The following is a 72089-nucleotide window of genomic DNA, read 5'->3' as shown; positions in this document are numbered from 1 at the left end:
AGTATATGTTTCTTTCCCTGTGATACTGTAAGTATCCATCCATTTTCATGTCATTCTGTAAGTATATATCTGCTTCCTAGTTATACTGGAAGTATCAATTCTCTATCCTGTCGTTCTGTTAGTATATTTCCTCTTCCCTGTGATATTGTAAGTATCCATTCCCTTTCCTGTCATTCAGTAAGTACCCCCCTTTCCTGTCAATCTGTAAGTATATATCCCCTTCCTTTACATACTATAAGTATCTATTGCCTTTACCTGTCATTCTGTAATTAACTATTCGCTTCCTTTTTATACTACAAGTATCCATTTCCTTCCCTGACATTCTGTAATTATATATCCCCTTCCCTGTGATACTGTAAATATTCCCTTTATTTGATACTGTAAGTATCCATTCCCTACCTCCCCAAGGGTGACTTGGGAATAGAAATATGGTCACTACAGGTCTTCTGATGACCAGCAGTAAAACCCTTGTAAAAGCGGTGCGTCCGTTTGGCTTTGCGGGATGTACAAGTACGCAGCCACTTCCTGTCAGAATAGGGACGTTAAATCCGATGCCTCGTGTATAGATACTGCCATGCTCTCTGCACGTTAGGAACACTTGCAACAACTCTTTGAGGAGATCGTAGGTGGCCTGTTGCAAGTCAAAATTTCTGACTCTATCCAATTTACCCTCACTTTCCAGTGGCAGTTTAAATATCCCCGACCTTCATCCCAGACGACCTCTATTACACGACGTACATATTGTATTTTTGTTAATTTGTTCTCGTCCTTAACATGCATAAACTATTTGCCACTGGACGTTAAGCACCAAACTACCAATCAATCAAACCATTCCTTTCCCTGTCATTCTGTAAGTATATATCCCCTTCCCTGTGATACTGTAAGTATCCATCCCCTTTCATGCCATTTTGTAAGTATATATCCGGTTCCTAGTTATACTGGAAGTATCCATTCCCTATCCTGTCATTCTGTTAGTATATTTCCCATTCTCTGTGATATTGTAAGTAACCATTCCCTTTCCTGTCATTTAGTAAGTACTCCCTATCCTGTCATTCTGTTAGTATATTTCCCCTTCCTTGTGATGCTGTAAGTATCCATTCCCTTCCCTGTCAATCTGTAAGTATATATCCCCTTCCCAGTGATACTGTTAATATCTATTCCCTTCCTCCTGTCATTCTGTAAGTATATATCCATTTCCCGGTGATACTGTAAGTATCTATTCCCTTTCCTATCATACTGTAAGTATAAATCCCCTTTCCTCTCATACTGTAAGTATCCTTCCTCTTTCCTGTCGTTATTTAAGTTCTCCCTTCTCTGTCAATCTGTAAGTATATATCCCATTCCCAGTAATACTGTAAGAACCCCTTCCGTTTCCAGTCATTCTGTAAGAACTCCCTTCCATGTCACTCTTATTGTTTATAATCCCGTCCCTGTGATACTGTAAATATCTATTCCCTTTCCTATCATACTGTAAGTATAAATCCTCTTTCCTGTGATACTGTAAGTATCCTTCCTCTTTCCTGTTATAATTTAAGTATCCCCCTTCCCTCTCAATCTGCAGTTATATATCCTCTTCCCTGTAATACTGTAAGAACCTCTTCCATTCCCAGTCATTCTGTAAGTATATATCCGCTTCCTTGATCTTCTGTAAGTATCCCATCCCTTCCCTTTCATTCTTTAAGTATATATCCCCCTCCCTGTGAAACTGTTAGTATCCATTTCCTTCCCTTCCATTATGTAAGTATATATCTCATTCAATGTGATACTGTAAGTATCCATTGCCTTTCCTGTCATTCTAACAGTATACATCCGCTTTCTTGATAAACTTATTCATTCCCTTTCCTGTCACTCTGTTTGAATATACCCCCTTCCCTGAGATACAGTAAGTATCTATTCCCTTTCCTGTGAAACTGAAAGTACCCATTCCCTTTTCTATCATTCTGTAAGTATAAATCCCATTTCCTGTGATACTGTAATTATCATAGCCTTTACTGCAGTCATTCTGTAAGTATATATCCCTTTCCCTGTCATAAAGTAGGTATCCATAAGTACTCCCTTTCCTGTCATTCTGTAAGTATAAATCCCTTTCCCTGTGATATTATAAGTAATCATTCCTTTTCGTGTCATTCTGTAAGTATATATCCCTTTTCCTGTCATACTGTAAGTACTCCCTTTCCTGTCTTTCAGTAAATATATATATATCCCCTTCTCTTTGATACTTTCCCTCCCCTGTCAATCTGTAAGTATGTATCCCTTACCCTGTCATACTGTAATTATCCATTTCCTTTCCTGTCTTTGAGTAAGTATAAATCCCCTTCCCAGTGATATTGTAAGTATTCATTCCCTTTTCTGACATTATCTAAGTACTCTCTTTTCGGTCATTCCGTAAATATATACCCCTCTCTTTGATACTATAAGAATATATTCCCTTTCTTTTCAATCTGTAAGTATATATATCCCTTACCCTGCGATACTGTAAGTATCCATTCCTTTCCTTTTCAATCTGTAATTATATATCCCCTTATCTGTGATACTGTAAATACCCCTTACATTTCCTGTCATTCTGTAAATATAAATCCCCTTCCCTCTGATACTATAAGTATCCAATGCCTTTCCATATCATTCTGTAGGTTTATATCCTATTCCCTGTGATAATACAAGTATGCATTACCTTTCCTGTAATTTTGTAAATAAATAACCTTTCCCTTTGAAACTGTAATATCTGTTCCCTTTCCTGTCATTCTCTAAGTATAAATCCCCTTCCCAGTGATATTGTAAGTATCCATTCCCTTTTCTGACATTATCTAAGTACTCCTTTTCCTGTCATTCCGGAAATATATATCCCCCTCTCTTTGATACTATAAGTATTTATTCCCTTTCCTCTCAATCTGTAAGTATATATCCCTTACCCTGCGATACTGTAAGTATCCATTCCTTTCCTTTTCAATCTGTAATTATATATCCCCTTACCTGTAATACTGTAAATACCCCTTACCTTTCCTGTCCTTCTGTAAATATAAATCCCCTTCCCTCTGATACTATAAGTATCCAATGCCTTTCTTATCATTCTGTGGGTATATATCATATTCCCTGTGATAATGTAAGTATGCATTACCTTTCCTGTAATTTTGAAAATAAATAACCTTTCCCTTTGAAACTGTAATATCTGTTCCCTTTCCTGCCATTCTGTAAGTATATATCCCCTTCCCTGTGATACTGTAAGTATCTATTCTCTTTGATGTCATTCTGTAAGTAGATATCCCTTTTCTGTGATACTGTAAGTATTCATTCAATTTCCTGTCATTCTGTCAGTATATATCCCTTCCCGCTGATACTGTAAGTTTTTTTCCCCTTTCCTTTTATACTCTTATTACCCCCTGCCATGTCATTTTGTAAGAATATCAACCCTATCATACTGTAATTATGCATTCCCATCCTGTATTTTTTTTCAGTACATGTATATATCACGTTCCCTGTGATACTGTAAGTATCCATTTCCTTTCCTGTTATTCGGTAAATATATATCCCATTCCCTATGATACTTCCCTGACTTTCTGTAGGTAAATGTCTCCTTCCCCGTGATACTGTTAGTATCCCTCCCCTTTCCAGTCATACTCTTATAACCCTCTTCTCTGTGATTTGGAAAGTAAATATCCGTTTCCCTGTAATACTGTAAGTATCCTTTCCCTTTTTCTGTCATACTGTAAGTTTACATTCCCTTTCCTGTCATTCAGTAAGTATACATTCCCTTTCCTGTCATTCTGAAAGTAAATCCGCTTCCCTGTAATACAGTAAGTACCCATTCTATTCACTATCCTTCTGTAAATATATATCCCCTTCCCTCTAAGACTGTAAGTATCCCTCCTCTTTCTTTTCATACTCTAATTACCCTCTTCTCTGTCATTCTGTAAGTATATATCATCCTTCCCTGTGATTTGGTAAGTACCCATTCCCTTTGTAAGTTAATATCCCCTTCCCTGTGGTACTGTAAAATCCTTTCCTGTCATTCTGAAAGTATATATTCCTTTCCCGGTAATATTGTAAGTGTCCATTCGCTTTCCTGTCATACTGTAAGTATACATTCCCTTCCATGTGTTACTGTAAGTATCCTTACTCTTTCCTTTCATTTTGTAAGTACTCCCTTCCTTGCCATTATGTAAGTATGTATCCCCTTTCCTGTGATGCTGTAGGTATCCAGTCCCTTCCCTGTCATTCTGTATGTATATATACCCTTCACTGTAACATTGTAAGTAACCATTCTATTCCCTGTCATTACCCTTCCTTGTGATACTGTATGTATCTATTCGCTTTCCTGTTATTTGGTAAGTATATTTCCCATTCCCTGTGATACTGTAAGTATCTATTCTCTCTAAAAGCATCTGCAAGAATATATTCCCTTCCCAGAGATATTGTCAGTATTTATAACCTTGCCTGTCATTCGGTAAGTACATATCATTTTCCCCGTGATTAGTATCCAGTCTCTTTCCCATCTGTCCTGTCATTATGTAAGTATATAAGCCGTTCCCTGTGATACTGTAAGTATCCATTCCCTTCCTTGTCATTCTGTCAGTATATATCCCCTTCCCTGTGATACTGTAAGTATCCATACCCTTTCCTTTTCTGTCATTTAGTAAGTAAACATCCCCTTCAATGTGATACTGTAAGTATCCTTCCCCTTTCCTGTCATTCTGTAAGTATTCCCTCCCTTTCATTCTGTTAGGATATATCCCCGTCCCTTTGATACTGCAAGTATTAATTCCCTTCCCTGTCATTTTTGTAGTTATACATCCCCTTCCATGTGATACTGTAATTATTCATTCCCTTTCCTGTCGGTTTGCAAGTACATATCCCCTCCCCTGTGATACTGTAAGTATCGATTCTATTCCCTGTCATTCTGTAGGTATATATACCCTTCCCTGTGATATTGTAAGTATCCATTCCCGTCCCTGTGATACTGTAAGTATCCATTTAATTCCCTGTAATTCCCCTGCCCTGTGATACTGTTAGTATATATCCCCTTCCCTGTGATGTTGTAGGTAGCCAGTCCCTTCCCTGTCATTCTGTATGTATATATACCCTTCACTGCGACACTGTAAGTATCCATTTTATTCCCTGTCATTACCCTGCCCTGTGATACTGTAAGTATATATCCCCTTCCATGTGATGCTTAAGGTATCCATTCCCTTTCCTGTCGTTTTGTAAGTATATATCCCCTCCCCTGTGATACTGTAATTATCCATTCTATTCCCTGTGATACTGTAAGTATCCATTCCATTCCCTGTGATACTGTAAGTATCCATTCTGTTCCCTGTCATTCCCCTGCCCTGTGATACTGTAAGTATCCATTCCCTTTCCTGTTATTCTGTTAGCATGTATCCCTTTCCCTGTGATACTGTAAGTATGCATTCCCTTCCTGTAATTTTTTGTAATACATGTATATATCAAGGTCCCTGTGATACTGTTAAGTATCCATTCCCTTTTCAGTTATTCGGTAAGTATATATCCAATTTCCTGTGATACTGTAAGTATCCTTTCCCTTTTCTGTTATTCAGTAAGTATATATCCTATTCCCTGTGATACTGCAAGTATCTATTCTCTCTAAAAGTATTCTGAAAGTATATATTCCCTTCCCAGTGATACTATCAGTATCTATTACCTTGCCTGTCATTCGGTAAATATATATCCTTTCCCCCGTGGTACTGTAAGTATCTATTGCCTTTACCATCTATCCTGTCATTCTGTAAGTATATGTCCCTTTCGGTTTTATACTGTAAGTATCCATTCCCTTTCCTGTCATTCTTTTAGTTTATATCCCCTTCCCTTTGATACTGTAAATATCCATTTCCTTTCCTGTAATTTTGTAAGTATATATCCACTTCCCTGTGATTCTGTAAGTATCCATACCCTTTTCTGTCACTATATGTATCTCTTTGTCAAACTGTTAATATCCCACTCCCTTTGATACTGTAAGTACGCATTCCTGATATACTGTATGTATCCTCTTTCCTGTAAGTCTGTAAGTATCCACTCTCCTGTCAAACTTTTAATATCCCACTCCTTGTAATACTGTACGTATCCCGCCCCTTTCCAATGATACTGTAAGTACCTGCTTTCCTGTCATTCTGTAAGTATCTCCTTTCTTGTCATACAGTACGTATCCACTTTCGCGTAAACTTGTTAATACCTTATTCCCTTTGATACTGTCAGTATCCACCCCCTTCCCTGTAATACTGTAAGTATCACTCCCTTCCTTTTGATATTGTAAGTACCCCTCCTCGATCCTGACATACTTTAAGTATCCCTTTTCCTGTCGAACTGTTGATACCCAATTCCTTGTGATACTGTAAATTTACCCTTTTCTTTTGAATAATTATCACGTTTCACTTACTCATTAAATTATAGACACTGCATTTAGTCCAAAATAGCCCGTTGCACTTATGGTTCCACACATTATACTTTTATTACATTACAATGTACATAAAAAGGTGCTAATTTTAAAATATAAATGTCACAAAAGTTGATATTTCAATATATTTGACAATTTAATTGCAACCAGTCATACAATGTTATATTGGAATTAACCGTGTAACCACCGAATTTTGGCCAGTACTAACAAATGCCTTTTACTTATTCGCCATGGAATGGATGCAGATACAAATAAGACGAATACATGTTGTATATGAAGCTTCTATCCCTTTAGCAGTCTCGGGTTTAGCAGTAGCGTGCTAGCCTCGATAAAAATGTGTCTATAGTAGAGAGCAGGGTTTATTCATATCTCTTTAGCATCATGGATGTAATATTTGTCACTCTGCGTGCCAAACTATATCAATTTTGTGTACTATGCACAGACGCTTCTTCCAAGGTAAAACATATTTCATTGCAGAAGTCTATAATACTTTATGTGATACGATATATCACATCGCAAATGATTTGATTTTAGGAAGTAATATTTGGCCGTAGAAGCAAAATGTCGCATTATGATATATAGCATATTATCATCATGATCTAGTAAGAGATGTCAATTACCGCTAGGGGGAAATAACGGGAGATAACAAACCTGCCATAATCTTTCTTGCGTTAGGTCACGTCAACCCTCTGACGTCATCATTAAATACTATGTGACTAATTAGTGTGTTGATTTAATTTTAATCAATCAACTTCTTTCGGTGATAAACTCATCGTAAAAGAGAGGCAGACAACACCAAATGGATATTCAAACTCATAATTCGAAAACAAAGTGACAATGTCATGGCAAAAAAACGAAAGACGATGGAAAGACAAAGAACAGTACACAAAACACAACATAGGAAAGTAGCTACTGAGCAACATGAAACCCACCAAAAACAGAGAATGATTAAAAGATTATGTTAAAATTGCAGGATTCAAAATAAACCAATTAGATTACGTAACTTAGGGAATTTTCCACAAGTTACGCAAGATTGTACATCAACAGTAAGAGTGACATAACAAATTTGCAATATTAGAATTTTTCTTAATTATAAGAATTATAATATTATAATAAGTGTTATGTTTGGTAATTTTTTGCATCGGCTCTGGGATCGACGGCTTGCGCATGCTCGACTATATGAGAATAAAAGGGGGATATATTTCTCATATGGAGGTCAACCAGAGCTTCCCTGAGACGTTTCAGTCACCGACGCCGTTGTGGAAGACTAGGGCGGTGGTCCCAGATGCTCGCAACTCTACACAATTGTTACAAGCAGAACTGCCTAATCTTGTAAACTGGGTACTTCAGTGAAAGTGACTTGAACGTTATTGCATTCAAAAAGAGGGGGTAACATATTTCAATTTAATGTTATCGAAAATATGAATTTGTCTCCTGCACTGGTATAATGATGAATAAATCAAACTAGATAAACCCGTAATCATATTTCCGTTCAAACCTGTGCTTAGGTCCGTCTTAAACTTGCAAGATGTGAGAGATTGTTTATCCGTGTTGAAGGCCCACTTTAACACTTAAGATGAAAAATGGTAATACAAGCGCTGTTTTTTGCTTTTTGCTGATTTTGCTGTTTGTGTACTGATTTTGTGTCATAAATAGTTACCCCATATCCATACTTTTCTTTTATTTTCGTTTACATACACCTTTAATCGATACAAAAAATGTAGTATTATACATATCTGTACATCATTGATAAATAACGCTAATTAATTAGCCTCAGTTAGTAACCTAACAATTTATGATAAGGTTATCCTCCAAGAATTTAATTGATTAATGATGACGGCAGGGGGTATCGTCACTTGGTATCCTCTTTGGGATCTTCTCTCAAAGGTTTAAAATCGCTTTAACTCCTACTCCCCCAACCACTGATATAATCTTTTACTAGTTATATTGATGTGTGTGGCAGACAATAGACATTTCCGCAAAAAAGAAAGTTTACAAGTTCAACATTAAGTAAAATTTTAATTTCGACTCTGATTAAAACCTTCGTAAACTGTAATTTGAATTTGACAGGACTAGTTTGAAACAAATATTGTGATTTTATATTTTGATTCCAAATCAAATCATTTGAAGCAATCAATAGATGCAAGAGTTAAGCAATTATTGGATAGCAGTGCGGAGTGTCTTTTCTTCTGGTTAACCCGGAACCTAACAAAATGTGAAACAAAACACAAAAACAGCGACCAGATTTATTAAAATCTAGATATTACTAAATGAAGTTTTTTTGTATAACATCAATGAAATGCTTTACCACCTGAATTCAGCAGTCCACTGACAACTTTATAAGCATAAATCATAGCTATTGTTTGACATTTTACAAGATAAATATTTCCAACAGCCATTATACATTAAACACTTTTTCTAGTTTTTGTACTATTGTTGGAGATGACAATTCTCAATGTCATTTTTTTCAGATGGTTTATTCACTGTTGTTCGCTTGATGTAACAAGCAACAGTGATTAGAAAACAGATTAAAAAACAGTTGACAGGTAATACAGTAAGTTTTGTATGTTCACATGAATAAATCTGTTTTTCCCTTCTTTTTAGAATTAGGGGGCATTTCCAAAGTAAAATTAAAGCTGTATTTATATTTTGCATATAATCGGCCACTGTAGCATTTATAGTTAAATTAGACTGTCCATTGTTGTGTTTTGATGTTCATTAAACAATGTTATTGCTCTAAAATGTTTTATTCTTTACTTTAACGTCTTTCAATTTATACGGGAGGTCGTGGGTTCGAACCCCGGCCGGGTCAAACCAAAGACGGTAAAATTGTTATTTGCTGTTTCTCTGCTAAGCACCCGGCATTCAGGAGTAAGAGCAAAGACTGGTCGGCTCGGAGTCAGAATAATGTGTCCAGGTATGGTGACATGTCTTCCTTGTGACCTAGCACGTTAAAAATCCGGCTCAGCGTGTCGGTCTAGTACAAAGCAGGGTTAATACTCATATTACATTAACATGTCCTGAATATGCATATTAATTTACCACTGGACGTTAAGCAGCCATCCATCATCATTATCATCATAGTCTTTTATTTTTTTGATGTTACAGGAAACTCATCCGACTCATCTGGTTGTGGAAGTACATGTGCTATGGCAAGAAGTTGTTATATACAGAGACTGTTTTACATCACAAGAAATGATAAGTGATTTTCTTAGTTTCAAAGCTTCTTCAAAATGAACAAGCTGTGTATGGAGTTTTTGTAAAAGACTCTATTATTTCCATTTGTGTGTGGACGTTAAGCAGCCATCCATCATCATCATCCTTTTGTTTGTGGACTCGAAGCAGCCATCCATCATCATCTTCCATTTGTGTGCATGAAAGCTAATTAAGGGACTTCATATTGTATGCTCATCTTACAAAGTTTTATGTATGTGAGACTTGATATTTATTAGACTGTTTTACTCTCTCTTTTGTACACTAGATGTCCTTTGTATGAGAAGTTATACTTAATTTAGATGAATATTATCAAAACATCTAAATTCAAATATTTTCTATATTTTAAAGTTTTTTCTGCATTTGATGTGCCTAATAAAACAGTTTAAAATAGAGGCGAAGAATACCAAAGGGATGAAAATAAACTGACAACGCCATGGCTAAAAAAGAAAACGACAAACAGACAAACAACGAGACGCAAAACAACCTAAAAAACCAAAGACTAAGGTTAAGGGCTGAGAATTAACGGCAGATTTTTTTTGCTATTAATTGAATACAAATTGAAATGTAAAAAGTTAAAAACCAGCTGACGGATAATTTGATTGGAAACGTACGACGCGTGGTCAGTTGTGGTTAGTAGCGTATTTTGTTTCTACGACAAAAAAGATATATCTTTATTAACAAAAGATAACAAAAAAATAGTTCTTTATCAGTTAATTGAATTGAGATTGGGAGATATATCAAATTACAAGTGATATGATATGTCCTGTTCATTCAATAATGTTTTACAAAATTATGACAAGTGGTGATATAAATAAAATTGCCCAATCGTTCCTGGGACTATTACACTAACTAATATATTAGTCCTAGATCATTTCCAAGCAGTTCTTGATAATAAAAAAATCAAGATATTATATACTTATCGAGAGCGATTTTTGAAATAAGTTGAGGTAGATACACACGAGACTAATGCATGATATTTTATTTAAACAAATTCAAATTTACAGTACAAATGATATGACTCAATATATAACAACTAAATTTTCAAATCTATTTTATTAAGAGTTTTCAATATATACAGTATCATATAAAAACGCTGCAGGTTTTTTTTATGGCATATATTAAACAATTTCCTTAATGTATATATGTCATAGATCATATGAACGAATACACAACGCAACCGAAACGGTAATGGAATTTCACTTCTCCAAGAAGTTGACCACTTCGACCTACTCATGGAAGGAGACGTCATTTCTGCCTCTCAAAAACCGTAAATTAGGCCCTGCAGCATGTATCTCAATTAACTTGAAACTGTCAATAGATGAGCATTTCAGACTCATTGTATCCTGTTGTTTACAATTTTGCTGTACTTACTAATAATGAACAGTTTCATATCATGATCAGTGTTGATATACTACGAGGAATCTTTTTAATCTCTTTATGAAATTTAAGACTTATTTAACAATTTGCAAATTTTGATCGTAGGAAAGAGTTTCTTTTCCAAAAACCAATAGTTTTAAGTCCAAATCGCAGCCTTTGGGAAGCCAGCTGAGACTGTTAAACAGAATAGCCCTATCATTTATATAGAAAAAATGGCGCATGTCCTCAATATCCTATCCACATTTACATGTTGGATCAGATATAATGTTAGCTCTATACAAGTCACAATTCAAGAAAGATGCCGTCATCTAAATTGGGTTAATATTATATTCAATTTCCTAGGACCATATAAATAGTGTTGAGATTGATTCTCATTTCGAAAGCCGTGGTTTGTTAATTCTATTTTGAATTTTAATAATGAGTCTACATTTCAAACAGACGTGTTCAGATTATTCCAAATTTTAATTGTTGAGTGGATAAACAATTGAGAAGTCAGTGTAAGCCTGCAAAATGATAAAATAATATCTTGTCCATTTCGTAAGGGATATTGTGTTGTACTTTGAATTTTAGGGAGAACAAGACGACATAAATATTCAGGGGCATTATTATTCTGAATGTTATAAAACAATTGTAGTTTTCTTCTTTTTCTTCGTTCCTCTAAAGTAAAGATCCACTATCCCAGGTCAGAGGGAGGCTTGAATGCTCACAAACATGTGTAATCCCATTCTGTATGTGTATGTCCGAAGTCACGGGTTGGGGACTTGTATATCTGACTATACGCTATGAGTTTGCTCATTATCGAAGGCCGTCCTATGACCTATAATTGGTAATATCAATTTCACTCGGATATCGATGGATAGTTGTCTCATTGGCATTCCTACCAAATCTCTTTATTTATACAAAGAAGTTCACCCTTGCATTCCCTATATCAAAATATGTGATTGGATTACCTTTCCGTTTTACGTTTGGTTACACTGTATTAATTCTTAGCACATTTTTGTAATTCTATTAAACTGCAAATGACAATGTAAGTACAGATAAAATTTAAGAAATGTGTAATTGCTTTCACCGGTAGATTAATGAAAAGTTTTGTTTAAACAAGAAACTTGGATACCTAAACTACATAAGTGTCCTTACAAACAACGGTATATTGCTGGGTCGTCCAAGTGCTCCACGAAACCTCTTTCTAAATTATTAACATCTATTTTATCAGCAATCAAAACCGGGCTCCAAAGTTATTGTGAAACTGCCTATTCTAGAGGTGGCGTGAATCAGATGTGGATTCTAAAAAATTCCAAAGATCTTTTAGAGTACATACAATCTAAGACTCTCTCATCTTGCAATAGTATTAAAACATTTGACTTTTCTACACTTCCACAAGTATTCCCCATTCCAAACTAAAAGACAAATTGAAAGAGTTGGTATTACTTTGTTTCATTAAAAAGAATGGCGAACGTAGATACAAGTATCTTGTCTTGGGGAGGGATAAATCCTACTTTACAAAGAATCACTCTGATTCAAACAAAAAATTCTCTGAAACTGACATTATCAAGATGCTTGATTTCTTGATTGACAACATATTTGTTACGTTTGGAGGACGTGTTTTTCAACAGACTGTCGGAATTCCAATGGGAACCAATTGTGCCCCTCTTCTTGCCGACTTGTTTCTTTATTATCATGAGGCTGACTTCATACAGGAACTTCTAAGGAAGAAAGATAAGAAGTTAGCAATATCCTTTAACTTTACGTTACGCTATATAGATGATGTTCTTTCACTAAATAATACAAAATTTGGTGACTATGTTGAACGAATCTATTCCATCGAACTAGAGATAAGGGATACTACAGATACAGTTAAGTCTGCCTCATATATTGACTTGCATCTAGAAATTGACAATGAGGGTCGGTTGAAAACAAAACTTTACGACAAAAGAGATGATTTCAGCTTCCCAATTGTGAACTTTCCATTTCTATGTAGCAACATTCCAGCAGCGCCTGCATACGGAGTATATATCTCCCAATTGATACGATATTCCCGGGCCTGTATTTCCTATCATGATTTCCTTGATAGAGGATTACTGCTCACAAGGAAGCTATTAAACCAAGAGTTCCAAATGGTGAAGTTGAAATCATCCCTTCGTAAATTTTACGGACGCCATCACGACTTCGTTGACCGTTATGGAATAACCGTTTCACAGATGATATCGGATATGTTCCTTATGTCGTAACTACAATACCCTTCCCTTTTCACGAATGTGACCTACCGAATTAGACTATTTACCGGATTTGTAATAATATAAGCAACACGACGGGTGCCACATGTGGAGCAGGTTCTGCTTACCCTTCCGGAGCACCTGAGATCACCCCCAGTTTTTGGTGGGGTTCGTGTTGCTTAGTCTTTAGTTTTCTATGTTGTGTCATCTGTACTATTATTTGTCTATTTGTCTTTTTATTTTTGGCCATGGCGTTGTCAGTTTGTTTTCGATCTATGAGTTTGACTGTCTCTCTGGTATCTTTCGTCCCTCTTTTATGGAGGAATCATTAGGAGCTGGTAATCTTGGCTTTTTAAAAACTTATGGGATAAACATGTCAGGCTTCCGCTAGCATATATGCCTGTCCCAAGTCAGGAGCCTGTAATTCAGAGGTTGAATATGATACACAGCAACAAAATTCATTGTTTTGTACATAAAGTAGACCGTTAATTTTCTCGTTTGAATTGATTTACATTTGTTATTTTTTGGCCTTTTTTAGCTGAATATTCGATATGGGTATAGCTCTTTGTTGAAGACAGTACGGTGACCTATAGTTGTCATTTGGTCTCTGGTAGAGAGTTGTCGCATTGGCAATCATACCACATCTTCTTATTTTTATATTAGCTGCGTTCCACTCTTCTTTGAAAAAATAGAAAATAGAACCATTAATCGAGATCACATAACAACACTTAGATATACCATCTGAAAAATGTTCTATGAATGTTTTAATTGCATTGCACTTCAATTGTTATTGTAAACAAAAAAAATATAATTTCCCATTCAGTTTTAATATAACGTTTGGACATCCGCTATTGCCCTTTTTAATTTCTGATCGGTACAATACATAATAGCAACTAATGTAAAACGCCTTCAAATGGTTGATTGATTTATGTTAAACGCCATTTTCAGCTCAACTGGCTATTCCGTTGCTGTCAGTTTTAAATTGTGGAGGAAGCCGGAGTGCCAGGAGAGAACTGCCGCCTTGCGGCAGAAAAACTGACAATCCTAGTCAATTCAGATTAGGATTGTCAGTATTCAGTCTTCAGTCTTCAAAGTAACTGATCTGTAGACATTCGAAAGAGATTATTGTAAGAATTTTTTTAAGAAGAGGGCATATAATGTATAACTGTAGACAAATGGTCTGTCATTGTTTAATAAAGAGCTGCGCCATGAGCGCATGATACGCCGGTCGCAAACTGGATAGTTTTCGACAATTTTTCAACTGTATACTGACGGACTTTAAAAACGCAACACTAGATTATTCTTCTTTATTCCCATTTCAAATATGCAATTTTTGTAAAATGAATTTATAAACATACATTTCATTCACTTCTTTATTGTCTAAAAGAAGTTTGCAGTTCGAAAGTTGAATTGATGACGTAATTGTCGAGCCTGCGACTTTTGTCGCAGAAAGCTCGACATAGGGATAGCGATCCGGCGGCGGCGGCTACGGCGGCGGCGGCGGCGGCGGCGTTAGCTAACTTCTTAAAAGCTTTATATTTTAGAAGATGGAAGACCTGGATGCTTCATACTTTGTATATGGATGCCTCATGTTACGAAGTTTCCGTCAGCCACATGTCCAATGTCCTTGACCTCATTTTCATGGTTCAGTGACTACTTGAAAAAAAAGTTCAGATTTTTTGTAATGTTAAATTCTCTCTTATTATAAGTAATAGGATAACTATATGTGGTATGTGCGTACCTTGCAAGGTCCTCATGCCTGTCAGACAGTTTTCACTTGACCTCGACCTCATTTCATGGATCAGTGAACAAGGTTAAGTTTTCGTGGTCAAGTCCACATCTCAGATACTATAAGCAATAGGTCTAGTATATTCTGTGTATGGAAGGACTGTAAGGTGTACATGTCCAACTGGCAGGTGTCATCTGACCTTGACCTCATTTTCATGGTTCAGTGGTTATAGTTAAGTTTTTGTGTTTTGGTCTGTTTTTCTTATACTGTATGCAATAGGTCTACTATATTTGGTGTATGGAATGATTGTAAGGTGTACATGTCTAGCTGGCAGGTGTCATCTGACCTTGACCTCATTTTCATGGTTCAGTGGTCAAAGTTAAGTTTTTGAGTTTTGGTCTTTCTTTCTAATACTGCATGCAAAAGGTCAGCTATATTTGGTGTATGGAATGATTGTAAGGTGTACATGTCTAGCTGGCAGGTGTCATCTTACCTTGACCTCATTTTCATGGTTCAGTGGTCAAAGTTAAGTTTTTGAGTTTTGGTCTTTTTTTCTAATACTATATGCAATAGTTCAGCTATATTTGGTGTATGGAAATATTTTATGATCTATATGTCAGTCACGCAGGTTTTATTTGACCTTGACCTCATTTTCAAGGTTCATTGCTCAGTGTTAAGTTTTTGTGTTTTCGTCTGTTTTTCTTAAACTATAAGCAATAGGTCAACTATATTTGTTGTATGGAAGAATTGTTAGCTGTACATGCCTGCCTAGCATGGTTCATCTGACCTTGACCTCATTTTCATGGTTCATTGGTCAATGTTTAGTTTACTTGGTTAATGTTAAGTTTATGTGACAGTTGTAATAAAGCTTTATATTTAGGACTATCAACATAATATCAATGATTAGTAAAGAAGGCGAGACATTTCAGCGTGTGCACTCTTGTTTTTAATGTTCAATCATGTGGTATGCACTGAAACCCTGGTTTCCCCCTTATCAATGGATGTGTCACCGTCGAAGGCAATGAATGCTTGTAACCATCGCCAAAATGATTGTCAGAAAGGTCAACCAGCCCTGTTTGGCATGTTTTGAGTTCTGTTTTGTACCTTCTTATTTTGCCTCTGTCCCATGCATTACAGTGTCTTTTGGCAATACTAGTAAAGCGGTTTAAACTTTAGGGCTTTAAATGTTTTTCTGCAATCGATTCATTGGCATTTCAGTACATGGAAAAAATTTTGGGCATGAAGCTGCCTGCCATGGCATTCGGCGATTAGATTAGCAGTTGACGTTGCGGCCGTAAACATGTATCGCAAATGACGTTACATAATCAAATTTTGTTGACGTGGCGTTGTCACTACATGTTGATCTGGTCATGGATGGTTATCAACAAATCCCGTCTGCCTGTATCGTTGATTGAAGGAAAGCACGACAAGTTTCTGACGTGAAATTGTCTGATAACATCACGTTCACGTTTTCCTGCCTGCAATATTCTTATGGCTTGATTCAGATTTTCAATGCTTAGTCTCGACAATATGGAGATGCAACATTTTTTAAATGATTCAACTGTGGGTTTGGATTGAAAGAATTGTTTCACTAAAAAATTTAAAAAATAATCAATCATGGGTTTCAAATTCGCTTTAAGAAATTCGTGCGACTTCGATAATCCGGAATGTTCAATAACCTCAGGTAAGACAGGTATTGAATTTTGTAAACATAAAGAGGTATGGTAAGCGTAAATAGTAGTTCTATGATGATCAACCATGATTTGGTAAAAAAAATCACCAAAATGTGTGTTGCGTTTCTAATTTCCGTCAGTATGATAAAGTTTCATACCTCCGCAATGTCATATCAGAAATTTATAATAACAACAAAATTTTAAAGGGAGCTTATTTCAAAAGATGTAAACTGGTTTCCAAAGTTTCATGATAACTGTTAAAAGCGTTTTTGAGTTATTGTCCGAAATACTAGAAAATCCACCCTTTTTTACAAATATAGTCCCAATACTCCAAAACGTAAAATCAGAAATTTTCAAAATTCGAAAGGCAACTTTTGTCAATAGATATAAACAATTCACCAAAGTTAATAAAATTTTTCATAGCATTTTTGAGTTATAGTCAGAAAACTTGAAAATCCCCCAATTTTTATGTATAAAATCCCATAGCTCGGGAACGTTAAATCTAAAATTAAAAAAAAACAAAACAAAAGGGATTGAAAATGAAAAACATGGTCTGGAAAGAGCTGAATGACGAGATGAAAAGATGAAAATTAATAATGTGCAACACAAGTTGCGGGAAACACTCGGTGAAAAATAAGTGTCAGCGCAATATCATTTGGAAGTGTTATAATTCGAAGAAATAAGTCGTCGTCTAACTGAAATTACACTTCAAAAACTGTATTAACTGACTGAAAATTGTCAACCATTTAATACGAAACCACAAAATGTAATTAAAAATTAATTCAGTCGATAGAGAACTGTATGTACAAGGAGGTGTACAGAATCAATGTATGTAATGTGCGAATCCTGAAATACCATTTTCACTCTATCCGCTATGAATTTCTGATGTAGAATGATAAATAAACAGACGACAAGTTCATGATTTATGAATAAAATACGAAATAATATATAATATATACTGTTTTCATAAATTCATGATATAGGTAAAAGATGCAAATTGTGGTTTCATCGCGCATATAGCCATCCAGGTGTAAAATTGATACACAAATAGATAAATATTAAGAATAGTTCACGAACAGAGCGTGCAAGAGATTTAAAAGCAGCAGTTAAGTAACATATGCAGAAAAATGTACCTTATTTTTAATGTTGTATAACTTAAAACAGGTTTTATTACTTAGTTTATTGATATTGAATTAAATTCCACTATAGCTGTTTTCGTTGTGCGATTCATGTTTACTGTTGAATAATGATACTTGACTTTCATTTTCACTGTAGGGCGATTCATTTCTATTGTATATGCGATGCATTTTCACAGAAAGAAATAAATTAATTTCATCATATGAAGTCTTAATTCAGCCGACTCTCTGACAAAATGTATGAAGTTAGAAGGACTCATTATATATGCATACTTTGTGAGTTCTATTAGGCTAATATTTTCACCAAAGACTAATTGACGTACTGTACTGTTCAGTTAAGTACTCAATGTTTATGAAAACAAAGGTTTGTTCCTGACAGAATTGTTTATTATTTGTATTACATGAACAACCTGTCAATATTTTAAATAAACAGGTCTGTGAATTACTTGTAAATATCGCGAAACAACCATTATGTGTAACTCAAACTTGATCCAACTACAAATAATGCATATTAATTGGTTGGCTCTAACACTAAATGCGACCGTGTATTTTGTGATTTGTTGTTGTTTAAAATAGATAATGCGAATGAGAAATCCGTTGTTGTATTTATTTGCAGACATTTAATTGAAAAAAAACTGAACTCAAAATTTGGGCACTGTACGATATATTCTTTTTGGAGTTTGTTTGCTTTCTTTAGTACCGTTCGTTGTAAATTCGTGTACTGTTAATTGTACGAAGCCTATCAATATGGTAGAAATGTGTAAGAAACTGCGTGACAAATTCAAAGCTTTTTCAAGAAAGTACTAAACCTTTTCAAGGAAAATTTCGTCATAAAAATACGTTATATTCATGGATGGTTTATTTTCGGATTAAATATTTGAATATGCAAGATATGAACGTGTATCACCTTAAAATGATGTGACGCATATCACCCGACCTTTGTGTGAGCTTGACATATGACTTCAAGATCAAAACTGAATTTCTTAGAAACTCGATTGCAATCAGGCGCGATGAGTGGGCTTTTCTTGCTCTAGTAAGTTCTGTTTCACGTTAAACAAATACAAAATTTATGTTGTTTTAATCTTCAATAGGAAATGTTAGAAATGTCAAATAGTTATAGTTGCTGCAAATGCTTGCTAAAAATAATAAAAGATATGTATCAATAATACTAAAGGAGGAGACCGATTTCATTGAGCCGCAACTCCTCTGAAACCATACAGAGTCGGAAATATTTGTAATATTACGTAGAAATGTAGTAATTTGTACTTCCTAAATTTGTCTTTAAATAATCTTTTTTCCACAGAAAACGCCAATTTTTTTAGAAAATATCCAAATTCGGAGACCGTTATCGATCCGTGTCTTATACGCTTTTGCGCATGCTCAGTCGACGTACTGAATTCAAGCATTACCACATTGTTTCCTATTGTACTGTAATCAGCACGACCTTATAAGATGACATTACGAATACTAAAAATCCAAACTTAAAATAGTATAGGCGTATAGGAACAGTTTCCAATTTGTTAGCCGGCATGACATAAAAACGGTGAATTAAAAAATTCAACTTTATATATAACTAATATAGGACAATGGTGTTGCCATGATTAAAAAATAAAACCATTCCAGGCCCTTTTGTTTTCCAAATAATTGATATTACAAATAAGTAATAAGTTCCAGGTCGACGGGTTAAAACAGAAAGATTTTGAAAGCAGAGAAGACCGTGCATCTTTAAGCAGCCTGACTTTATCGGATGACATACGAGTACTGAAAATCCAGGCTAAAAATAAGGCTGATATATAATAAGATACTCTAATTCAGTCACGGAACCACGATGTCGCGGGTGTTTTCTAGTTTCAATCGATGTTTTACTAACGAATGTTGCAATTATAACGAAATCCCGCAACGAACGTACAGAAAAAAAAATCAACGAACGGCACACAACGCACAAAGTCCACAATCAACCATACGTTGGTTATACCCGTGTATATTCAAGTAAGCATCTACGACTAGCTTGCATTTCAAATTGTGAATACCATCAATATTAGTCATTAAAAGACTATTTTCAGTTGTCGCATGTCGAATTATCATATAAAACAACAATGAAAATGCATCGCACCTCCAAAAATTCCACATCAGAAATGATTGCACTTACAGTGATAATTCATCGCATCTATAGTTAAAATGAATCGCATTCAGTAATCAATATTATGGATTCTGTTGCTTTAATTACACTTTTTTAGACTTTAATCCTGTTATTATACATAAAAAGATACATTGTACATTCTAATGAAATTGTGTTAAAAAGTACTTTCAAATCATTTATTTGGTATTTTCAAAATGTAAACAAACGCAGTTTTCCCCATTATCCTTTATACTACAATAGAGATACTCGCATACGACAGTGAAAATGAACTAACTGGATTCGCACTTTATATACATACACTGCAGAATTGCATGTTTATAATAATTGTTTTTCTGTGACGATATTATATGATGATATAAATAAAAGCATATATATATATATATATATATACAGCACAAACAACATTTTCCAAAAGACCAAAAAAGTGAAAAAGTATATTTTAACAAAACGCATTTGACTAACAGGTCGAACAACTGATGTTCTTAAACCCTGCTGACTGCCATTGGCGATTGCCAAATAAACGGATCACGGGATGTTATAAAATGGATCTTATAATAATTCATTACCAAACAGAAAACAATAAACTTGCGGAAAGATGGTATACCGCAAACATGAGGTGCAAAAATTTGTACACCATATCCGGATTTCGAAGTAATGTCTCTTCAGTGATGTTAGGGATCGAAACGGTATTTGGAAGGCCATATAATTTACCTGAATTTAGGATAGACTCTTGAATTTTAAAGAGTCGAAATAGGATGAACGGATCATATAAACTCTTAAGAACGTCAGTTGTTCGACCTGCTAGTCAAATGCGTTTTGTTAAAATATACTTTTTCACTTTTTTGGTCTTTTGGAAAATGTTTTTTGTGCTGTATTTAGACCCCTCTACCAAGAAATTTGTTTTGCATACACACGTATAAAACTTGCGGTTTTTATCCAACGCAATCATAGGTTTGAACGTTGTTTTCAATTTAGACTTATATATATATATATATATAAATATTAATGTAAATTTCATGAATAAAATGACAAAGCTTTATTTATTTTTATGTTATGTTCCACTTGCTATTGTATAAAACGTTTATGTAATAGTTATCCCATGAGGACGCGGTGTGTCAGTGTAAGATCACCACGATGGCCGGAGGGATCAATTTTCCCCACCTTAGTAGCAATATACCAACTTCACCTGCATATGGGATATACATTTCCCAACTTATTCGGTATTCAATAGCTTGCAGCTCCTACGCAGACTTTGTAAAACGTCACCAGTGTCTGAGCAGAAAGTTGATGAACCAGGGGTATGTCAAAGAAAGTCTCGTCCTTTTTCTAAAAAAGTTCATCGGAAGGTACCAAGATCTAGTTGATAAATATTCCGTATCAACTTCACAAATAATACACGATGGTCTTGAAGTATAGATTCTGCGTACTGACGTTGTTTGTCATCTTAATAACGTGTTATGGTATTCTTTTATTTGTCTTTATTAATATTACTTTTACTGTTAAGTCTGTTTTTTGTGATATCCATTTGACGTGACTCTGTACTTATGTATGCCGTCATACTTTGAACGACAAAATTATTTTATTTTATTAATATTAATTTTACTGTTAAGTCTGTTTTTTGTGATATCCATTTGACGTGACTCTGTACTTATGTATCCCGTCATACTTTGAACGACAAAATTATTTTATATCTACCTGTGTGACGTCAAACGCGCGATTCTTCGCCAATATTTAAAACCTTCCATCCTTTATTGGTGGATTTTACATAGATAAATAAAATCGTATAATAAAAAAGAAAAATGAGGATGTTAAATTTGATGTATGCCTTTTTGTGCTTCTTTGTTACATTTGTTTGATTTTATAGTGATTAAGATGATAACACAATATTGACTGCTGTACCCCTATTTTTGACATTTTTACCTATTGTGTTTGTTTGTTTTGTTCACGCATCGTTGTCAATATAATGGAATTTGATGCGACTGTCATACAAGTGAGAGGTTTAGCTAGCTATAAAACCAGGTTCAATCCACCATTTTCTACATAAGAAAATGCCTGTACCAAGTCAGGAATATGACAGTTGTTATCCATTCGTTTGATGTGTTTGAGCTCTTGATTTTGCCATTTGATTAGGGACTTTCTTTTTTGAATTTTCCTCGGAGTTCAGTATTTTTGTGATTTTACTTTTTACTCTGACACACCAAGTCTGAATGGGATAACTATTTTACATCCCAGCTGTTCTAGATTATATAAAAAAAAACATTTACGCTTCATAACCTCTAGTTTAGAACAAAGGAGCTGGGATGTAAACACATATGACTCGGGCATATTTATAGAAATTCATGAGGGGTTTAATTTACGAATTTTTGTCTTCCGTTTACCAAGTTTATTAAAAACACACTCGAAAAATGAAACCGAAATATAGTATTATGTTTAGTATGTACTTATTAATAGTGCAGAGGATCTGATTGACAAAGGAACAAATGTTTCAATGTCATGCACGCCTATATCAATTTGACCTAAGTTAATTTTAAGATTGAGGCAACAAAAAAAAAAATCGGAAATAATCCGTTCCATCATTATTTTTTTCAAAGCTCGTATTTTTTCTATTAATCGATTTTCTTATTTTTACATTCATTGGCTATAGTAAAAGTTACTCTACATTATTATCAACATATAATAGAAAAGAAAGGCTATAGTGTATCCATCCATAACACAGAATCAGTATCTGCACAGCTAAAAACACTAAAAGCAAAGACACAGCGCTTTTATTGCCGTTCTTCATCTAAGAAAAAACCTCTCACCTCACCGCAAGATTAAGACGGCAGCTAGCACCGTTTGTTAGTTTTTCCAGTAACGAGCTTAAATTCGGTTATTCTTGACTCGCCTGCGACAAGAGTCTCGGAAGGCGAGACATAGGCATTGCTTTTCCGGCGACGGCAACGTCGTTGGCGTCAACAATTGTTAAGTTTTCTGCCTAAGTTAGTTTGATAAGAACTACTTGTGGTGACAAAGAAATAATACTTTGTATGAAGTAGCATTACTATTAGTATATATCAGTTTAGTAACTATTTCGAGGCCGTACGTACCCCATAGGTCATGGTCCAGTGACTTTGAAGTAATTTGCAATTTTCACTGTTATGTTTTCTGCTCAAGTAAGTTTGATAGGAACTACATACAATCGACAACGATCTTTTCTATAAAGTTACATTACTGTCTGTACATCTCGACCATTTCGAGATTTGCCTTCTAGTTGGTCCAGCGACTGAATTATTTTGCAATGTTGCTGTCCATCATATTGTCTTTTTTTCTGAATCTATATGTCAACAGTTTAAAAATTCATCTAAAATAATTTTTCTTATTATTTCAGTGATGTAATGACCAATGCATAAATGACAAAATTGAGCTCGGGAAAGTTCTAACATTATTCAACTACAATGCTAAAGGCACGATATAGTAAATACTTCATTTTAACCATGCTCTGTTCGATGGTCTTGGGATTTAAAAAAAAACATGCTGGCCTCTCAAAACTACTGCCTATTTGACTTAATTTTTATAAATTAACTTCATGAAGCGTGGTAAAAATGCCATTTTGATTTGATATTGGGCGGAGTTATCTTGTCATTATCTGTGCCTATCTTAGTTAACTTCTTACAGTTCTACATTTTGGCCCTGCTTTCCAAATCCTGTTTGGTCTTATATTTACTTAGCAACACTAATAACTTAACACTCTTACTATATCATGTATATATGATAGTTGCACAATTTCTAGTATGTCTTAAGCATAACATTAAAAATAATGCAGATTCCACAGAGAAATTTTCATTTTGGCGACAATGGAGATTTCAACCACAAAAGTCAAAAATCTAAATAAAAAAAAAATATCATTTTCACAGATTTTGATGTTTATGACTTCAGAAACGCCAAGTCAAAATTTTTGGCGACAATGGAGATTTCAACCACAAAAGTCAAAAATCAAAGTCTGAGATAAGTCAATTTAGAAATGATTCGATTAAGAAACTGAAAATCAAAGTCATTGACGTTGTTTTCAGATAAAATACACACATTACTTTAGTTTTCCCAAATTCGATGCATTTGTCTTGTTTTTGTTTTGTTAAAAATGTGTTTTTTGATATGTCATAAATCTAAATAAAAAAAAAATATCATTTTCACAGAATTTGATGTTTATGACTTCAGAAACGCCAAGTCAAAATTTAGACTAATTTCAATGTTTTCAAAAAAAAAATTAAATGGATTAATAATTTTTACGGCATTTAAATGAATGGAGGTTTGTGCGTTTCTTTGGTTGGTGAGTATATATTTATTTCAGTGAGTGTTCATCCTAATGGTAAATGTGATGTTTACACATCTCGACTTGTTCGCTATGCCCGTGTCTATAGTGAAGTTTTGGGTTTCAATAAAAGTAATCTATGTGCTACTGGTAAATTATTTAGCCAAGGGTTTCGTTTCGTTACCACAAATTATTTAAAACCTTTACTAAATTCTGTCATATATACTAGTCTTAAGATTTGGTTTGTAAGTTTGACCATACCTTTAGAACACTTATTACAAATGGAATAGCACATCATAATGTTTACAGTGATGTTGTTTACCGAGACCGTTAATTTAGATACGATCCGGGTAAAATTATTGATTCTTTAGATAAACTTATTGTAGAAGGTTACCAATTCAACACTGTTAATAGATCTCCGAATATTGTTTTTATCGGTATAAATATTGGTTTTGTCTTCAATGAATTTATACCTAACTTAATACAACTGTTATACATATATGTAAATTCACGGTCATAAAATCTGTCGATAACTATATTTTGTCATTGCTCAAGGTCTAGTTTTTCTTTGACTGTGAATGGATTAAATCCATGGGATGTTGGATGTGTACTGGTTGATATTTTAGTCGTAGATGCATGATTTTTATAAGTTGTTATTACCTTTGAACTAGCTTTCAGTAACTACAAATACTCTCAGATCTGTACTATGCGCTGTACTATGTGTCTTTCGTTCATTGTATCGATCTCAATGCGGGTCTAAAGTCAGTAATTTGTACTATGTCGCCATTTTTAAAGAGGGCGTTTCGAGAGTTACTTCGATGTTGTGTACATTAGCTGAAACATTTGTTGTAGAGTTGATATCTCAAAAGTTTAGAAAGGTTTCAATGATGAACAGTGATTCATTATTTTGTTATGCAAACGTATTGATCTTTTAATACAAGTTAATTTTGTCATACTTTTTTTATCCGGAATGAATGGTTACAAACTTTCCCATTTAAAGATATTTGATGCATAAATAGCAGTACTGAACAAACAAAAAATCATAAAAAAGGTGAAAGATACCAAGGGTACATTAAAAAAAACTCAAATGTTGAAGTAAATCTGACAGCTCCATGGAATAGATACGAAACAAATCGTCAAACAACTTTTAAAATAAAAGCAAGCCTTTTGACATTGTGAAATTAAGAAAAACAATAAAATCTTTTAGATGTATACGATAATATACAATTACATTCGGGTGTACCAACAACAAAAGTGTCTATTCATAGTATTACATTATATATAAAGGAGTAGTTAAAATCAAACTGATGTTTACCTTGACGACCCTGGATTCATTCTTATATATAGTTTGATAAGTACGTAGATTTATAAACATAGGTAATGTGTAAAAATAGAAAAAACGGTATTTAAATAGAAAAAAACAAACAAAAAAATGTTTGACAGAAACTTAATATTCTCAAGGAGAATGATTGACCAATCAATGTAGCTACTTCCTTTAACAATACAAAGTTTGTCTTTTTTATTTGGGTCAACTAAACTCAACTATGTTTGAAGATTATGAAAAATATACCGAATGATGTTCTTGGAATATTATCAAAGAATAGAGCACATGATACGTTTCAACTAGGTGAAAACATATCTGAAACTAAAACTGAATATACAGCAACAAATAAATTACATGTTGAGACTGATATGGACTATTTTGATAGTTACCATTAAGATTATATTGTAGATAGAAACGGTATGAGTTTTGCTCATTGTTGAAGACCGTACGGTGACCTAAAGTTTTTAACTTCTACGTCATTTGGTTTCTGGTGGAGTGTTGTCTCATTGGCAATTATACCACATCTTCTAATTTTTATATGTAGTATACTTCAAATGGTTTGTTATTTGATAAGATAGGCGAAAGATACCAAAGGAATTTTCAAACTCACAAGTCGAAAATAAACTAACAACGCCATGGCAAAAAAGAAGGAAAAAACAAAAACAAAAGACAAACAACAACATACGAAACACAACATAGAAAACAAAAGACTGAGCAACATGAACCCCACAAAAACCGGGGGTGATCTGAGTTTGATGTAAAAATAAAAATAAAAATAAAACAAGTCTCATATCAGAGAAATTTGTTTGACAGTGATATACTATTTTCATGGAGGATTGACCAAAAAGACATGTCGTGTTCTTTAATGTACGTTTGTATATCTACTGATAGAAATTTGACCCGCGTCGGTAATTGTCGTGTTTCATATCTTAATATGTTTTGTTGTTTTGAGAATTGGGTGTTATTATCTGTTGTTTCTGTTTAATTTAATCTAAAACGTTATTAAGTCTAGATGATTTAGAGCTTGAAATTTTTTATATATATATATATATATAAAAATTCGATGGTGGAATTGTGACGCTATCTTGTTGATAGCTACGCCGAAGTGTGATGGTGGTTATGCTGAAGTGCGATGGATTACATAAATCACATTGATGAATAAGTCTACTTGTCTGTTAAAAAGTAGCTTTTTGGTGTTTTTTTTATGTAAACATGGAGAGTATAACCCGTTTAATTTAAAACAGTCATGATAAATAGCCATTGCATTTCCAGTCCTCACTTTAACGTTGTAGTGTAGTGTACACTGTACATTATAAATACTAGTAGCTTAGACAAAAAAAAAATGCAGTCGTTCATACAATCGTTTAGAAATTGACCCTACATACAAAAGCTATATTTTCCTTTAAAACCAGTATTAATTGCAAATATTTCTTATTCAGAACAAAACAAAGTAAGCGGAAAATCTATATAAACGGCTGATGTGAATGAGAAAAAGGAATAAGATAGATCACCGATGTTTTCTACTGCAACTGGAGAAAATATCGAATGTTTGGTATTTATATACTAACTTATAAAAAATCCAAGCTCTCATAATAATTGGACATCTGTTGATTGTAAACTATCACGCGTCTTATAGACCATCGCACTTCAGCGTGACCATCGCACTTCAGCGTGACCATCGCACTTCAGCGTCCCCATCGCACCTCCAAGTCCTACAAATATATATACCTATTTGTTTTTAAAAAAAAATATTTGTCGCCTATTATATGTATTAGATAGTTATTGTAATTTTGTGAATGGGGTTGTTGTCTGATTGACGTGTGCCAAACTTAAGTTTCATTTCTACCATCTTCATACAAACAATAACAATGATCAATCAGTACCCAAAAGAGAGACTAAAGCTGAGCAGGGAAGAACGGTACATCCGAACTGTTCAGCTTGCACTCAAAGTTTCATGACTTCTTTGTCATGTTTTTCAAACAATGACAATTATAATAAAAAGTAAAATAACAAAACTACCGAACTCCAGGGAAAATTCAAAACGGAAAGTTCCCCATGAAATGGCAAAACCAAAAGCCCAAATACATCAAATAAATGGAAAACAACTGTCATATTCCTGACTTGATACAGGAATTTCCTTATGTAACAAATGGTGGAAATAACACTAAAACTCATGTATAAATTTCAAAGCTAAAAAGTACATTCGTCAGACCTGCACTCTGTCATTCTCAAAATGTCACACTCTGCTTTGTATCAAGCACGAATGGTTCACCCGTATCAACATGGAAACGGTTAAAACATGATATTATGACTACAAAGATTTGTAAACAATACTGTGTTTTTTTGTGAGGGTTGAGATCTCACAAAACAAGTTAAACCCCGTCGCATTTATGTTCCTGTCCAAAGTCAGGAACCTCTAGCCTTTGGTAGTTGTGTGGTTTTCTTTAACTTCTAGTTTATTTATATGTTACGGAGTTTAGCGGGGCGTCCATTTCGCTGCACTAGTATACAATATTGTTTAGGGTCCAGCTGAAGAACGCCTCCGGGTGAGGGATTTTCTCGCTGCGTTGAAGACTCATTCGTGGCCTTGGGCTGCTTTCTGCTCTGTATTCGGGTTGTTGTTTCTTTGACACATTCCCTGTTCCCATTCTAAATTTTATTGAATCCATTCAAAACGCATTAATTGATAATAATATGCTACCTGAACAAATGAGATATGCAAAGAAGAATTATAAGCTTTAAAGTTAAGTATTGTATTTCTTTCTTAATTTAGAGTCAAGTAAGAATTTTTGAGAGATCAACAACTACAAGTACAATCAAAGCCGATTACGAACAGTAACAGCGATGATGTATCTCATTAAGTGGGCATGGCAAACATAAATGTCGATCAAGACAACATAACTGTTACACATAGTTTTCTTTTTTATTTTAAATCATAAAAACGAGACTTTTGTTAGATTCTTTGAAAATAATGCCAATCTGCAGAATATTAATGCACATAAATAGAAATACAACAACATCAACAAATTCGAATAGCCAAATCCGTGAAAATGTTTGCCTGAAACATCAAAATGTCAATTGAAATGTTTTCAATAATTTTCAAAACAAAGAAAGTTTCACTTTTTTTTATTTTTTGCGTCCTAAACATTTCTTTGGAAAACAATCGTTATCATGTACGCGCAAACCGAAATTATGAAAGCTGGGCAGCTTTAAATAATTGAAAGGTTATATAACCAAAAGGAAACTACATAAAATAGCCAACACCATTTGTTGTCAACTTTGAATTGATGATTTGGAACCTAATTCAGTCCATCAATAGCTGTACAACACATGTACAATGAAAATAAAACTATATCTTAGAGCGAGCGTTTGTGTGAATTGTTCATAATGTATAGTGAATGGTGTATGGTGGAATTGTGAATGATTGGTGTTTAATGCTACTTCAGCCTTATTGGCTATTTCGTGGCGATCAGTTTCTATTGATGGAGAAAGACGAAGTGCCTGGAGAGAACCAACGACCTTTTTCAGGAAAACTTGCAATTCAGTCAATTAAGATGGGAGTCAAATGCACCTGCCACGTGCGGGGTTGGAACTCACAGCCTCGGTGGTGACACGGTAGTGATACAGTAGTTGGACTATTAAGACCACTCGGCCACCGACACCCCAAACTTTGAATGATGCTAGGTGAACGGTGTAAAGTTGTATTGTGTAATCTGAAGGTTAACACCAATGAACATGTTAAAGGACTAAAACTCCTTTTTTTTTGTTTAACATATTTTTAATGAGAAAAACAGTATACTAATTGTTTGCTTCATTTTTTGATAATTCAACATGAACATTGTCATTGCCTTATTAAGACATTTTCAGAAAAGGTTATTTTCATCTAGTGTGTCTATTTTGCGAATTTTGTCATTTGCATTTAAAGACATCATTTTCAGTACACATTGAGGGGCCTCAGTGGCCGAGTGGTCTAAGTAGTTACTACTGTAATCACTAGCCAGTCAACACTGTCGCCCCAATTCACACATCAATAACCTCTAGTTTACACATCAATAACCTCTAGTTTACACATCAATAACCTCTAGAAAAAATGTGTTAAATAGTAAAAAAAAGTATTTCTCAACAATTAACAATTAATTAAATTTCGGCTATATTGACGTTATAATTTATTGGTCATGTCTTGATGGTCATTTTTGCTGAAAATTTCTCTTATGCTGTATAATTTTTTGATGCACTCTTAAGAAGGTTGAAAAAATCATTGAAGGCAAATAACTAAAACATTGATTTTCAAAACGAGGCTCGTATCAGAAGGAAGTATTTCATCACATCATTATATTGTAGTCTGATGTTTTGTGAACTGTAAAACAAGTAGCCCGTGAAATTGTATTGTCATCTTCTCCGATTTCTTTTATCGTTTGTTTACATTTTGCCCAATAATTGTTTAATTGTTTACTTCATCTATAAAAAAAACCTGAGTTATACGGGTAAATTATGTATGTCATAGGTTACTATTTCTTTTATTTTGTTATGCAAGACTGGTTATATTTGTAATGTTTAAATACTACTTTAAACATTTGAAATAACATTATTATTTTTATAATTTAACAGTGATATTCAGCATTTTTCATCAAATTGTTTTGCGCAATGATGTTCTGTTAACTTTTATTGTTTATCTGCATCAGTTGTGTTAGTTCTTATGTGTTACCGAAACATTGTGATATTACATTAACAAAAAAGGTAGTTAGATGCAACTGCAGCTCAAGGAATTTAACATTTTTACAAACAGATTGTTCATCAAACACAACATATTTATATTTGTCTAATAATAATCTGAAAATCAAAGCTAAGAAAACTTTTACTAAATATACACAGCTTAGATATTTGGATATAAGTGATTGTAATGTTACCTCAATCGACAAATCAGCTTTTGATAATTTGCCACATTTAAAAGAACTGAGTTTAGTCGATAACCCAATTGAAAGTTTTCAAGGAAACGTATTTGCAGCACTTGATGAGCTCCAAGTACTATATATATCACATGATTTGCTGTCAACGTATCCAAGAGAGTCGTGGTTAGATTTTCTTAATATTACAAAAGTGTTTAGTTATGGTGGGCCGTCAAATGGATCATTTGCGGAAATATTTTCTGTCATGAAATACCTGAAGTACTTACATAGTGAGATTCAAATTCATGTTTTACGTAACTGTACGTTTCATGCCTTTGAAAAACGCCATTAAGATTTCTTAAGATAAAAGGCAAATTAATGAGGATAGAAACAGATTCTTTTTTGCCTTTGGGATTTCTATCTAGTCTTGTTATTCCAGATGCACGTTTCCTAAAACTACCAAATACTTTGCCAGCTTTGCACGTGTTTGAAAATCAACAAGTGGATGGACTGGATTTAAACAATGATTTTAAGAGTACATGGTGAATTCATTATAACAACTAAATTATTTGCATATATCGGTAATATTTGTGTAAAAAATATCTTTGACCTTCAATGGTATAAGAATGATAGATGCAGTTGCTTTTCAGAACATGAAATACAAACATTGTCTTGAAAATTTTAACTTAAGTAACAATGACTTTGATTTTTACCAGCTTTACACAATATGGTATTTCAATTTGTTTACACATCTGAAGAGATTAGACATGTCTCATGTCAACAATCAATTTAATCAAAATGAAGTAAAGATAGATGGAAAAGGACGTACACTTGATAAGACTGATATAACTGATAACAAATCCTTATACATTATTCCTTCATCAAGTCCTCAAGATATTGTACAATGGTTTCCATCGCCACTTGAATTCCTGAATATATCATGTATCGACGTAATAGGGAATTCAATCAACAGCCTTACATTGAAAGGACTCAAACACATGAAAATGCTTGATCTAGCATACACACCATTGTATGACTGCAACTAAACTATTAACAGATTGCAGTACGTTAAAGTACTAGATATATCACACTTCAAATGCAGCATTTTAAAACATAAATTGCTCCAATTTGGCGTCAATTTGAACCAGTTGATAATGCAAAGTTCTTTACTAAGTATTGGCCTCAAAGATGATACCCAAAGTATGTTCCTCCATGGACTCAAACGTTTGAAGTAAATCGACTTTGCAAGAAATGCATTTAAAGATCGATTCAGAATTTCAACATTTAAAAGTCAATTAGACATTTTGCAATCTTTGATACTTGAAGGAAATTTATTCACAAGTATTCCATTACGTCTAGACGAATTTAACCGACTACCGACTAAGTTTCCTTAACATCAGAAACAAAAAGATAGCCTATTTGACAACTACAGAAATTGACGCCATTGAAGTGCTATTTGAAAAATCAAATAGAAGTATGACAGTCTTATTAGAGGGAAACCCTCTTGTTTGTAATTGTGCTTCATTAGATTTTGTAGAATGGTTATTTACTACTAAAGTGAAACTTGACAGCTATGGTAGTTATCCGTGTGTCAAAAAAGATGAAAATATTACAACAACAAATGCTGTTTATAATCACTTGCGAATTATAAGAATAAGTTGTATCACAACATTTTAGGTTTTTTTTCCGTCACATTATTTGGTGTGTTTCTTTTCTTCATTCTAGTTGGATATCGTTACAAGTTACACCTACACTATTTTTGTTTATTTACCGGAATGGCCAATCCACTTTTCTGTGGATCCTGCAATGTAAGGAGTACCTCTTTTATATTGATTGAAATTGTTTTTGCTGGATTTTTGAAATCATCAGTTTTTTTCTTGTGTAAATGATATGAAATTGTTAGTTCAATACATGACCACTGCTGCTTGTAGAAATTTGTCCATGCTGAAGGGTGGGCTGCAATAATAAAACAATCATGCAACCAAAAGTATGAAAAAGGAGATGTTAGCCATTGTTTGGGTATATGTCAATGAGACAGCAATCCATCAAGTTTACAACACAATAAAAAAAACACCAAAAAGTTATCTTTTGGTCAACATGCTTATCTAGTCAATGATTGTTTTAAAGGGATTCTATTCTATTAAGCATTTTCAAGGAGTAACAGATTAACAAACTGATATTTAAAATCATTCTATATATGCGTTTGGTTGAATTCTGTCATAATGTGTTATCTTGAATACCCGAGATCCTTGATTTCGGATTTATACTCCTTGATCTCGCATTCCCAAATGTTACTAGAAATGGACCTGTATGGATCTTCGTTACGTTTCCAGACACATCATCTGACAAAGTATTTTCTATGATCTGGACTTTAAAGCAAATCAACCAAACTCATTCATGTTCATGCGTAAAATGTAGACCAAGATTTCCTAGTTTTGGTATGGATCTTAACGTTAAGGTTAGCCGGGACAAATATTCGTAAGAAAAAAACGGACGAACTAACAAAACATTACATATACCCCTCCTCAACTTTATAGGGCGGGGGTCAGTTAAATTTATCCTGAAAGAAGTACGACCCAAAATGTAAGTGCCGTGTGTCATTTTCTATAATTAAATGACTAATTATTAGATTTGCCACCTCTTGTATTGTATGCCTATAATCACATCTTTGTTAATTTTGTCCCATCATGTAACCATTAACGACCATAACTAACAATACGAGTAAAGTCAAAGTCAGTTGTATTAAATTTTCCTTCAGATTTTTGTAAATTTCCGTTTTATTTCCACAAGTTTTTTTTCGATTTGTCATCCTTAAATGAAATGTCATCAATTAGACAATATCAAAGAGTTTTTAAGTCTACAAAGAGTCATAACTCTGTAAAACTGAGTCCAAAACCTATGTGTAACATTTTTCATGACAAAGAATAGACAAGACTGTTACCGATACAAACAACACAGACGTTGAAAAATAAAAAGCACAAAGAACAACACGTAAAACTAAAGTATGAGCAGTATGGACCCCTTAAAACATAACAAGGGGTGATCTCGTGTGCTGTTGAAGGATAAGCAGATCCTTCTCCACATGTGGGACCCGTCGAGTCCTCATATAAGTACAATCCGGTGATAAGTCTAACTCGTTAGGTCACTTTCGGAGAAAAGAGGACGGGGTTGTGGCTACGACAATTGTTATAGACGACCATGCCTGATGACGTCAAATTTAAAGAACATAACTTTCTGCAAATCTTTGAAAAAGAAGGATAAAAATCATTAGGGAAAACAGATTCCACCACTATAACTCGTGTTATACGATATTTCTCAACTCTCAACAGTTAAATTTTAATTATTTAAAAAGCTCGACAAGCTACGCGCTTTATAAATTTAAACTTAACTGTCTCGAGTGGAGAAATATCGTAACTTACATGTTGCAATGGTGGAATCTATATATCTCACTAGTTGTAGTAGCACAGATGATGTCTCAGTTATATTGTACGTTGTAAATAAAAGTAAAAATATCAAAATGTTAATATAATGGATGTCTATTTTAGGCATAGGGAAGTTTACTGCTAATGTGTCCATCAAAAAATCAAAAATGTCAATGTCTATTGAATTGTATTGACCAAGTTTCAACGAAAACTACTATATTCAGGGCATGCAAGTGAAACAACTATGCAAATAGCTCGATATGGAATGTATAAAAATATTAGAATATTTCTATCATTTGTAATGTCTAATAATTGCTTTTCTCTTGCGAAACATTAGCTTCCTTATTAAGTGACTGGAGGGAGGTTCACGAGTTTACATAATGATGAACGGTATGTCTTATTTACTGCTATGTTTGAATTTGATGTCGAGTTAATACATGCATCAAGTTATACCTAAATCTAGTGTACATTATCCAACGAAGAGAAACACTGATTGTGTATATGCAACGATCATCCTATTGATTAACATATCCCATTTCGCTTGGATGCAGAAGCGTTTGCACTTTAAAACTCCCATTTGTAGGTACGACAGTTACTTAGAAAAAAACAATATATATATATTTATAGATAATTACATTTAGTGTTTCTTTTTATTTTTTATTTTTTTTTTGTTATTGGTGTTGTTTTGTACACTTTTTAGGCGTTTATATAATTTATTTATTGTGTACATATATCGTTTCTCGTAATGTTCCAGCACCCTCGTGGGAAAGATCGTTGGCTAATAGTCAGACGTTTTTTTTTTTATATATCAACAGGGTTTAAGAACATCCATTGTTCGATCTGTTAGTCAAATGCGTTTTGTTAAAATATACTTTTCACTTTTTTGGTCTTTTTAAAAATATTGTTTTTACTGTTTTCATTTCAGACGTGTTTATATTTTTTCGTTTGGGCTTGTATTATATTTTCCTTCGGGTTTATATGATCCGTTCATCCTATTTCGACTCTTTAAAATTTAAAAGTCTATCCTGAATTGAGGTAAATCATATGGCCTTCCATATACCGTTTCGATCCCTAACATCACAGAAGAGACATTACTTGTCGAAATCCGGATATGGTGTACAAATTTTTGCACCTCATGTTTGCGGTATACAATCTTCTCCGCAAGTTTATTGTTTTCTTTTTGGTATTAAATAACAAGCACACGTATAACAATTACGGTTTTTATCCAACGCAATCATAGGTTTGAATGTTGTTTTCAATTTAGACTTGTTTAATTATATATATATAAATATGTAGCCTAGGTGGTCGAGTGGTCTAGCGCGTCGGGTACAGTGCAAGGCGATTTGGTGCCACGATATCTCAGTAGCATGAGTTCGAATCCCGGCGAGGGAAGAACAAAAAAATGGCGAAAGCAAATTTACAGATCTAACATTGTTGGGCTGATGTTTAGACGAATTATATATACAGAAAGTATTGTCAGCCTTGTATCACCATCACTGCTGGCGATCCGATGGATAAAATCTGTTGTAGAGTCGTCACTGGTTCAGACGTACTTATTATATAAATATGTAAAGCCTAGAAAGTGTACAAAACAATACCAATGTTAAAAAAAGAAACCATTAAATGTAATTGTTTATTTATATTTAGGATAACAGATATTAGTATGATTATGATGTAAAATGAATTATACTAATCTATTCTGATTAAACTTTAACAATCTTGAACTTTATACAATTAAAAAAAATAAAACCGATCACGAAAACGCTTGTACAATTGTAAAATTTCGAAAATGACGTAGGTTATATAGATATTTACAACAAAAATGCATAGATATGATTCAAATAAAAAAATAGTAATGTGTGATATGAAATGGAACAATTGTCAAATTTCAAACGTGACGACGGTAAAGATGTTACAACAACGCCTCCTTCGAAATACACTCCAAATGAACAGCACTGACCGATCTGAGCTGGTAAAAAATTCAAATTTGACAACGGTAAAGTAATTACACAAGAGACTGCGTTTTAAACATTCCAAATAAATAGCAGTTTGATAATGATTAAACAAAATAATAATAAATTTTGCCAAAAGTAAAGTAATTGAACGTGGCTGCGTATTTGTACATCCCAAACGAATAGAGCCCTGCGATTTAAACTGATATAATTCAAGAATTTTAGAGTTGACAAAGGTAAAGAAATATCAACAGAGACTGTGTAGTAATATGTAATATAACCCAAATGAAAAGCACTGCGCGAATTGGAACTACACCTTTTTTAATTATCCCATTGAGGTGCCAACATTGTAATTTTTTTTATCCCAAATCTTTCCCAAGTGAGTCTATCTTCCATAGACCAAGAAGTGTTGTGTTCTATGATTGTAATGCACAGTCGATTAAGATCCTCCTTATTGTGGTCAGGGGAACTCAAATGTCGACTGCGAGGAAGGTCTGGTTGCATTCATAGTCGCTATGATGAACGTTTAATCATTTGTATGTATTACGCTATAATTACTACTATGACGTTCATTTTCCGAGGTTCACCCCCCACCTCTTTTTGGAAGAGACATATATCTATGTCTACTGTTTACAAATTTACAATTTCATCCAAAACAATTTTCTTATTATTAAAGTAATGTAAATGACAAAATTTATCTTGCAGAGGTTTAAATGATGCGTTATTTTATAGTCTGGAGAATAACAATGCATGCTGGCCTCCAACAGCTATTTCTATTAAATCTAATGATTATACCGCTGAAACGTGACAAGCATACAGTTTTGAATTGATCTAAAACGGAAATGTCTTGTCATCATCTGTGTCTATCTTAGCTACAATGTAGCTTCTTACAGTTCCACATTTAGGCCCTCCTTTCCTTATTATGTGTCGTCTCATATATACCTAGCAACAAAAATAACACACCAAATTTTACTATATATGGAACTTTTACAATTTCTTGATTGATTTGTTTTTAAATTAATGCAGATTCCATTTAGTGGAGACAATTGATATTTCAATAAAAAAAAAGTCTAATACTAGTAATAAATGTCTGAGATAAGTCAATTTCAAATGAAAAAATTAAACAAGAATTCAATTAAGAAACTAAAAATCAAAGCCCCTTACGTTGTTTCCAGGTGTACCGATACTCTTCACTTTAATTTTTACAAATTTTCCACCTTTTTTTTTGACATGTGATTTTTTTTAATGTTAAAATTACGAAAATTCTGAATTTCACTGAATTTGGTGTTTATGACTTCAATAAATGTAACGTCAAAATGTTGAATATGTTCACAGACTTTTTAAAAAATGTATATGGAATAGAAGTTTTTAATCGAAAAATGTTAGGGTGTTGCGTTACTTTTGTTGGTAGGTATAGATTTATTCCAGTGAGTGTTCCTGTTCATGCTGTTATTCAATGGTTATTGGCAAATCACTTTTTGAGGTTTTTGTTCATGTGTTTGGCTTAAAGACATCAAACAAATCAGGATAAAATTGTGCACACTAGGCGCAAATATCGTCTACAAAAGACTTGGCAGTGACGCTCGACTTTAAAAATCACATGGTCTACAAAGGCATAGAAGGAGGCTTACGCGTCAAATTCCATCGGTGTTCTTACAAAGTCGGGGTTTCTCAGCCAGTTTTTGTATGATGTTGTTTGTATTTGCTTGTAGATTGGTGTTTTTGTTATTTTATCTTTTACGCTAACAAAGTCATGACGTAGACTAAATTTTCAAAGTAAAATGTTTATTAACTTTTCAGATACATAAAAGAGAAGGATAAGGGTTGATAATAAAAAATCAGTTACAGCGTGATTATTGCTGTTGACTGTTTATTCTTGAACACATGCGGTTCTAAAGTCAGTAATCTGTGCTATGTCGCCATTTTATTAAAGAGGGCGTTTGGGAGTTACTTTTGATGGTGTGTAAATAAGTTGAATCATTTGTTGTAATTTTAATAATTAAGAAAGGTTTCAATGAAAATCAGTGATTTATTATTTTGTTAGACAAACGATCGATTGATCTTTTGATACAAGCTAGTTTTGTCCTAAGTCATAATTTTTTATCCGGAATGAATGGGTACACTATGTTCCTAATGTCGTAACTACTATCTCGTCAACGTTTGACCTACTGAATTAGACTTATAACCGGGTTAGCTAACATTAGCAACAAGAGCAGTGCCACTTGTGGATCATGATCGTCTTACTCTCTAGGAGCATTCAAAATCAACCCCAGTTTTTGGTGGGGTGCGTCTAGATCTGTGTTTAGTTTTTCAATGTTGTCTTTTGTGTACTATTGTTTGTCTGTTTTTTAGTTTTTATAACCATGTTGTTGTCAGTTTATTTTCGGTTTATGCGTTTGAATGCCCCTCTGGTATCTTTCGCCTATCTTTTACAAAGTTTCCCATTTAAAATATATTCAATACATAAATATCGGTATTGAACAAACAAATATCATAGAAAAGGAGGAAGATACCAAGGGCACATAAAAAACTTCATGTTGAAGGTAAACTGATAGCTCCTTTTAAAAAAATACAAAACAAATCTTCAAACATCTTTTTGAATAAACCTATTTACAGTGAGAACTTGAAAAATTAAACCTATTAAAACATTTAGGATGTGTAAACGTGTATACAATAACATACATTTAAATTCGGGTATACCAACAACAAACGTGTCTATTCATAGTATTACATAACATAAATAGGAGTAATTAAATTCAAATTTATGTTTACCTTTTTAGTCTATACGACTCTTGATTCATTCTTTTTTAAAGTTTGCTAAGTGCGGAGAATTATAAACTTAGGTAATAGGTAAAAATAGAAAAACGATATTTAAATAGAAATAGAAGAACCGTTTGACAGAAACTTAATATTCTCAAAGAGAATGGTTGACCAATCAGTGTAGCTACTCTCCTGTAACAATACAATGTTTATCATTTTTATTTAGGGCAACAAAACTCAACTATTTTTGATGGTTATTAAAAATGTACCGAATGATGTACTTAGAATATTATCAAAGAACAGAGCACACGAAACGTATCAACTAGGTGAAAACGCATCTGAAAGTGACACTTAAAATAAAACTGAAAATACAACAACAAATAAATAAGATGGTGAGACTGATACTGCATATTTTGATAGACTAAGTAACGATGAATATCATGATGAAGTTACAAAGGATATGGGCTTTGTTTATTGTTGAAGGCCCTACGGTAACCTATAGTTTCTGGTGGAGGGTTGTCTTATTGTCAATTATACGACATCTTTTTATTTTCATATTAAATGTTCTGCATATTGTATGTTCTTTAAAAGAGGCGAAAGATAACAAAGGCACTTTCAAACTCGCAAGTCGAAAATAAACTGACAACGCCATGGCGAAAAAATACAATTAAAACAACTTTCAATAAACCAAATGACGTATTGAATGTTAACTGTTTATCTACTGATTAAGATAAATCCCTCGTCTATAGTTGTCAGCTTTCTTATTTGAATCGTTGTTTGTTGTTTGAGAGTAGAATGTTAAAAGCAGTATATTGCTTGTTTCTGTTAATTTGATAAAACCTTTATCGACTCTATTGAACATATCTGTTTTTGAAACTGTGTTCCGCCCACTTGATAGCATTTCTGTTATTATTGTTAATTAGCTGTCCCATTGAAGTATGTCTTAGTTATTTTTTTTAAACTGGCCTTACAACACAATAACAATTATTAACTACATTAAAAAGGTCATATCTGAAATATTTGAACACTCAAACTGCTCATCATGCACTCACAAATTCATTGCTACTATGTCATATTTTAACAACGGCAACACTCCAATTGCACAGTTGGAAATGTTGTATGATTGCTAATGAAACAAATATTCACCAGAGTACATTACCTCAATTAAAGCAACTACAGATTATCGTACGGCATTCGACAGTGAGATGAACCGTCAGCTATGAAAGTCCTAAACCTAATGTGACAAAAACGAAAGAAAAACACCAACGGCCTAACTTATAATTTAAAAAAAAAACAAATATGAAATGATGCCACCAACGATAAGCCCTCAATTACAGACTCCTATTTACTTTTTACTTTTGATACTTGGCTACGAACTGAGTTTGATTTATATGCAAATTTTCCTTCATATTATTTGTAACTCCATTTAAGTGTCACAAACTTACTGTTTGTAATAAATTTTTCAATAAAAAAGAGGCAAAATATATTAAATAAACTCATTGTAGATACCAAAATTAAGATTTTGTACGCCAGACTCATCAGTGACACTTGAATAGAAAAGTTAAAAAGGCCAAATAAAGTACGAAGCTGAAGAGCATTGAGAATCTAAAATTTCTTAAAGGTTTTGCCAAATACAGCTATACCATATCAGTGACAATTCATGGCAACACAGTGTTTGGTTTCCCATTTGGTGTTTTATGGAATGTCTTAGGAAGAAAGATAAGAAGTTAGCAATATCCTTTAACTTTACTTTCCGCTATATTACTTTCTCTCATTAAATAATTCAAAATTTGGTGACTATGTTGAGCGCATCTATCCCATCCAACTAGAGATAAAGGAAACAACAGATACAGTTAAGTATGCCTCATATCTTGACTTACATATAGAAATTGACAATGAGGGTCGGTTGAAAACAAAACTTTGCGACAAAAGAGACGATTTCAGCTTCCCAATTGTGAACTTTCCATTTCTATGTAGCAACATTCCAGCAGCGCCTGTATACGGATTATATATCTCCAAATTGATAAAATATTTCCGTGCTTGTAATTCCTATCATTATTTCCTTGATAGAGGGTTGCTGCTCACAAGGAAGCTATAAAACCTAGAGTTCCAAATGGTGAACATGGTGAAGTTGAAATCATCCTTTCGTAAATTTTACGGACGCCATCACAAGTTGGTTGACCGTTATGGAATAACCGTTTCACAGATGACATGTTCCTTATGTCGTAACTACAATCCCCTTCCCTTTTCACGAATGTGACCTACCGCCAATTTAGACAATTTACCGGGGTTTTAATAACACGAGCAACACGACGGGTGCCACGTGTGGAACAGGATCGGCTTATCCTTCCGGAGCACCTGAGACCAACCCCCGATTTTGGGTAAGGTTCGTGTTGCTTAGTCTTTAGTTTTCTATGATGTGTCTTGTGTACTGTTATTTGTCTGTTCCTCTTTTTCTTTGTTAACCATGGCGTTGTCCGTTTATTTTCGATCTATGAGTTTGACTGTCCCTCTGGTATCTGTCGCCACTCTTTTATGGACTTTGTTGTCTTTTCGTCGTTTTTTCGTTTTTAACCATGTCAATTACTCCTTTGACTTATAAGTTTAGTAAGTTCCGTTGTATTCTTTCATTGCTTCCGTCAGGGCTGTAACCTATTCCTCTGATTAGCAATGCCCTCTTTGTCTTATTTTTCCCAACCACTCATAGTGCCATATTCTCTCTCTCACACTCTCTCTCTGTCTCTCTCTCTCTCTGTTTCCCTCTTCCTCTTTTTTTCTCTCTTTCTCTGTCTCTGTCTCTCTCTCATTCTCTTTGTAGAAACACCTAGTCAGCGGAGATTAGATTTTACAAAACAAACAAACAATTCCTATATTTGCCAATTACGACGACCAAAATAAGCAGATTTAACACTATATAATTATTAAACGTAATATAGAAGTAAAATACAAATAGGTTAAAAATGTTAAACAAAGTAAAACATGATGTGTTTTTATTTAATTGATCAGCATCTTATATCAAAGTAAAAACAATAAATAAGTTGTACTAATAAAAATATATAATATGACCCATTGTTTGTAACTCTGATTCCTTTAATGCAGCAAAACTCTGTGTATAATGATTATAAATTAAAAGTAAATAATGTAAATGCATGTATGATGATATATATTTATAACTCTATACAAAGATAATCGAATTTATTATTTTATTTCTGTTTCATTTAAAACCCCTTATACTTGAAAAATGATTGTAAAAATGTCTTTATCTTTCCCAATAATTAATTAAAAAGATATTTGTTATCAAATTTTGAAATATTTTTATTATTACTAAATATTTTGCTAACACTTCTAATGTTACATGTTAAAAGAAAATGCATCTCTCCTCTTTCCTCTTTTCAGAGTTTTGCATATTCTATTTTCTAGTTTAAATAAGTATGCAAAAAAATGGCTTGGTTTTGAATAATCGATAAACTCTTAGTTAATTCAGAAAACTGCATTGATTATCTTAACGCAACATCTATGATTAGACGTTTTGATCTGTGATAACGTGAAACCTCATACAATATATATGTCTTGTAAAAGTACAAACGTCATTTATTCTCTCATATGTTCAAATTGTGAGGAATTCTATATTGTAGAGTCATTACAGAACGGCGGACTATAATGACTGTTCATAGGCGGCAAACCAACCATGAAGATTTAACAATCATCCGGACAAACGATCATTTTCATCGTTGTTCTAATGGACGATTTAAAATATTTCCATTGTATATGGTGAATCGTCAAAATGGTTTTCTCCGGAAGAAGAAAAAAGAATTATTCATAACATTCTCAACCAGAGATTACATGATAAATAATATTTTATGTTTTACGTAAATAACATTTTAAAGAATTTAATCAAATTTTAAAATGATAAAAAGTCTCACTTGTATTTGTTAACATCATACTACTGTTAACACAAATCAATTGTTTAGTAAAACACTTTACGTGAGGGTACCCAAATTGCACCTATTTTGACAGTTTTTTCAATTGCGTTTTTTATTGATCTAGCTAAAAGTTTTCATTCCGTATTTATTTTGTAGACCTTTCCTTATTCACTATATATGTACACCAATATTTTTTTTGAATTCGTATTGAATCAAAGAAAAATTGCTTGAACCGACCTCCAAACGATCCATGTTTCTGAAATGAGGAGCACCCAAAATGCATTCATGCTTGAATTCACATCATTAAAAATTGAATAACAAATGTCTTGTGCTAATTCTTCAAATATTTAAAACAATCTGACATTAGTCCATGCTTAATATTATTTTTTGTTAGAAATGGATGCTTGTAACATATTTTATTTGCTCATTTTTAAAAGATAACTTTTTGTGAACGTTGCATGACAACGTTTCTGTAACCACCATACGTATACTACTTAACTATAAAACAAGCCTAAATTGAAAACAACGTTCAAACCTATGATTGCGTTGGATAAAAATTGCAATTTTTATACGTGTGCATGCAAAACAAATTTCTTGGTAGAGGGGTATAAATACAGCACAAACAACATTTTCCAAAAGACCAAAAAAGTAAAAAAGTATATTTAAACAAAACGCATTTGACTAACAGGTCGAACAACGGATGTTCTAAAACCCAGATGACTGCCATTGGCGATTGCCAAATAAACGGATCACAAAATGTAACAAAATGGATCTTTATTTAATTATTAATTTAATACCAAACAGAAAACAATAAACTTGCGAAAAAGATGGTTAAGATTTGTAGGATTGTGAAACTCCACTTTTTAAACACTTTTACACCTGTAATGTATACAAAAAAAAATCCACTTTGAGAAGGTTTATCAACAAAAGTTAACTTGAACAATTTTCATATAAGACTGGTTTTTAAATACGTTACTTATTCAACTCTAGAATAGCATTTTAATATAAGCGTTTGAAAGGAAACATTTACTGAAATTTCGCGCACCGAAATTATTAAATGTTATTTTTCATAAATTTTAAAAATAAAATTTTAATATTCCATTGTTTTATCAAAAACATATTTCAATTTATGTTAATTATGAAAGAAAAAAACACATGTTATGTATACTATTGACCTCTAGACGGCGGTTATAGTTTATATTATTCAGTTGATGTATAAATTTTGAAGACCTGTTTAACATTATAATTTGATAATTTATCACAAACTGCGTCTTTAACGTCCATAGCATTATGCAGACTCATCCAGAAAGTGTTATTTTCGTCCTATATGCCTGTTTTACCAACTTCGTCACTGGCATCAAGTGACATTATGTTCAGTACACATGTCTCTTCTGTGTGTCTAATGCCTTCAAAGTTTATAGCAATAATTTTTGTTTGCAACCCAAGGAAATGTTGTTGTCCAATAGTAAATTCTTGGTTTGAATCTATATCATTTATGAAATCTCTTGAAATAACATAGATTATTTTTTTGCATTTTGAAATAGATTCTTTAAAAGCGGGATTTTGTTTTCTAAACCATCGAAACCATCTCTATCGTAAAGAAAAAGTCTGTATTTGTGTCTCTTTTCAAGAAATTCGCACAGATGATTTTTTACCCAATCATAGTCGCTGTCACAGTAAGAAACATAAGTATCATATTCTAGCGTTTTTCCTTTTAATTTCCTGTATGGTGGATTGGCGATTTTGATAAACAAACAAAAGTATTGAAGATGCCGTTCATAACGATGTCCAACTATTGAGAATACAAGCAGAAGGCAAAATAATGAGGTGGACAAAATTAGCCATATTGTTGAAATATAACTTATACTTATTTCTCGCAAGTCTTTGCACACGGCATTTGTTGTTAATTTTCCATCTTTGTTAGCACACGAATAATTACCAATTACTGTCAAGATCTACATTTGTAGTGAATAACCATTCCACAAAATCTAACGAATTGCAATTGCAAACAAACCGGTTTCCCTCAAACAATATCTTTAAACTTCTACTGGATTTCTAAAAGAGCTGTTCAATGGTGTAAATTTCTTTCTTTGTTAAGTATGCTATCTTGTTGTTTCTGATGTCAAGCAAACTGAGCCTGCTAAAATCATCGAGATTCACAGGAAGACGTGTGAACAAATTTCCTTCAAGTATCAAATATTGCAAAATATCTTGTTGACTTTGAAAACTTGAAATTCTGAATGGATATTTGAATGCATTTCTTGCAAAGTCTATATATTCTAAATGTGTTTGACCTTGGAGGAAAGCACTGCGATGGCCAATACTTAATGAAGAATTTTGCATTGTCAGCTGTTCCAAATTGATAAAAGAATGAAGAGTATTTTGATTTAAAATACTGCATTTGGAGCGTGATAGATTTAGTATGTTCACGTTCTGAAATCCGTTCAGAGTGTAGTTGCAGTCTGACAACGTTGTGTATGCTAAATCTACTATTGTCAATCGTTGTGTTCCATCCACCGTAATATTGTTTGGTGATTTGGTATGCATCGGTATAAAGGATGCGTTTATGAATCCAAGAGGAGATGGGGTCTAATGAAGACATCGTTTTTGTCGCTAGTGTTATTAGTGAAAATGCTTTGGTCATCAGCTAGATTGCGATGGTATTGTGCAATATAATTGTTTTGTATAAATTTTGAATTTAAGGTAGACACATCTAGTCTCTTTATATTCATAAAGAAATTTAAATACCGTATAATGAATTCCTGATGATATGAAAAGTCATTTTTATTTAAGCTTTAATCCTCAAGACAATTCTTGTATCTCATTTTCTGAAAAGCAGATGCCTCTATTATCTTTATACTATTATCCGTAAGTGATAATTTTTTTACGCAAATATTACCACCGATATATGCAAATAAATCAGCTGTTATAATATATTCACCATATTTTCGAAAATTATTCGTCAGATACATTCATTTGTCGATTTTCAAACACGTGCAAAGCTGGCAATGTACTTGATAGTTTAAGAAACCCTTGATCTGCTATAACAAGACTAGAAGGAAATCTTAAAGGTGAAAACGAATCTTTTTCTATGGCACGTTATCTCCCTGCTATTTTCTTGTAACTTAATTGCGTTGTTTTAAATGCATGAAACGTATACTTACGTAACACAGTAATTTCAATTTCACAACGAAAGTACATCAAATTATATTTATGCATGGCAGAAAAAAATATTCGCAAATGTTTCATTTGATGGTCCACCATAACTCACAACATTTGTCAAATCTCTTGGATATTTTGCCAACAAATAACGTGATAGATAAAGATTTCGAAGCTCGGCAAGAGGTAGAAATACGTTTGACAGAAACATTGTCATGGGGTTATTGAATAAATTCAATACTTTTAAATTTGTCATATTTTCAAAAGCTGATTTTTCGATTAAATTAACATTGCCGTTACTTATATCCAGATATTGTACCTGTGCATGTGTATGTTTAGATTATTGTTGAATACATATAAATCCGTTGTGTTTGGTGGACAATCTGTTAAAATAAAGCGAACCCCAATGTCCACGGCTTCCCTCTTCTTCTTCACACAATTACTATCATTGTTTTCATAGAACAATGCAAGGTTCATGTTCGGAACCATATTGAAATAGATTGGTTTAGCTAATGTCCTGCAATTATTTTATCACATAATCTATGATTATGTTTATAAAGAGATAGATTCCTTCTGATAAGAAATTATCAAGTTTGTATGATATATGCTATTTATAAATTATATATGTTTGCATCAATCCTACACTAATCTAGTGTTTCGGCGGTATTTTTTATATGATGAATAAAATATTGTTATATAGGTCCGCCATCATCAGGGATTGTCCTATATATTTAAAAAATTATTGTTTCTTTACCTTGGTCGACGTCAGAATATCTGATAAATTTCTGTGCCTTTTATAAGCAATCATCGGTGTTTTTGTGAATACTTCATTGCAAACCACATTATCTCTAATGAGATGCCAATGTTTCAGAAGGTGTTTCCGTAATTTGCTTATGCAAGGATTATATTTAGTAGCCATTACAAGAGGAATATCCATTTTACGTTTCCCTTCCTTAGTTGAAAACAAATGTTTTCTTTTTTTTTAGGTAGAATTTATATTCTCCCAAAAATTCACCGTCTTGAAACGGAGACGTTTAAACAAATACAACATGATGGATTAAATGAATTAAATATAATTTCACCTGTCAGACCAATTATATCACAGTGTGGTTCCGTAACTGAACTTATTGGTCATTACGTAGATTACTTTCTTATACCAATAGTTCAAAATCAGTCTACATATATAAAAGATACTACATCGTTCATAAATATCATTGAGAAATTTAAACCTATGGAAAATAGCCTGTTGGTTTCGTATGATATAACACAGATGTTTACTAATCTACCTCAATAATCTTTATTAAGTGCTGTTGAACGAGCTTATGACAGTTTTGACAAATCAAACTTCAAAGTCAATGCTCCGCCAGTCAATGTATTAATACATCTATTGAGACTCATTTTAGAAAACAATGTATTTGAATTTGATGGAAAAATTTATAAACAAATAATAGGTATGGCAATTGGTGCAGTTCCTTAACCGGAAATCTGTGACAAACATATGTTCGAAATAATGAATTAAATTATCCCTGCATTTCAACGTAAAGACAAAATATTCCATCATGGCAGATATAGGGACGATGGATTTATAATATATGATGGAACATCAGATGAAATTATAGATTTTTTTCGTCTAGCAAATAATTATAACCCTTTATTAAAGTTCACCTATGAAATCTCAAACGATAAAATGTCGTTCTAAGATGTTGATGTAATTAAAGGTCAAAGATTTACAACACATGGCATTCTTGACCTGGAAATACATTTTAAAGAAACTAATTCTTATATCTATCTGCACAGAAATAGTTGTCGCTCACAGCATGTATTCCGAGGATTTATTAAAGGTGAAACAATACGGCAAATTAGAAACACCAGTGACCATAACAAATTAATAAACAATCTAACTAATTTCAAAGTGAAACTATTAGATAGGGGTTATGATAACGTCGAAATAGATGATAGTATTACTGATGCTTTATCAATTGACCGTACCGAAATTATTACAACAAAACAAATCAAAAGAAAAACAAAATATTCCGTTAGTTTTAATAACTAAATATAACCCATATATACGTAAAACAAAGAAACGTATCATGAAACACTGGCATTTATTACAGTTTGACGAAGATTGTGCACAATTATTCAATGCAGCACCAATAATTGCATATAGCAAACATAAAAGTGTTTGATATATGCTTAGTAGATCAAAGTTAAAGACTTTAATATAGAATTGACAGTTGGACCCCTGATGATGGCAGATCTGTCGTAATAACTAGATCTATTGAAGAAGAATTAAAATATAAATATATCAATATAAACATGAATAATTTTCATATTTGGTTATATTAAAATAATGCATCTTAAAATGACCATCCCAAGCTTTACTGCCGAAACACTAAAATAGTGTCGGGTCCTATCATGCAAGATGGGATGCGTGGTTGCATGGGTGTTTTATAATAACAAAATAAAGGTTAAATTCCTGAAACTACAATCACATTTAATGTTCCTTTCACTGATTATGATTTCACAATGTCTAGGATAAACAAAAGAACAACAACAACTAACACAAAGAAACAATAAAAGATGATATGCCAACATTTTGTAAAATTATTTTGTCAATTTTAGAAATTCACAATTCACTATCAAATAAATGTAAAACTTATATCATCGAAAATATCATGTAGTGTATTTAAACATTGTAGCACTTCATGTATATTTGAATACATAACACATTAAAAACAATATCGACATTAAACAATTTGTTGCAGATGGATTTTGTTCACAACGAGGTAATTGACGATCTGGCTGGGGTTTTCGGAATACAGAATAATTGGTTCAATGTGCAGAGTAAAGGGACAAAAAACACAAAAAAATAGTAAAAAATAGGCAAAAATGATAAGAGAAAATTAGAGAATAATGGGTGCTACAATGAATAGAATAGAGAGTAAATTTAGTGCTAACATATACATGTAAAATAGAGAATAATGGGTAAAAGAAAAAAAAAATAGAGTAAAATGGTAAAAAAAAAATTAAGGAAATAAATTAAAAGGATCCCTATACATACCTTCATAATTGTTAAAGAAATTGTAAAGAAAAACAAATAAGCAGCAAGTTTCTGCAATATCCATCATCTAAGCAGACAATTTCGCGATTAAACTCGGTGACCGAGTTATCTAAGTAGTAGGGACTCTGTGGGATTTTTGTGACAAAACTATAAAAAATTATTTTGGCAGATAAAAAATGTGATTTGGATTGTTGAGAAGTTATTGCCCTGTCAGAATAAAATGTTTTTCTGCCACTTTTTTTAACATGACTAGCTTGCGTCATTATCATATATATACAAGACGACTTTACTTTGCAAATTTCCTCTGAACATTGATCTAATATCATGTTAGTCTCTAACAAACAAAATATTTTACTACATCTGTTAGAAATGGTAAGTCATGCATGGCATCTGATGGTTACTGATAGCTTTTATTTGATGAAACAATGATAAAATCGTTTCAAGAATTTAACAAAGAAAAATGTGGACCTTGTATATTGATAAGAATTTTCTTTTTAAAACCAAAAAATCCATCTATAGGAACACGTAAGATAACATTCCAAGCTTGCATTTACCTACACCAAATTCAGTATTAAAGATTGTTTTTTTTTGCGAGATGGTGAGGGGGTAATGGTTTTGACCCCCGGTCCGATGGAGACCGAAAAACTTAACAATTAGGAGGATTTTGTTATTCTATCAGGATCCGCTTCATCTAGTGTGTTTGTGTTTGTAGTCGTTAATATTGCATTTTATGAATATTTGTATGTGTATTATGCATATTTATGTATGCATGCATGCTAACTCAAGCTGCCAAAATTAAACCATTTGGTTTATTTTTCATTTTTCTGAAGCCCCGTTTTTGTAAACCCTATAATCGTGGTCAAAACCGTGATATAGTATGAAAAGTTCACATTATTTATATTATAATGACCGTCATGCTCCCTTCTATCGTGGACGGGCATAACAAAGAATGTTACAACCTCAATGAGCGCTTCATTATTTCAGATAACAAATTTAAGCTTTGGTTTCTGCTTTGTTAAGTTAATACATTATTACTCAATACTTGACTTGACTTAGATGTTTTTAAGTTGCTGTCTTGTTAGTATATACCTGACATCGGATGTCGTTCCTTATATATAAGGAAGTTTTAAAGGGGCTCTAGCTACGAATAAAGGCAACAGTAGTATATCGCTGTTCTATGGTCACAAACGATGGAGAGCAAACAAATCCGGGTTGCAAACTAAAACTGAGGGGAAGTCATCAATTTTAAGATGAAAGAACAGAATAACTGAAATCCAACAAAAACAAATGCCAATGCAACATACGCAGAAACGAAGTATTTGATAACAACTGCCATATTCCTGACTTGTTACAGACCATATCAGGAAAAAATGGTTGGTTGAACCTAGTTTTATAGATTTTATATAAACTATAAACTATTATGCACATTCTCAGCTGATGTTTTATAACTGTGTCAAGTTTCATCATTTCCGAATTAAAGGGAGTTGCAGTTAAATTTAGCATAAACACAAAACAAAAAGACATGCAGACACAAAGAGGAATGGTGGAACGAAAAAGAAAACAATGACACCTAACCTGCCTCTTAAACTTAGTTTGTGGAGGTTTAATTTAAAGTTGAAATTCCTACTGTAGGCAGAGAAATGATGCAAGAATGAATTATTAGCAGACAAGTTATATTGATAACAGATTACAGGCGTTTTAATGGTAATGTCTTTAAAAAAAAAACCAGGTTGTGGTTAGTGGTTGTTGTTTACTTGTGTAATTGTCGAGCCTGCGACTTTTGTCGCAAAAACGAACCATAGCGATCCTAAATTCCGTCGGCGTCGCCGTCGGTGTCGTCACCGGCGGCAGCAGCGTCCAAGCATATTCGCTCTGTGGTTAAAGTTTTTGAAATTTTAATAACTTTCCTAAACTATCTTGGATTTCTACCAAACTTGGACAGAAGCTTGTTTATGATCATAAGATAGTATCCAAAAATAGATTTTTTTTTAAATCCTGTTTATCCGTATTTCACTCATAAATGGAATTAGTTTTTTGCCAGTTTACATTACATTCACTCTGTGGTTATTTTTTTCAAATTTTAAAAACTTTCTTAAACTATCCTGGATTTGTACCAAGCTTGGACAGAAGCTTGTTTATAATCATAAGATAGTTTCCAGAAATGAGTTTTGTAAAAAACAAATCCTTTTTCTTCGTATTTTACTCAGAAATTGACTTATTTTTTCTGCCAGGTAACATAACATTCACTCCGTAGTAAAAGTTTTCAAACTTTAATATCTTTCTTAAACTATCCTGGATTTGTACCAAATTCGGACAGAAGCTCGTTTATGATCAAAGATAGTATTCAAAAGTAAATTTTAGTAAACAAAATCCTGTTTATCCGTGTTTTACTTATAAATGGACTTAGTTTTTTTGTCAGTTAACATTACATTCACTCTGTGGTAAAAGTTTTCAAAATTTTAATAACTTTCTTAAACTATCCTTGATTTGTACCAAAATTGGACAGAAGCTTGGTTATGATCAAAAGCTAGTATCTAGAAGGATATTTTGTAAAAAGTTATTTCCTGTTTTTCCGTATATTACTTATAAAAGGACTTAGTTTTTCTTCAAGTTAACATTGCATACATTCTGCAGTTAAAGTTTTTAAAACATTTTTTAGATTCATAAACCATCCTTGGTTTTTGCCAAATTTGAACAGCAGTTTCTAACAATCAAAAGATAGTATATAGAGGAAAATGTTTAATAATTTTTTCCCGTTTTTGTTGAGTCTGCGACTAACAGCAAAAGTAGGCGAGAACCCTTACAATTTTTTTTGTTGTATATTTAATTTGACACTCTGTGTTATCTCTATACAAGTAGCAAGCTAATCGTCATTTGAGTTTAAACAAACTTATAGATCAAGATAAAGATAGAATATAAACAGTTCAAAAGCAAAAAGAAAACACAAGACAAACCGTTAAAAATGTGACACAACAATCCACATATCTTCTTATCTCTGTTCTATTGTACTGCAGATGCACGGATATCTTCCAATTGTCATAACCACAATCTCGTCCTCTTTAACATCAATGTGACCTACCGAATTAGAATGATCACCAGTTTTGATCTGATGTGAGAATACGACGGGTACAACATATGGAGCAGGATTTGCATACCCTTACGGAGCACCCGAGATAAGCACCGTTTTTTTTTTTGGTTCGTGTTGCTCAGTCTTCGGTTATCTATATTGTGTTTTGTGAACTATTATTTGTATATATGTTTTTCTTGTTTAACCATGCCGTTGTCAGTTTATTTACGACTTATAGAATCAAACAAAGAAGATGCGGTATAAAGGCCTCGACGTGACAAATGTTAAACAATTAAAACAAGAAAACTCACGGCCTGATTTATGTAAAAAATGATGAACGAAAAGCAAATATGATATGCGGCAACAAGTGATTAATACTGAGTTACAGACACCTGATTTGGGACAAAAATATAGAATGTGGCAGGGTTAAACTAGTTTGAAGGCACAAACCCTCCCTCTAACCTTGGACTATGGTGACACAATACAACATAAGAGCAAACTATAAAAAAATCATTTTAGAAAGAAGTTAACTCATCAGATCGATACAAAGCAGAAATACGTCTAACGAAAAACAAGGACAAGACGTGTCAGGATACTTATATGTAAAATAAATTGAAAAAACACTTAGTACAGAATAGAGTTTGATTATCCTTTGCCTCACTTTTATGAGTTCAATTTGTTCTGTCTAAAGTTTCTTTTTCTTTTTTCTTCCATGGCATCGTCAGTCTTTATTGATGATTATGAATATATTTTCTGAAAGCGACAATCATAACTTAAAATATAAGCTTTATTGCTGCAAATTTTGTATTATGAATAATCATCAAAAGGAGCTGAAATAAGCAAAAGGAAATTCGTCGCATTTTGATGCATGAAGTAAGTTTGAACCATTATTCCTGAACACGTGTTAGGATTAATTAAATTTATTTTAGTTTATTTCTTACATAAAAGATCTTTGATCAAGACAGTACAGAAGAACTCGTCTTTTGGGTCTTTTTTATAATAAATAATTTTTTTAAATAAACATTTTAAAAACAAAAAGAGGCAGATAATACTTCGTCAGCCTCTTTCTGTCTTTCCGATTTCTTACTTTTCTTGACATTTAGGCTTACACACAAATATATTATATGTTAATTTAGTATATATACTTTTAAAAATGTTAAAGAAACCAATACGTATCAGGTAGTGGGGTGTTGCACCGTGTGAGTGAATCTTTGAAAATCCATTTCATGATATGTTAATTACTTTTAAACATGTTAAATGAACCGACATTAGAATAAGAATAATTGTGTCAGGTAGTGGCGTGTTGCATCGTGTCACGTGATTTGATTAAAATTCGTTTTATGATATGTTAATTACTTTTAAACATGTTAAATGAACCGACAATAAAATGAGGATGTAATGTATCAGGAAGTGGGAATTTCTATTTCCTGTAATCGCGCGCACTTCCTATTTACCTTTCGTCAAACAATCATAACCTTGGTAACATATCAACACATAATCTTCAGGTATGAAATTTACCGTTATATATTTAATTATTTTGATTATTGCTTGACTGGCCCCGTTTTAGAATGCTATATATATATATTTAGATATTATGAAAGGAATGTATTGCTAAATTTTGTGGTACTTAAAAAAAAGAAGTATAAATGTAAAAGATTTACAAAATGATTTGAAAAATGCTGAAAATACAACGTTTATTCTTTCTTTGTGTTAACTGTATTTTTTTGTTTGTTTATTCAAGACATTGTGATATTACAATACGTGTGAAGGAAATACGATGTGACTGCAGTTCAAGGAATGTAACATTCATACCGGCAGAATGTCCAAGAAACACAACAGATTTAAATCTTGCTAACAATGACCTTGGTAGTTTAGGTAAGGACACATCTACTAGATATACACACCTCAGCTATCTGGATATAAGTAACTGTAATATAACGTTAATCGACCAATCAGCTTTCTATAATTTGACACAATTAAAAGACCTGAAATTATTCAATAATCCGATTAAAACATTTCAAACTAATTTATTTGCACCGCTAAAGGAGCTTCGGGTTCTTTCCATATCACACAATTTGCTGTCAACATATCCAAGAGAGTCATGGTCGGATTTTATTAGAATTACAGCAGTGATAAGCTATGGCGGCCCGTCGAATGGAACATTTTCGGAGATATTTTCCGCCATGAAAAATCTTCATTACTTCCAATGTGATTATCACGGTGATGTTATACATAACTGTACATTTGATTCATTTATAAGGACGCCATTAAAGTATTTACGTATCATTGGCCATTTACGAGCGATAGAAATCGATACTTTTGCACCGTTAGAATTACTTTCTAGTCTTAGTATTCCATATCAAAGATTCCTGAAACTATCAAATACATTAAAAGCTTTACACGTGTTTGAAAATCGACATATGGATGAATTGGATTTGAGCACCAATTTCAGAAATTACGGTGAATACGTTATTTCGGCTGATCTATTTGCATATATCGGTAACATATGCGTAAAAAGATTATCTTTAAGGGGCAACGGTATAAGACTGATAGATGCATCTGCCTTCCAGAAAATGAAATACAGAAACTGTCTTGAAAATTTAGATTTAAGTAACAATGAGTTAGATTACCACCAGGATTTAATTTTCTTATATATCAATTTCTTTACCAATATCAAGAGAATAGACATATCTTCAGTAAGTAGTGAGCTTATTGAAAATATTCAAAAACAAAAGAGTAACAGTTCTAGACGAACGAGAGACCATTGTCTCATAAATGATACCCGATCAGATTGGTCTATCAGACTCCCTTCATCTCTCGAATTCCTAAATGCCTCCTTTTTAATCGGCCATGATAATCACATAAACAGTATAACTTTCAAGGGTATTACAAGATTGAAAATTATTGATTTAACATACTCATCACTTGACGACTGCAATTACACAATAAATGGACTTCAGAACGTGGTAATACTTAATATTTCCCATTTCAAATGCGGATTTTTAAATCACAACCTTCTGCAATCTGCCGTCAATTTGGAACAGTTGATAATGCAAAGTTCTTCACTAAGTATCGGTCTTATAGATGATCACCACAGTAAATTCCTTCATGGACTCAAACGTTTGCAGTATATAGATTTTTCAAGAAATGCATTTGAAGACCGATTCAGAATTTCAACATTTAAATGTCAATTAGACAGTTTACAATCTTTTATACTTGAAGGAAATTTTTTCACAAGTATTCCCTTAAATCTAGAAGACTTGAACCGTCTTAGTTTCCTTAACATCAGAAACAACAAGATAGCCTATTTGACAACTACAGAAATTGACGCCATTGAAGTGCTATTTGAAAAATCAAATAGAACTATGACAGTCTTTTTAGAAGGAAACCCTCTTGTTTGTAATTGTGCTTCATTAGATTTTGTAGAATGGTTATTTACTACTAAAGTGAAACTTGACAGCAATGGTAGTTATTCGTGTGTCAAAAACGATGGAAATATTACAACAACAAATGCAGTTTACAATCACTTGCGAATTATGAGAATAAGATGTATTACGACAGTATGGGTTATTTTTTCTGCAACTTTATTCGGTGTGCTTCTTTTATTCATTCTAGTTGGATATCGTTACAAATTGCATCTACAATACTTTTGTTTATTTATCGGAATAGCCAATCCAATTTTCCGGAAGTCAAAAGAGGAAGAACTTGAATATGATGCATATGTAGCTTATTGCGATGGCGACTATAAATGGGTATATGGACCTTTGCGTTCATTTCTTGAAGAGAGACGAAATTATAAACTTCTTTTGTCAGATAGAGGAGATGGGGATGTACGGCCTGGTCAAAATAGACTTGCCATAAGTAATTCCATTTCAAAATGCAAAAAGATGATCTTAATTATTTCAAATGAGTTTGTGAACAATGAATGGGCAAGCTATGAAGCTAATGTTGGAATTGAGCATTTTATTGGGTTGCAAGCAAAAATAATTGTTATAAGCTTGGAGAGTATTACCAAAACAGAAATACCGCAATGTGTTTTGCAAATGATGTCACTAAATGCCAATGACCACATCCGTAAAACAGACACGTTAAATGAAAATAACATTTTCTGGAAATGTTTGGATAAAGCCATGAAACGTTAATGAGGACAACTATATCATTTATAAATGATAAATGATAAATGATTAAACTATGATATCAAACAATTTTCAAATTTAAACTTTTAACATTGAATATTCTGGGATATCTAAATTAGTGTGCTTTGTATTAAAAAAATATGATACATTTATTAAACTTTGTTTCATGCCGAACACTTACACCTCAGAAAAATAAATGCTGAAGCAATATAAATATTTTTTAAATCATAAAATTGAGAATGGAAATGGGGAATGTGTCAAAGAGACAACAACCCGACCATAGAACAGACAACAGCAGAAGGTCACCAACAGGTCTTCAATGCAGCGAGAAATTCCCGCACCGGAGGCGTCCTTCAGCTAGCCCCTAAACAAATATATATACTAGTTCAGTGATAATGAACGCCATACTAAACTCCAAATTGTACACAAGAAACTAAAATTAAAAATAATACAAGACTAACAAAGGCTAGAGGATCCTGACTTGGGACAGGCGCAAAAATGCGGCGGGGTTAAACATGTTTATGAGATCTCAACCCTCCCCCTATACCTCTAGCCAATGTAGAAAAGTAAACGCATAACAATACGCACATTAAAATTCAGTTCAAGGGAAGTCCGAGTCTGATGTCAGAAGATGTAACCAAAGAAAATAAACAAAATGACAATAATACATAAATAACAACAGACTACTAGCAGTTAACTGACATGCCAGCTCCAGACTTCAATTAAACTGATTGAAAGATTATGTCTTCATCATATGAATATCAGGCACAATCCTTCCCGTTAGGGGTTTAGTATCATACCATCATAACATATATGAGAAGAACATAACCCGTGTCATGCCAACAACTGGTTTTTAAATAAATGTGTTTAGTGCCGATGCAAAGACCCTATAGGTGAATCAATATTAACGCCAAAATATGCAATCTTTAATGACCTGACAACAGTATCGTAACTATATCCCTTCTTAATAAGTCTATTTAAAGGTTTTGTTAGCTTCAGAGGTGAATACTGACATTTTTGAATATTTCAAAAGTAATTAATTCCACTATTTTCGAAGGCCTTATTTTAACAATTTATTATCAGGTTTTTGATTGTACCAAGTGTACTGGTAAGAAGAATAGACAATTTAGTAGTGGAACAATGGCTTGAAGACGAAATAAATCTATATTTGTAAGGTGTTTTGTGTAGCTTCGGAAGCCAATACATAGTTGGGACTTTCATTGTATTTGGTTCTGCTTGTAAAGCGGTAGCTAAAAGTTTATGTTTGTTACAGATGTCGTTTTCTGAAAATGGAGTCAGTTGGAATGTTGGTGAATTGGTGATTTCTTTTTTCAGAACCTCAATGTAAAATTTACGTCAAACAATAATAATATTATTAGCAGCTTTATCGGCCGGGACAAAAACAAATTCCTTGGCTAGTTCTTTTAGTTCATGTTTGATACGAGAAATAGGTTTATTGTGGTTGTTGTTAAGAGTAAAATGTTCTTTAAAATGTTGAATACGTATATCAACTATGTTCATTACTGAATTAAAAAAAGAGTCCAAAGATTTTTTGTCAGCTTTTTCCCGTTTTATCCATTTCAAACAGTAAGTATGGAGTGAGTCGTGGATGATATTACGACACTCATTCCAATTAATAATTGACGGGGGACGATATTTAGGTCCTTTACTGAGGAATGGTTTTAACTCTCGGTCTTGAACGATGTTAAGGTCTCCTGTTATAACATGGGAAATGGGTCCATAAATGTATTCGGAATTACTGCAATTACATGAAGTAGGTGTATTTTCACTGATATTAACATCTTTACACAATTGGCTATAATTAAACACAAATTTCCGGGTAGATTTCTTGTAAATATAACAAATAAGAGGGAGCTCAGTATTATCAAAATATCCCGGAATTTGTTCTTTAACAGAATGGTCGTTAAAAATACCGGCAATATTTACAAAATCAAAACCTTTATTGACCTACTTTATTTTAATAAACTGTTTTTTATGATCTTCAGGGCGATCGATTTTGGGAAACAGTTTAGAATAACAATATGCCATTATAATTTGAACGATTTCATACTTAGGACTGCTATATGAAATTGTGTTGCAATCCTTTAAAATTTTATTTAACTTATTAACCGGTAATGAACAGAGCTTTGTTAACAGATAATGTCTGCCGTTGTTTTTTGAAATAGAAATTAGGTCCGAAATATTGGTATGATTGGTCCGAAATTTTCTTTGATTGCGATTTTTTCTACGACCATGAGAACGGTTTTTACGAACAGTTTTAGAAACTATATCCAAAATGTTAACAGAATCGGTTCTTGATATATTACCAATTCCCATGATATTATCATTACGACCGAGAGGGTAGACTGTCTGTAATTTTTTAATCCAATTTAATTCAATTATTTTCCGTGATCGTACAAACTTTGAATGAGATTCACCAGGCTGCTTATTTACTACTTCTAAAGGTTGAACTGCTAAATATTTAATAGGATGATTGTGCTTCTTAAGGTGTTGATAAATGATACTTTTGAATTTATTGGGTCTTTTAAAACGATACAGATGTTCTTGAGTGCGTTTAGATAAATATCGTCCAGTTTCACCTACGTACTGAATACCGCATCCCAGTTTGTTTCATGTGAGTAAATAAATAATACTGTTTGTTTTTCAAGTTATATCAGTTTCAAAATTTAAAGAAAATGTGCGACCAGTAAACGTGGACCTTGCCGTATTGTTGGTGGAAAGACGGGGACATGTAAGTCATTTTTTGGCATGACACTTATCGATAGAAGGGTAACCACGATTTTTATTGTTAAAAATGTTAGCGATGGTTGTATTTTTAGATAAGCGATTTTGAAGATTGAGACGTGTAGATACCCTTTGAACGAGTTTAGTATTTAATATTTTTCCATTTCTAAGCTTCATATTTGTTTTTTTGTTTGTGAATTATATTAGAAAGGAGCAAAGACTGGCGTCCAGAATATGAACCAGCATACAATGAATTAAATTATGTAAAAATGATAAATCTGTTCCGCTAAAGATGTCAAACGCTATCTGTATTAATTACCCGAAAAAGAAAGGGTATATCAGGGTAGCGACTGACGTCTGACTAAATAGTAGAATGGGGCTGAATATTGAAATACTACTTTTTGATAAATTTTCCTAAAGTAATGAACTAGAGAAGTTCTCGCTCGGACACACACTCCATAATCTAGTATATTATAAGAGCATAAACCTGAAGCACGGGGAGGCACTCTACTGTCTCCACACGGCACTAAAGACAAACTCTGTAAAAAATAAAATTGAGAATGGAAATGGGGAATGTGTCAAAGAGACAACAACCCGACCATAATACAGACAACAGCAGAAGGTCACCAACAGGTCTTCAATGCAGCGAGAAATTCCCGCACCCGGAGGCGTCCTTCAGCTGGCCCCTAAACAAATATATATACTAGTTCAGTGATAATGAACGCCATACTAAACTCCAAATTGTACATAAGAAACTAAAATTAAAAATAATACAAGACTAACAAAGGCTAGAGGATCCTGACTTGGGACAGGCGCAAAAATGCGGCGGGGTTAAACATGTTTATGAGATCTCAACCCTCCCACTATACCTCTAGCCAATGTAGAAAAGTAAACGCATAACAATACGCACATTAAAATTCAGTTCAAGGGAAGTCCGAGTCTGATGTCAGAAGATGTAACCAAAGAAAATAAACAAAATGACAATAATACATAAATAACAACAGACTACCAGCAGTTAACTGACATGCCAGCTCCAGACTTCAATTAAACTGATTGAAAGATTATGTCTTCATCATATGAATATCAGGCACAATCCTTCCCGTTAGGGGTTTAGTATCATACCATCATAACATATATGAGAAGAACATAACCCGTGTCATGCCAACAACTGGTTTTTAAATAAATGTGTTTAGTGCCGATGTAGAGTTAAAAATTTTACATTTATTGGGAAGTTAATTTGTTATTTATCAAAGGTCTAACATGAAAAGGGAAAATAGGAAGTACCAGCATTGAACGCACCAATCACCAACATCCCGATATCTGGCGAAAATAAACGAACAAATATCACATGATAGTTATTGAATACTATCACATTATTATTTGGAAAAATTTGTGTTTGATAGTTCATTGTACCGTGATGCATGCAAATCATATGTATTTTTTCAATTTAAACTTAACATTTAAACAGGATGTTACTACGTTGCATGCAATAGGAAAGTATCAAGTGAATATAAACGATAACGGGTTTTTTTCATTTTAAATACCACTTCCTTATACCCAAATCTAATTCGTATAAAATTACCTTTTATAACAGGTAAAGGAATTTTAACAAATTGAAATATAGGTTAGAATGAGGGACACCATTAAAATACACACATAAATGAAATTCCTTAGATTTTCTGTAATGACAAACAGTAACTGCATTGTCTTCCTATCACATTCTTTTCTATTTGTCCAGTTTTGTATGTTAACATACTTTAAATCTACCTCCAGAAAAGCATTTTGAATATTTGAAGCAATATTTTTAAATAGCCATTACTATTTTTAATACTTTTATAGTTTATAGTATCCTACTGTATTATACAGTTTAAAATAAAGTTTAACTATAATAAAACCATCTGATAAAGAAAGAAACCTAAAACCCTGACAATGTTTCTGTTCGTTACGCTCACACCAAATACTTGGATTCGCTTGCTCACAAATGTTGGAAAGCAAACAAAATGTATCTTCTTGAAAACTTTTTCAATTGTCTCTCAATATGAAATAAATCTACCATTTCATATTGAAAATGAAATCGCTTGCACCAAAAACTCACAGACAATAATATTTTTTCTGATGTTTAAAATAACTTCTCACTCTTGAAATATGAAGTTTCGAATAAGAAAATTTAAAGTCTTAAATGTACACTAATTTGTTGACTCCGAAAAAGTATTCAAATAAGATTTCGCTTGTTCGATCCAACTTATGTACAGAAAGTACAAATGACTAGTTTTTAACATGACCTTAGTACGCATGATCAACAAAGAGGACCTTACTTTTTGACGGTTGTTTAATTGATTGATTGATTGATTGATTAATTGTTGGTTGCTTAACGTCCAGTGGCAAATATTTCATGCATGTTTAAAAGAACGATTTATTGACAGTTGAAAAACCCGAATATTTGTTTAAAACTCTATGCAATAAAAATCAAACTAAATTTAGTGATATTGCCAATACTTATAACCACTACAGACCATATGAAATGCATAGTACCTAAAGATGTCTTTTACTTTATTTGACTTTTCGAACTTTGTTTGATTCGAGCGTCACTGATGAGTCTTTTGTAGATGAAACGCGCGTCTGGCGCAAATACAAAATGTCTATCCTGGTATATATGATGAGTATATTGACGCACATGAGAAATGATTTTAATTCATTTATATATTTAGGAGTTTAGTATGGCGTCCATTATCACTGAACTAGTATACATTTTTGTTTAAGGTCCAGCAGAAGCACGCCTCAGGATGCGAGATTTTCTCGCTGTATTGAAGACCCAATTGGGGCCTTCGACTGTTTTCTGCTCTTTGAACAATGATTAAATGTTAAACAATGAAAAAAAGAACCAAGTATATTGTCTTAAATAATATCCCATCGAACTAGAACAGATACAATTAAGTCTTCTTATATCGTGACTTACATCTATAAATTGACAATGCGGGTCGGTTGAAAACAAAACTTCACGACAAAAGAGATGATTTCAGCTCTCCATTGTGAACTTTCCTTTGCTATGTGGCAACATTCCTGCAGCACCTGCATACGGAATATATATCTCCAAATTGATACGATATTCCCAGGCTTGTATTTCCTATCATGATTTAGTTGATAGAGGGTTGCTGCTATAAAAGGAAACTATTAAACCAAGAGTTTCGAATGGTGAAAGTGAAATCATCCCTTCGTACATTTTACAGAGGCCATTTCGAATTGGTTGACAGCTATGGAATATCCTTTTCACAGATGACATCGGATATGTTCCTTATGTCGTAACAACAGTCCCGTTCCCTTTTCACGAATGGGACCTACAGAATCGACTATTTATCGCGTTTGTACTAACAGGTTCATCACGACTGGTGCCAAATGTAGAGCAGGATCTGCTTACCCTTCCGGAGCATCGTATGTTATCAATGTTTAAATTACGTCTTTAACGCCATTAACAGTTAAAAAATATTATTTTGTTCTAATACCAACTTATAAAAAGCAAAGTCAATGTTATAATTTTTAATTAAAATATTCACAGATCTTTTTACTGTATAATATTGATAAAAATAAATGTATCCAACGGAAAATATTTAGGTATCTTCTTTTATGTGAAGATACATACTTAAATATATCTGAACTGCAATGGTTGCTAAGCAAAATACTTTGTCATGAATAAGTTTCAGTGTTCCCATGGAATTATCAAATTAAGAATATTAAAACTGCACATCTTCACTAGGTCCTGATATATATCCTTTAATTCCACGTTTTAAGCTTAAATATTACTCTCAGTGATACTAAAACACTTTTTGAAATGTACTACCACTGTTAACTTAAAACTAACTATATGTTGCTATGGAAAACGCAGGTTGATATGACTGGTTATATAGATACCAAATCAAATTGTTCTTAAATGCAAACATGGTTACTAAATATATAATTATATAGTTTTTTAGAAATATGAGTTATATGAAAATATTTGAATGTTTTCGTTCTTTTGACGGATTACATTGGATAAAAAGTCCTTTTAGTTTGATTACTAGGCAACATTGTGGTTGCTAGGTTGCTATTTGGAATTCCTTTAAATGAAAAATCTAACAATAATATATATTGGAGTGTTTGGTAACACATCACCTAACATTTTAATGGATTTAGTGGTCTTTTTCAAGGGCAATGCATTTAAGTTGGATATTATAGTAAATTTTATGAAACCCGTTGCTTGGCAACCTTATGTTCACATAAACACAAAATGTTCGTTTTTTTTAAGTCACTATGCATCGATTTATGATTGGTTGAATATAAAGTCACTTATAATACCTTGTCTTTTACAAATCTTAATATAAAAGTATGTAGAATTTAGGTAGAGTCTTAAAATCATATAAAACTTCAAGAAATTGAAAATATTGTTTAAGTCTTGCAACAAAACAAATGTACATGTATTTTTTTGTAAAAATAAATCCTGTATCTAATTTTGAACTTTTTAATCAAAATATAAAATAGTAAATGGCATATTATTAGTTAATGAAATATGAACAGTTTTATACCTTTTAGAGTTCTTTCTACTCCTTTCTAGACTTTCTTAAGGTATTCAATTAATGGCAACTTCACGCGTGTTTGCAAAAAGACTAATCAATGTTTTGGATCTGTGCATGCTATAGATTATTGATTAAACATTATCATGCAAGGCATTTTCAATATTTTCGAATCAGAATTGACAGATTAACCGTATCTTATTTATAATAATTGAACAGAATTATAAGGATAACTTTTTTATTATAATTCCAGCATGTTCGTGTATATGTTTTCAACAAGGCATTCTTCTGACTTATATATTGAAGGGTTGACATCGTTATGATATCACAAACGTATCTTTTTTACGTTTATCATCAATACAAGGACATCATTTGTTAATATAAATTAACGTGCACACATCTTATACGTTTATATACTTTACATCCAGTCTCAATGGTTAGATTATTTACAAAACACAAAATTTTATGACCTTATATTTTATTCACTCATATGGTCTTTGCATCGGAAATAAACATATCTGTTCTAAATACCATTTTTACACAAACGTGTCAAAACTTTTACTAAATTTTATCATCGGAACAAATACAAATCAACGTGCACACATCTGATATTGTACATCCTTTCTTCGATATAAAATTTCAATCCTGGTATCTATGATGAGTTTATTTACGTAGCTATGTATTTTATACAAAGCATGAAATTTGTTGACTTTATATAAACACATTTATTCCAATAACAGTTGTTTTTCATGATACGGGTTATTTTCTCATCGTATAATTTATGATGGCATGCGACAAAACCAATAATGTGATAATAGTGATTGTGGATGATTTTGAAATGATGACATAATATTTCAGTAAAAATGATGTTAATTACTGCTAGTAGTCCCATGGTAATGTTGACAAGTATACTTTAACTTTAATTGGTTACCCTACCACTGGGTCGATGCCACTGCTGGTGGAGTTGTTAATCCCCGAGAGTATCACCAGCCCAGTAGTCAGCACTTTGTGTTGACATGAAATATCATTGATAAGGTCATAATTATAAATTAACTGTTTACAAACCTTTATAAATGTTTGAAATACTTAGGCTTTTCTACCTCAGGAATAGATTACCTTAGTTGTATTTGGCCACGCATTCAGGAATTTTTGGTTCTCAATGCTCTTCAACTTCGTACTTTATTTGGCATTTTTAACTTTTTTTTTTATTCTAGTGTCACTGATGATTCTTTTGTAGATGAAACGCGCGTCTGGCGCAAATATAAAATAATCCTGGTATCTATGATGAGTTTATTTACGTAGCACCTGATATTAACTGTAGTTTTTTAAATTAAGATTTAAGTGTTGTATTTGTTACTTGTTGATTTTTCATGTCAATAATATTTACAGTCTTGTCGATATTTGTCATTGAAGACGCGGTTCAGATTAAAATGTCACATTCGGTCAACTTTGAGCATTTTAAAATTTACCTGTTTGGTTGATTACCAATTTCATTATGTCTTAGAGTTAATGTTTCACAAATTCGCTGTTTAGTAATTCCTAATCATTTGATAGAAATTATCAACGTATTCTATCGAAGCAAACCGACGGATGATATACAGGGAGCAGAATCGGCTCAACCTTTAAGAACTCACTAGACACTCTCGGTTTTGGTGTTGGTTTTCTTGCTCAGTCTTTAAGTTTTCTATGAGTGTGTTGTTGTTGTTTTGGGGGGATTTTTTTGGCATGCATTATGAATACGTTTTTGACTGATAGACTTATAAATCAATCTTTCTGCCATCTTTTAGGTTGCACTTTGTAAATATAGCTGTTTCTCAAACCACGCCTCTTTTGGGGAGATATATAGTATTCATAGATAATTAATTCTGTTTACGTACTGGTTCCCAGATATGATCTCTATGTTTCATCTCGTAGAGAAATAACTTGGGAATGTTACCAGTAAGTATGCATATGCATTTTGGTCAAATTGAAATCTGTGGGAACCCTTAAGACAAGGTATGGGTATTAAAGAATTTTAGTGTAAGTTAAAACTTGTAGAAGTTTGGGGCATATAAACGTTAAAAATATGCCGCACAGCCCTATATTTTGACCTTTGAAAAAAATAGTAGTGCATATGAACTTTCCATTCTAGGATATAATTTTTTCAAAACTTCATAGTAAAAGTGGTACAGTTTTAGCCGTAAAAGGAGTTCCTATGGGAAATTGCATTGTAGATATTTACAGAAATGCAACTTTTTATAAGATTTTGTTCAATCCTACTATCATATTGGTATTTTATTATTTTGCATATATCTCATTTTTTCTCATACCTGTTAATACAACTTTAAGACTTAAATTGATACTAGATTATAATAATAAAAAAAATATCTGACAATCTTTTCTAGAACCAACAAAAAAACTTCTTCACCTAGTAGATATAAGTAATTACATATACCTAAATCTTTCATAGATACAAAATTTGGTTGGGAATTTTGTCTGTTCCTTTTGAAGACTAGTTACAAACAGGATATTACACCCTAGCTTTTATATGGAGCGGTACGAACCAATCGATACTTTAAATAGATTTATACTGAAACTCAATAATTATCTTTGGAAATTTGCTATATTTGTAAAAATATATTTTGTTATCAATGTATTCAAACGTAGTTAAATATGTATTTCTATACAGCTATGAACATGCATATGCTCCTACATGCTTTTAATACTTTGGCATTGCATAAGATCATGTGTTTTTCTGACCTTCTTATAACAAGTCTTAACAAATTTTAAGTTAACAAATAATTTTATCCACTGAATGAGAGCTGATTGGTGTTTTGGCCTTGCATGTATGATTTTTAAATAGATGTTTGGATTTGAACTAGCTTTCAGTAATTGCGAGTTCTCTGCGATCGATACTTTGTGCCTTAATGCATTTTGTCTTTTAGTTCTTTAGTCCTTACGTTTTTGTGCGCTATTTGTTAATCTAATAGGTAAAACCTTTATCAATTGGTTATTGCTGTTTGTTCTTATATTGTATGTCGGTTAAATCTAATAAGAGCTTATGTTATGCCCTTGTTTGTATACTATGCCGACTTTTATTTATTATCATTATGTATGAACTGTTACACCACTGTCATAAATCAGGAAAGGGTTCAGCCCCCGCATATTTTCTAATCCAATAATTGAGTTTTACACCTCAAATATCTGTACAAAATACGATACGGTTTTTTTTCAGATGAGGCAACTATCAACTACAGATAAGCGGACGTGAATGAAAGCACAATCATAGGCTTTTGACCTTGTTTAATATTATTTACAGTGCTTTTTAGACTTGAAGAAGAACCTTTTTTGTTATATAGTTTTAAAGAAATGTCTCGATTATTTAAGATGAATTATCAATTCAAAACGATATTTAAAATATGTTGCATAGCAACAAACGCCAGCCACTGAATTACAGACTCATGACGTGCGACAGGCACACAGAATGTTGCATGGTTGAACTCGTTTGAAGGCGCCAATCTTCCCCTAACCTGGGATTAGTATTGTATGAAAGAGAGAAAAAGACAAGAAATATTCACTAATAGCCATTTTCTCGATATTCGTTCTATAAAAATTGAATAATTTCGTTCAATCGATTATGTATATGAAATATTACACAGAAACCTCTTCATTCTCTCTGTAAACTTCCATTAGTTGCTGTCAAGAGATAACGTAAACAGGTATAATATCAACAACAATTTATCAATACAGTTAAAATACCTGACTAACACTTAAACATTAAATAAGTAAAAAAAACGGTTCTTTGAGAATTCTTAAAATAGAAAGTCCTCTTTAAAAATATGTGTGCAGAAATACATTTAAAATGTAAACCAATAAGCCTCATGGATTCGGAATGTTTAAATGTCTATGAATGAATTTATGTTTTAATTTGCCTTGTGTTCTATAATTTAGGTAGATTTTGAAACGGTATTTGTTATTGATAAAATAATTTAACAAAATGTTGACGTTTGACTTTTTAGTTATCCTTTCATTCAGTTCTTCTGTTTATTCAAGGCAATATGAAGTAACATTAAGTAAAAAGGTAATAAGATGTGACTGTAGTTCAAGGAGGTTCACATTTATATCGACAGATTGTCCATCAAACACAACAGATTTACTTCTGATGAAAAATAACCTAAACGGTCTAGGTAAGGCAATATTTACTAAATATACACAGCTTATATATATTGATATGAGCAGTTGTAATATAAGTGCAATTGATAAATCAGCTTTTGAAAAATTGACACATTTAACCGAACTGAATTTATTCGATAATCCAATGAAAACGTTTCAAGGGAATATATTTGCACCACTAGATGAACTAAAAGTACTTCATATATCACATGATTTGCTATCAACGTATCCAAGAGATTCGTGGTCGGATGTTTCAAATTTAACAAAGGTGTTTACTTATGGTGGACCGTCAAATGGATCATTCGCAGAAATATTTTCTGTTATGCAAAATCTAAAGTTCTTCAACAGTGATTATAAACATAATATGTTACATAACTGTACGTTTAGCGCATTTAAAAGTACACCGTTGGAATATTTAAGTATAGTGGGCAGATTATGGGCGATAGCAATACATGCTTTTTCACCTTTAAGAGTTCTTTCTAGTCTAATTATTCCAAATCAAGATTATCTTATACTATCAAATACATTACCAGCTTTGCACGTGTTTGAAAATCGACAAATGGATGAATTGGATTTGAGCAATAATTTTAGACATTACGGGGAATATGTTATAACAACCGATCTACTTGCATTTATCGGTAATATATGCGTAAGGAAAATATCTTTAACTGGTAATGGTATAAGGCTGATAGATGCAGCCGCCCTTCAGAAGATGAAATACAAACATTGTCTTGAGAATTTAAATCTTAATAATAATGACTTCGATTATCATCAGGCTTGGTTGATAGTGGATTTCAATTTGTTTACAAATCTCAGAAGAATAGACTTTTCGTCTATAAATGGACGATTCACTAACAATATACCAATACAAAAGAGATATAGTAAACGATGTACACTTGACCATCTAGACAAAAGTTTAGTTCCCATACAAACATGCAACATGGAAGATATCGTGATACGATTTCCGTCTTCGCTTGAATTCATCAACGCATCTTTAATTCACAGCCATACCAGTTCAATAAATAGCATCACGTTTAAGGGTATAAAAACACTAAAAATGTTTGATTTAACATACTCTTCATTTTACGACTGCAATTATTATTTTCACGGATTGCAGAACGTGAGAGTTCTAAATATGTCACACTTCAAATGTAGTGTTTTAAATCCTGAATTTCTTCGTTCGGGTTTAAATTTGGAACAGTTGATAATGCAAAGTTCTTCACTAAGTATTGGTCTAAAAGATGACCATCACAGTATATTCCTCCATGGACTCAAACGTTTGCAGTATATAGACTTTTCAAGAAATGCATTTGAAGACCGATTCAGAATTTCAACATTTAAAAGTCAATTAGACAGTTTGCAATCTTTGATACTTGAAGGAAATTTATTCACAAGTATTCCCTTAAATCTCAATTACTTTAACCGACTTAGTCTCCTTAACCTGAGAAACAACAAGATGGCTTATTTGACTACACAGGAAATTGACGCCCTTGAAGTGCTATTTGAAAAATCAAATAGAACTATGACAGTCTTATTAGAAGGAAACCCTCTTGTCTGTAGTTTTGCTTCGTTAGATTTTGTAGAATGGTTATTTACTACTAAAGTGAAATTTGACACAATGGTAGTTATTCGTGTGTCGAAAACGATGGCAATATTACACCAACAAATGCAGTTTACAATCACTTGCGAATTATGAGAATCAGATGTATTACGACAGTATGGGTTATTTTCTCTGCATCATTGTTCGGTGTGCTTCTTTTATTCATTCTAGGTGGATATCGTTACAAATTGCACCTACAATACTTTTGTTTATTATCGGAATCTCCAATCCTCTTTTCCGGAAGTCAAAAGAAGAAGAACTTGAATATGATGCATATGTAGCTTATTGCGATGGCGACTATAAATAGGTATATGGACCTTTGCGCTTATTCCTTGAAGAGAAACGAAATTATAAACTTCTTTTGTCAGATAGAGGAGATGGAGACGTACGGAGTAGTCAAAATAGGCTGGCCATATGTAATTCCATTTCAAAATGCAAAAAGATAATCTTAGTGATTTCAAATGAGTTTGTGAACAATGAATGGGCAAACTATGAAGCTACTATTGGAATTGAGCATTTTGTTGGGTTGCAAGCAAAAATAATTGTCATAAACTTAGAACGTACAATCAAAACAGAAATACCAAAATGTGTATTGCAAATGATGTCTCTAAATGCCAATGACCACATTCGTAAAACAGACACATTAAATGAAAACAACATTTTCTGGAAATGTTTGGATAAAGCCATGAAAAGATAAAAGTATAAATGTTAAATGATTAAATTATGATATCAAACAATTTTTGAATTTAAACTTTTACATTGAATATGCTGGGATATCTCATTGAGTGAGCTATGTAATAGGACAAATAAGAGAAAGACATCAGTATGGTACATTTATTATCTTTTGTTGAACACTAAATAATGGACAACAAAACAAATCAAAATAACCATTAAAAATTCAATCAAACCAAAAAAGCATGTTTTCCGTTGGTTTTGGTTTTTGCCCTTCCTGAGTACATAAAATTTCCTTCTGTTTTAAGTTTGATTCGTGTTGCTTAGAATATTGTTTTCTTTTTGGGTTTTGTAGACTTTTTAGGGTGTTTTACGCTATCATTGTATTGTCATTACGTTTCAGACTTGACAATAAAATGTTAAGCAAGATCTACTTACACATCCGACTCACCTGATATCATCATCAAAATATTGCTGGTGTTTTGGTTTACTGCGTCTACTCTTAGCTGTCAAATATCATTTTAATATGTACGCCATATCAAAATAGGGAGATGTGGTTTGATTGCTAATGAGATAACTATCCATCAAAGTTCAAATGAATTGGATGTATACAGTTATAGGCAACTGTATGGCGTTCCACAATGAAAAACTCATACCGTATAGTCGTTTATAAAAGGCCCCGACATGAAACAATCAAACTAAGAAAACTAAAGGTCTAATTATATCAAAACAATCTACAAAAAACAATATGGCAGAATAAAAGACAACAACTTAACTACATGACCTTGTTTAATGTCAAAATATAGGTTATCGAAAGATTGTAGTACCGTGACAGAACATGTGTGTATAGAATAATATTTAGTATTATTTTGATTTACTGATAACTAAATCAATTTTTATACCAATAAAACAATATTCAAAGATTTAATTACAGTATTGAATTAGTCACCTTTAAAATAAGTTTATATCAAGGATTGTATATAAATTTCCGGGCTCGATTTAATAAATTATCACCGTAAATTTAAGGTTTCCTATTACGTTTGAAATAAGTTTTCTACAGGTCAAGCAAATTTGCAAACTATTTTTTTATTATATCTGTTGAAGAATTTTGTTAAGGTTTTAGGCAGTTATAAATAACGAAATCACTGACTTAATACTTATGAATTATACATGTTATACATAGATTACAAACATTGAAATCCTAAACGCCAATGCCGACAAAGCGAACGAATTGGAATATGTATACACTAAAGACGGTGCCATAGAAACATCATCGTCAAAAAAAGGAAAATTCCAATAGGGAAAGAAAAATCATCCCTTTTGTCATAAATGTTTGTGAAGAGTTTTTGGTGTAACACTGAAATATCTTAATCTAGAAAGGACAGTTGTTGCTGTTAAGTTCCTTTGGGTAAATTAAAACAGTATATACAGAGAATTCTTGATTATGTATTGTCATTATGTAAAACATATCATCGTAGTTGGTTTTAAATCAAAGTATTTTTATAATACATATGGCGTATAATAGCAATTTCCAAAATTAACGCATCATAAAAGTATTTTTTTATAATACATATGGCATATAATAGCAATTACCAAAATTAACGCATCAACCACCAACATCCCAGTACCCGTCGAAAGTAAATGAACAAATATCCCATGATAGTTATTGAAAAGATATCATATTATTTTGTGAATTTTGCGTTCGATATAATTCATTGTACCGTCATGCATGCAAACCATATTTATTTTGTTCAATAAAAAATTAAATATTCTAACAGGATGTGACTACGTTGCATGCAATAGGAAAGTATCATTTAAATTTAAACGATAACGGTTTTCTTTCAATTTAAATACCACTTCCTTATACCCAAATCTAATTCGTATAAAGTTACCTTTTATAACAGGTAAAAGAATTCGAACAAATCCAAATAAAGGTTAGAATGAGTGACACCATTTAAATGCATAAATAAATGAAATTCCTTCTATTTAAAAATGTTACTGTTTTTGTCTTCTTATTACATTCATTTCCTTTTTGTCCAGTGTGATAAGAGAAGAACATACTTTAAATTACCACCCGAATATCATATTGAATATTTAATTACTTTTAAAAAGCCATTACTGTTTTTATACTTGTTTATAGAATGATACTGTATTATACAGTGTAAAGGGGCACTAGCTACGAGATACATAAAAAATCTTAAATTATGATTTTTTTTCAATCATTAATGAAAGTGGAATAGTGAAATAAAAATTCGCTATTAGCAGCAGGTATGGTAAAATTTTGTCAAAATAAGATAAAGAACATCGATGATGAATTATTCACTTGCAAGTGAATAATTAGACCTCATTGAATCCGTATTCATGTGAACTTCAAGTAAACCCCTTAGCTAGAGATGGATTATGCATGATTGATGCGTGTTAGGACATTGAAATAAAAGAATGTCATGATTGAAAGTGAAACAGAGGTAAATCATTTGATTGTCTGATTCGATCATCAAAAGAACCATT

At 32.7% G+C, this 72089-nt stretch overlaps 2 protein-coding genes across 2 annotated transcripts; both read left to right on the top strand.

Moving 5' to 3' along the window:
- The first annotated feature begins 53104 nt into the window (after window positions 1-53104).
- LOC127720518 (toll-like receptor 4) lies at window positions 53105-56014 on the top strand. The gene is made up of 2 exons (XM_052227110.1): window positions 53105-53237; window positions 53474-56014. The coding sequence occupies exons 1-2, from the start codon at window positions 53131-53133 to the stop codon at window positions 55872-55874; spliced, it is 2508 nt and encodes an 835-aa protein (XP_052083070.1). The 5' UTR covers window positions 53105-53130; the 3' UTR covers window positions 55875-56014.
- Window positions 56015-67135: 11121 nt separating this feature from the next.
- On the top strand, window positions 67136-69646 carry LOC127720519 (toll-like receptor 4). Its single transcript, XM_052227111.1, has one exon. It carries the CDS (start codon window positions 67299-67301, stop codon window positions 69003-69005), a length of 1707 nt encoding a protein of 568 aa, XP_052083071.1. The 5' UTR covers window positions 67136-67298; the 3' UTR covers window positions 69006-69646.
- The last annotated feature ends 2443 nt before the right edge of the window (window positions 69647-72089 follow it).

This window comes from Mytilus californianus, unplaced genomic scaffold (genome assembly GCF_021869535.1).
Source record: "Mytilus californianus isolate M0D057914Y unplaced genomic scaffold, xbMytCali1.0.p SCAF_11, whole genome shotgun sequence".
Classification (NCBI taxonomy): Eukaryota; Metazoa; Mollusca; class Bivalvia; order Mytilida; family Mytilidae; genus Mytilus; species Mytilus californianus.
The sequence above is the reverse complement of the archived record's forward strand: the minus strand, read 5'-3'. Positions and strand labels throughout refer to the sequence as shown.

Excerpts from the sequence above, each read along its gene's own strand:
- LOC127720518 (XM_052227110.1), top strand. The coding sequence starts at position 53,131 with ATGTATCAGGAAGTGGGAATTTCTATTTCCTGTAATCGCGCGCACTTC. Across the intron at positions 53,238-53,473 it reads TATCAACACATAATCTTCAG|ACATTGTGATATTACAATAC; the intron begins GTATGAAATTTA and ends TGTTTATTCAAG.
- LOC127720519 (XM_052227111.1), top strand. The coding sequence starts at position 67,299 with ATGAAAAATAACCTAAACGGTCTAGGTAAGGCAATATTTACTAAATAT.